The sequence below is a fragment of the Pistacia vera genome, unplaced genomic scaffold (assembly GCF_008641045.1).
Source record: "Pistacia vera cultivar Batoury unplaced genomic scaffold, PisVer_v2 Contig310, whole genome shotgun sequence".
Classification (NCBI taxonomy): Eukaryota; Viridiplantae; Streptophyta; class Magnoliopsida; order Sapindales; family Anacardiaceae; genus Pistacia; species Pistacia vera.
In genome coordinates this window covers 1350348-1422436 of record NW_022196125.1, presented here as the reverse complement: position 1 = coordinate 1422436, position 72089 = coordinate 1350348, and the positions used below count along the sequence as shown (strand labels likewise).

Here is a 72089-nt window from a genome sequence, read left to right as displayed (position 1 = left end):
TCATCTATGAAGCCCACAAAGTAAGAAGCACTACCAAGTGTTTTCATCTTCATAGGTCCATAAACATCGGAATGCACCAAATCAAGGATATCTTGTTTTCTTGAAAGAGAGGAACTCTTGAAGGAAACTCTATTTTGTTTTCCTACCAAGCAATGAGTACATCTTTTCAAATTTGCACTTTTCATTCTGGAGAGAAGATTCTTTTTAGCCAATATTGCCAAGCTTTTTTCACTCATATGAGCAAGTCTATTATGCCACAAGTCTACTATAAAGTCATCCTCCATTGCATTAATAATGCCATTGGAAAGTCTTTCTTGTTATATGTATAACGTAGAAAGCTTCTTGCCTCGAGCCACAACCATGGCACCCCTAGAGAGCTTCCACTAACTATCACTAAAAGTGTTGCAATAGCCCTCATCATCAAGTTTGTCCATACAAATCAGATTCAAACAAATGTCAAGAATGTGCTTCACATCTCTAAGTAGTAGACTATTACCATTATCCATTTCCAAACACACATCTCCAATATTAATGACCTTTGCCACACCATTATTGCCCATCTTCACTGTCCTAAAGTCACCTACAACATAGAAAGTAAAAAGATCTTTTTTAGATGCAGCATGAATAGAAGCACCACTATCAATTACCCAACTGGTCTCATGGCATGCAACATTTATAACATCATCATCATAGAGAATAAAGAAATCTTTAGAAGTATCAGTAGCAACTTGATCATTATGCTTCCCATCATCATTTTTCTCCTGCTTGCTATTTTCCGATTTGTTCTCCCTTTTCAATTTATAGCAATATTTCTTGATATGCCTAGTCTTACCACAGTAGTGACATTCAAGATTATTGTACTTTGACCTTGATTTACTCCTACTTTTACCTCTACCATTTTGTCCTTGACCTTTACTCTTGCTTCTCCCTCTGTTATCAGTGGCAAGGACCTCAAAATGTGATGATGAAGAGCCTTGAGTTCTCCATCTCACCTCCTCATTTAAAACACAATTCTTGACCTATTTCATTGTCACAATACCATTAGGAGAAAAATGTATCAAGGATGCATGAAAATTTTCCCTAGAGTCAAGCAGAGTATTATGTAACCAAAGTCCCTGAATATTCTCATCAAATTTTACACCCATACCGAAAAATTGATCAAAGCAGCCTTGGAATTCATTAAAGTGATCCAAAATAGAACTCCCTTCCTTTTATCACAAATTCATAGCTTGTTTAAGCAAGAACAGTTTATTATTTCCTGCTTTTGAAGCATACAAGGTCTCAAGTTTATTCCACAAATTCCTAGCAGGGTCTCATTAGTAATATGATTCATAACATTGTCTTCTACCCATTGCCTAATATAGACACACACTTGTTTATGCTCAAGCTCCCATTCTCGTCACTTTTAGAATCAGGTTTTTTCGATGCAAACACCAGCAAATGTAGCCTTTTCATAAACAACAGATCTTTCATTTTCCCTCTCCATTTATGATAATTTGTTCCATTCAAACAAACCATTTTACTCACATTTGCCTCCATCATTCAAACAATCTATAACATTGCTCTGATACCACTTTGAAAAGAAATAATGCACTAATAAAATATTTCCTACTTGAATGAATCTGTGAGGGAAAAACCTTGAGCAAATATGCCTGAAAACAACAATCAAATTCACAAGAGATGAAGCAATTTTACATGGAAAAACCTCTTCAATGTGAAGAGATTAAAAACCACAGGATCAAATGATCCACTTAAATCCAATAAAAAGTGTTTACAATAGCCACAATCCACCAATAATATTCTATACAAATTTAGAGCTTTATCACAACTATAACAAAATGAAATACACAAAAGAGTTAAGAAAATAAAGAGTAAAATCAGCAGTAAAACACCTTAAATTCAGGCTATATAACTCCAAACGCAACTGTCAAAATCAAAAACCAACCATCAAATTGAAGAACTAAATGTCGTCTGTGTTCTGAACAAAAACCAGGTTATCAGACTAGAGATTACCTTTTGATCCTCAGGCTGAAGAATGATAGACGGACTGAAATTCTGAAACTCAAACTTTTTGATTTGGCTATCTTTCTAGAGGCAAAACTCTACAAAAAAGATGGCTATCATGAAACTGACTGTTGGATGTGAAGATCTTGCTATCAACAATAATGCTTTGAAATTTGAGCAAAAACGAAGCAAGATTCACTGTTGGATCATCACCGGAACAACATAATGTCGTGGCCTCTCTCTCAATCCTGTGAACAATATCCTAGTTTTTCATTGTTCACCCACTCAAAAACAAAGAACTTAAGCTGCTTCAATTTTTTTATTTTTTTTCTTTCTTTTATTTTTGAGCTTTAAGATTTTGGGTCATCCTCCATAGTAGGGAAACTCAAGTCCAATAGTTATGACTCTATTCTTGCTATTTGCTTGCATACAAAGTCTACTTTCTATCTATCCTAGATGTTGTCCAGGTTTAATAAAGCTTAGTGATTTGAATATTTGTACTGAGTTATTGACTTTATAGATACTAATGTGTTTTTTATTTAATTAATTTTACTTTGTAATTTTCAATTGATAATATGAGTTTGTTATATGTATTTTCCCATCCCAAAAAAAAAAAAATTGTGATACTAGATATGTACATCAGTGTGTCAATACTACATTAAGTATAGGAAACACAATATCATACAACAACAATAGTATATATAATGTGTTGTCAATTGGAACCCAACTTTGTATATATAGTATTATTGAAAAAAAAAAAATTAGGACGGCATATAATTTTGGGGAAAAGCCATATAAAATACAAATAACTGATAGAGAATTTGAGATGGGCCTGACTCCTCACTAGTAAGGTCTTGTAGGCTTGAGCGTGCCTAGTAAGTGTAGGACTTCAACACTCCCCTCATAGCTAAGCTGATGTGAAACTCCAACACTCCCCTCACAGTCAAGCCAATATGTTGGGTCATGCATGTTAATGAAGGTAGGTGCGGGCTCTAACTCCTCACCCGCTGGTCAGGCACTTAGCTCAATTGAACCTAGTTTGATACCATAATAGAATCTTTGTCTCCAAGATGTTCCACTCATCCAAGAATCTGATTAATTGGTAATTCGGCTGATTTAAGGTGGACCTGACTCCTCACCCAATAAGGCCTTGTTGAATGGGAGGATTACCCCTCTTATAAACCAATAGGCTTGAGCGTGCCTAGTCAGTGTGGGACTCCAATACCAACCACCAAATCAAGAAACAAAATTTTTTAATGTGAAAAACATTTCAAGGCAAACGAAAAAATCACGAGATGCGGTAAATCATCACACAAAAACTTCCACTATTAAAAAATAAGATAAAAGAAAGTTTTTCCCTAGAAGCCTAAGAGTATATAATCAACAAAATTTTCACTCAACAGTAGGTAACAATAAAATGAATCAAACTAAAAGTTTGGGTCTCCACTAATGAAGCAAATCAAGAGAAGAAATGATGATCCAAACCATTTGATGTAAAGCTTAAATCACCTCCAACACCACACTTAAACTTTTTTGAACTCTGGGGAAAATTTAACCATTGAATTGTGAGCTCCTTAAGCATAAAGCAAATCTATTTTCTCTCCTTTCTAGCTTTCTCTCTATCTCTATTCTACTTTCTTCTTTCTTTCACTCACTTCCTAAAAGTAACTGGTTGCTTCATTTTTAAGAGAAATCTCGATTGCTTTCTTTTTCTTTCGTTATAATTGATTTGGACTATGGGCTTAAAAGCCAATTTTGTGTTCAAGCCCACACATAGGTTGAAAGTTTTAAATTTACCAAGTGATTTAAAACTTAAGCGGAATGGGTTGCTTTGTTGATTTTAAGAGTCCATTTAAACATAAACATAAAGCAATAACTTAAACAAAAAGTAAAGCACACACAATTTTTACATGATTCGGAAAAATGCCTACAGCCATGGGACCAAGTCCAGAATGAAGCTAATCCACTAGGTTTACTTTACAGTTTAATTACAAAGTTAAAGATTAAGCCTCAGTTGCCAAACACGTCTGTTTTGCAACGCTCAATCTCTACCCTTTGGTTAAACAACATACAACCATAGCTAGCTAAAAACACCCAAACAATAGGTTGATCTTGAGTTCCTCTCAAGCATCAGAACAAAGGCACACTTCAGTTGAGAAAGCTCAACAAGCTTCTCAATATCAGCTACGAACAACACATAGAAGGTGAGGACATCTTTTGGTACTTGAAGGAAGGTATTTTGTAAGCTTTACCTAAGCATAGAAACCTAAAAAAAATCAAAAATAATTCAGAGAATTTTGGTACATATTTCAGAGTAAATATCAAGCTTAAAATGAAAGTGCAATGGAGAAGAGTTTATATAGAAAAACTGCTAACCATTTCAAGTACAGGTGGCAAACATTTATTCATGGATTTAGAAAAGTTTAAATCAATAACAAGATGCCACCTATTAAAGAATGACAACCTTCCAGCATATTCAATCTAATTTTGACAGATGTTATTGATCACACAAATATCTCAAAGAGGATATTACAGCTCATGCATTTCTTCAGATACGAGGTGATCATCGAGGTGCTCACCCGGAACTACAGATAATCAAGATAACCTAAGGTGGTCATCTTAAGTTTAATGTGATCAAACTAGAAGTCTAAAAAACATTTATTATGCTAGGACAAAGTGAGATAATCATACCAGAGTTGAAAGTGGCCACTCTAGGTTCATAAGTTGACAGAAAACTTGCAATCTCCCCCTTTGTCAAACTTATGAAAAAGCACAAATAAATCAAACATGAACCTGCCTCAAAAATCATCAACCATCCAAAAGACAGCCAAAAAAAAAAAAATATATCTCTCTTAAAAATTATGATCAATCAAAACTGAGATATTAAAGACAAAATTACTCCCCCTTAATTAGTATACTCCCTCTGAGTAACTAATCAAGACAAGAATAAAAAACAAACTTAAGATAATCAACAAACACAAATGAGTTAGAAAAAAAATTCTCTGCACATGAAGGAACAATCATTGAAGAAATCACAAATATTGTGCTTAAAAAACAACAACTGATATTTAAAGAGGTTCACAAAGGAAAGGAAAACATAAAGTAAAAAGAAGCTATCAGTTTATCAGTAGCAGGCAGGTGATCGCTTCACTACTCAGAGTGACCACCACATCATACGCAAAGTTAGGGAGTTTTTGAGACAAATTTTCAAGTTTTTAACTTCCCCTATTTGTTCATAATTCTTCAACCCTTGTGCTTGTTTGATCTTCGGATAGGGAAAGAGTGACAAGCCATTGATTTTATGCGTCTTTTTCCTGAAGGTGAGACTTGACGCTGAGGTGAAAAGGTAGAAATAGTGTCATCAATAGCTCTTGTGATATCAGTAGGAGGAGGAACAACTAGGGTGACCACATTAGACAGTAGCTCTTGTGAACTATCATCATGTGGCTCTTCTTAGGTGATAACCTTATGTGGAACTTCCTTTTCAAACTCCTTGTCAGGTGAACCAGCAGCATCCTTGGTGACATTGGCAGTAGATGAAACCTCTGTTTGTTTAGCAAGATTTGTCTTGTCTTTTTCACTAGGATGATCATCTATGTTGGTAGCAATTGTAAAATAATCAAAGTTTACTATTGAATCAGAGGTTGCAGTCTCATTTTGTTATCTGATCCAAGCGAATCAAGCAGCACCATGCATCGAGTTTTAATTTCCAAGTTCACATCTCCACCAAAGTTGCACAAAATCAGTAAACTCCAATGACCCCTGTTAGCATAATTTACGCATATTATTAATGTCAGATCTTAAGCAACCGAAATCAACCCATGACCGCGTTTGGTAAGTATAAAACAAATGCCTACAGACACAAAATCTTCACTCATCGAAGGACTATAGGAATAAACACATATATTCTTGAGAATATGCCCAATTCGTCAATCCACTTCAACACGTTCCCTTTGTAGACTTCTTCTGTGTGCATAAAAAACCAGATACAGTCTAGGCTGATGAAATTATGCAAGTTGTCTCCTTTAAAAGTCCTCCACCATTTGCTACAGAACAAAAATATGCAATCAATCATATGAGGTAAACATATTATGTAAATATGGCCTAAAGTATCTGAATTGTAAAACAGTTCCATACCCAATGTGGAGGTCAACCATACAACTGCTGAACAACCCCCCTCCCATTATGTTCACCAATCGCCTACTTGACCTTCGTTGATTTGTGGCACCTACATATGTTTATCATTCATGTACACTGGCAAACAATTCTAAACATCTTTAATAACCAAATGCATTAGTCGGTTTACGAGTTGAAATGTTGGTACCTTTGCATTTGCTACCCTTTGAGGCCGAAGGAATCTCTTAACATTCTTCATGTACTGAATGACTATTCTCGCCTACATCTGCACATCAATCAATTAGGAGCTAAGTTATTAAGCATTATTTCCAACCATGCAACAGATTAACTCCATAACTATCCAACCGTAATACCTTTCAGATTGTTATCCGTACAAACTGTGTGGCTTTCTTGACATTGTTCACGAACTTTTGTGCTTTTGGTCGTCACTATTGGCCAAAGTGGTGGTCTTTCCATCATTCCTGCACACCAACCCACAAAACAAAGCACATCAAAAAGGCAAAGAAAATAGAAATTAGAGAACTGACACTTTATAAATGCTAGTATAGCTTTATCGTACTTTCCTGGTGAACTAAATGTCGATTTCCATAAGTAAATCAAAATGCCACATTCATCGTACTAAGGTAACACAAACATTAAATGCAGAGACATGCACACATCATTTTATACATCACTATCAAAGTTAAGAGTTTTTAACATTCCATATTAGTGATCCCTACCTTCCCGTACTAACTGCAAACATAGGTCATTACCATTTAATTACTACACAGACATGGTTTAAAAAAAAACATAACAACAGACATCATCCTGTATGCAGTTATAATATAGGCAAAATACAAATACGGGAAGACAACCGCTATGTTAGCATACTAATAACCCTGTGCCAAAAAAAAAAAAAAACAAAAACAAAAACAAAAAAAAACCATAACAAGACTTCACTAGGAATCAAACGTTGGTCGGTCCTCATTACTTGCTCCAAGCTACATCTTCACAAAATCTCTCTACACGTCCATTGGTAACCCAAACAAGATATCTATCTTGTAAGGTTCCTTACAAATCTCTGTGGTGGCTATCAGCATCTTAGTCACTGTGAACCCATCCAACTGAGAAATGACCAAATACACTTGCCTTTTACGATCTTTCTCTTGGGTCTCCTTCTTGAAATAGTTAGCAATACCCTTCAACTCAGCTCGAGTCCCAACCAAGGCAGTCTTAAACCTACCTAATATGGCTTGCTAGTCTGTTACTTTGCCAACATCTTTTTTCCTCCTCTTACTGCTGGCCACAATTATGCTTTGACTGGCAGCGACAACCTGATAAGTAGAATCAACCACATCATCCTTCTGTAGGGCTTTGGTCTACTCATCGACATTGAGATCTACATTGACATTGATGCCCATTTATTCATCATTGTTGTCAGTAGTCTCATTATCCAAATCTTCAACAGCATCAGCGGTTGTCTTTGCACCAGCTATGTTTGTGCTACCTTTGCCGTAGATGGCAACAAAGGAATCATAGTGCACCCACTGTTTATGTCACAGTGCTCTTGCAAAAGGATGGCTCTACAAAAAAGTTAATCATCATAAGACATATTATATTTGTATGAGTACATATAAACATAAAGTTGAGAACATAAATGTACACAAATAAATCAACACAAGCATACTTACCCAGACCCAGTCATTAAAAACATTCTTGGTACATGTAATGCATTTCTCCTCATCATTCCACCCGAAGCTGCTACCTTTCTCAAGCCTATCTTTGATTGCATTATATTGCCTCCTCAACATCTTCACCCCCGAGTCGATATGTGGCTATGCTTTCAGACCGCAATGAGGAAGCTTTTCCCACATCATCTTTTCGACCTCAGCTTGGTAACAACATTTGAAGCCCTGCTCAATTCTCCATAGTGGCTACTCTTTCAACTCCAACTGACACTCCACTAACACAACGTCCCCTTTTTTTGTCCACTATTGCTTACTTCCCTTAGCCTGTGCCTTTCTCTTTCTACCCTTTTTCGTAGGCACACATCATTATGCATGCTAATGCTTTTGTCGGAGTCATTGGGTTGTGTTGCTGACCTCTCCATATTGCTAAAATAATAAAAAGGCAGATTAGTAATATTGGGAAAAAAAAAATCAGGTTACAACTTTGTATATACACAGTGTCTGAGTTACTGATATGCACGATATTCATAATTTTAAGTAAATCAACAAGAATAATACATGAACGGGATCAATTGACCTTCAACCATCCACATTACGACAAAGGTAAGTCAAAGTACAAGTCCACAAACAAAGAATATGTGTTTTGGTTCATTCATACATGGCAAATCATAGAAAATAGAAATTTAAAGTCCCAACACTACACATAAACTCAACACAAGCACAGTTATGCATTCTACGCAGCCATCCAAGTATTGAACATTTCAGCCACCAGATTGTCTCTAAATGCAATCCACGCGACACTAGGCTCAACATGCTTGATAAGTCTCTATCGTCATCCTCTTGCCCTTCATCATTGACCTCTTCCTGCAACTCCGCTTCAATTGGGTCAATGGGCAACTCAAACCTTATGAAATTATGTAAAAGACAACATGCAGTAATGATTCTACATTGAGTTTTGACGGGGTAGTAAGATGTGTCCTTCAATATTCCCCATCAAACTTTCAGGATGTCGAAATATCGTTCAATACAATTTCTTGCTTGAGAGTATTTCATGTTGAAAAATTTTTGCGGTGATGTCGGTTGGTGGCCTTGCTGCCATTCACTCAAATGATATCTTTGTCCTCGATAAGGGGCCGAAAACCCTTCCCTGCCAGTGTGTCCAACATCACATGAATAGTATTGCCCTAAAATAAATAATTTGAAGTCAATAACAATTAATAAGTGTACTATTATGGCTGAACCTAACATTAAAAATACAATTTATTTTGTTATATTACCTTGGGGGACCTTCTCCTAGTAATGGGATCCCTAAGAACTCTAGCATCTGCAGCAGAATCTTCCCACCCAATGAGGAAATATATAAACTACATGTTTGGTGTATGCACACCAAGGACATTTGTTACGATTTCATTTTTTCTTGACCGGTACCTAGGTATATCGTCAGGGGGCAAATGAACTTTTATGTATGTTCCATCTAAGGCTCCTAGACAGTTCTAACATAGAACAAGAAACATATTTTAGAGAAAACACTAAGTCTGATTTTAATAAGCTACTGAACTACATGTGCATCCTAAACTGAGTGATTGGAATGTACCTTGAACCATTTTCACTGGTCATCGGTTGAGTTCTCAAGAATGGGCTCTGGGTTTTTAAACAGCAGGGTATGCAACCTTAACACGACATTCAAGACTAAGTGAAAATTGTGGCTTACCGTCTCAGTGGATCTATGCATTTGAAGTTTCATGGCTCTAGTCTTTTGGTTATGGGCAAGGATGTGAAGAAAAGTCCCTACTAATTCTTCTACAGATGAATAACGAGTTGATTTTAAGTTGCCATGTATAATAAGTAAATTACATAATTTTTCAAATAGAGTGTTGTTCATCCTATAGCTCTCAAAACATAACTCATCACTTTGGAAAAGCATGGTGTGTAAATTCAACAACCTAACCTTAAACCTAAACGCAAACTCACTGGCATATGAATCAGCCCTACGTCTACCCTGTATATTAAGTACATTAGCCAACCCAAGTAGGATAAGCATGGTGTACATGGTTGTCAACATGTCCCAATGGAAGACTAAAAAGGCAACCAAGTGCATCTTCTGTCTGACTATTAAACGAGCCATAGCTGTTTCACATAATTCATGTATCAAAGCATAATAAAGTCCATCAAGTATGTACAAGTCCTTAAACCAATAACAAGCAATCGTATATGAAAGAAATCAAACAGAATTTCAATGAAAACAACATAAACATCATAATTTAATAATCTTACCACACAAACAAAAATTCACCTCAAACACTCATACAATTCTCAATGTCCCATACATCAAAATTTGTCATCCATCACACAAACCAACATAAACATCATAAAAAATTCACATCAATCCCTCAAAACTGTCTTCTTTAGCAATTCAATTGGTATAATCTTATTGTGCTTTCTTAAGCTTATTGTGCTACAAGTTTCATTTTAGGACAAAATTAATTGTTTGTTGTTAATTATTGTGTTGTGACAATAAATATTTCAATCTAATTCTCATGCTCAATAGTATGTACATTTTTAGGTTTATCTTGATCGTAGGAATGCAATTAGATTTGATTTTATCCAGTTTCTTAACTGCGCATGCTTTTCCTATTTGATTAATTCTTAGGTTGTCCAATAAAAATGTTCCAATAACGATTATCATATATTTTTATTATCTTTCTAACCAACGAATTCTGATTCTCATGGTGAAAAGTATTTCATACCTCACGAACCATAACATATTTGGACTATTTTTTGTTTTTGTTGTATAGTTGTTGTCCTTTGGGCATCTCCAAGGTTTTTAGCGGCAGGGGAGCTTTGGTCTCCTAGGTTGTAATTTTTTCATTCTCTTATATAATTACCTCATTTACCACCCCCAACCGCGCCGCCACCACACCACCCCCCAACACAAAAAAAACAAAAAAAAAAAAAAAAAAAAAAAAAAAAAAAAAAAAATCTAATACTCTTTGATTTGTTTTTGTAGAAATTGTGAGTAAGAAAAGATGATAAAAGAGAAAAAAAAGTTTTTTTTTTTTTTTTATTTGTACTTCATCATTTCTCTTAGCATTCAAGTACAACGAAACTTGATTTGAAGGTTGATTATTTATGTGATTAGTTATTTCTGTTTATCAAATTTTCTGATTTGGGTTTGTTTGCAGGTTTAGGAGGCGAGAAAGACTGTTGTACAGATGCATTCTATTTTTACAGAAAAAACTAATCACAGTTTACACCTGCAAACAAACTTGTTTTTCTATTTTTACAGTTCTTTGATAAGGAAGGTTATAAAGAAAGTGCTCGCATGTATGTCAAACTTTCATCTCTAACCCATCCACTCATGTATGCATGTTTTACACCTTCAAATTCTTATGCTTATTTTATAACTTAATCAAGACCATCTAGTACGCAGGCTCGCACGTGAAAGTGGATATTACTTTAACTTAAAGTTATTTGAGGGCCTGGTACTTCATGCGAAGTGGGAAGAGGTTGAGATGTATCTTTCCAGTTTCAAAAAGGTTGATGAAAATGGCTACTCAACCAAAATCTATTTTCAGAGTAGGACGTTAACACCCAAAATCCCAAACTTAATTAATAACAATAATAAATTATTCAAAATTTAAAACATGGTCACAAGCACATGTCGAATACCCATAAATCACATGCATAATACCCATAAATTTATACCAACTAAAAACATCATTTCCAATAATAACAATAATAACTTCTTCAAACTTGGAAACATGGCCATAATCACATGCCGAATACCTATAAATTTATACCAACTAAAACCATAATCTGACCATACTAAACCCACCCCAACCATGCAACCAAAAATCTACCTAGATGCCGCCTAAAACACCCCAAATAAAAGCAATATCACCGAAAACACAAGTAACCAAGACACGCCAAAGATCCAACCACAATGTTTTTAAATTGATTACCGAATGCACACAAAATTCCTACAATAAATCAATTTAAGCACTTCAAATACTTGACAAGTTAATTGAGCATATATACATATATTTCAGCCACCATTACATGCATAGATCGACCAAAAATACAACCATAAACACATGAAATTCCAGCCACCATTGCAACCATAACACCAACCCAAAACGCAGTTCATATACACAATTTTAGCCCTAAGACACATAAAAAAGAACACATCCAGCCAAACATAAAATAGAAAAAAATAAAGCAGCCCTAACTACAACGCAACAAATCAAGACATTAAACCAGCAACCTATTGCCATTTCGGACTATTTTCATGTCATTTTAGCATCAAATCAGTTATTCCACGACAATTTTACCCTCTATAAAGCTAAAAAAAGTAATCCTCTCAATTTAATAATCTTCCTATAGCATAAAGAGGCGAGGAACTTACCGAAAACTGTAATTAGAGTGCTGTTGGGAGCAAACAGATGGTGACAAAGACCCGAGGTGGTTGCGACAAAGATGGTGGACCAACGACAGAGGCAAAATGGAGAAGTTAGAGTTTGAAATTGCAATCCAAACAAATCACGCAACATACAATGAAAAGAGGGCAAAGGACTTACTAGAAATAGTGATCGAACTGATGAACTAGTGAACGAGATTGACAAGAAGAAGACTCCAGCAGCAGTGAAGGAGGTTTAACGCACAAGGATATCGTTGATTTAGGGTTCTGAATTTTTTTTTTCTTTTATATTGTAGTTTTTTTGAAATCCAATGGCATATTGGTCACAATATGCAAATATGTGAGGATAATATGGGTACACCAATATTCATGGCATTTTTGGAAATAACGCTAATAACCAAGGTAGTTTCATCCGAAAAATAAGAAAACTGAGGACAAATCTGTCTGCTTGTGCAAAGTGGCTATTTTGTAATTATTAACAAACCTAAGGATATTTTTGTCCGCATTGTCCGCTGTTTAGAGGCAAGATTGGACAAAAATTATGATTACTGAATTCATCAACAAAAGTCTAACAGGGTTAGGGCTTGGGATAGTTAGTGATGAAATTTTAAATTGATCAAGGGGTTAGGTTTGATTAAACTTAGAGATAATTTGATCAAATAAAGTGAAAAAGAAAAGGAAATTAGCCTAAGATATTTGTGATGGTATTTTACATTTATATTAAATATAATTTAATGAAATTCTACTAAACTAAAATTAAGATGTTAATAGATATTACTAGAAAGATATTTGTTCACATTAAGTTAATTTTTAGAAAAACAAATAATAATTTCATTATTTTAATAATAGTTTAATTGGAGTAAGGCCAAAATATATACACAACTTTCTTAAATTAACAAGATCTATATTATATTATACTAACGGATGCTTAATATTTTTGTCAACCCTTCCAATAATTGTTGACAAAAATCAGAATGATGCTATTGTCCCTCACCTTTTATCTTATTAGACTCCTTTTAATTTTTTTTCTTATTTTCAATTTTATCCTCTTATAAAATGACTAAATTTAGACAAATTGAAATTTATAAGTACAATCAAGATATGTAATTATTACAAAATCCCTAATATTCACTCTAAATCATAAAACCTCATTTTAGATCAATTCTTTCTTCACTATTTATTAAAGCATTAATAACCAACTACATGACCAGGCATTTTTAGTTAGGAAAAAAGTGGTTATGTTTCTCTATTTTCGTGTGGGACAAAGGGGAAGCTCTGATATTCACTTACATTGGCTCAGCTCCAGCTTTTTGAGGTCAACACGATAAATTTTAAATAATTATTTAAAGTAAAATTATTGTATTTACAATTTATCTTTTATTAAAGTGCTAAAATTTTATATTCAAGTTTTTTTTTTTTTTTTTTTTTTTTTTTTTTTTTTTTTTTTTTTTTTTTTTTTTTACTTTTATGATCCATCTTTGTTGCTAAATGACAAAAAATCACTTACCACCCTTTAACTTTCTTGAAACAATTATTTGGTTAGTAACTATTCTAGTAATCAAATTCAGCATTGATGTTTCTAAAATCATCGCTTACCACCCCTAACACAAACTCCGTTAACAAAATGTCAGAGTTGAAGGGGTTTGTTGACAAATGAAGATGTTCAAGCTTCAAACTCAACAAAATATGAACTGCATGCATGCAACATCCTGCTGGACCATGTGCATCAGTTAAAGTCAATAACCAACTTGCTTTCGTTAATGCAAGTTGCTGAGCAACTTGCAGTCTGTTAAAGCAATTTGTAGTTTGTTAAAGCAAGTTGCAGAGCAACTTGCATGCAGTTAATGCAAGTTGATAATCAACTTGCATACGGCAGAAGAAGTGTGTTTATCTGTTGTGATCGAATGGCGTATGATGAAGCTCTTGAATTTTTGTTAGGGGTAGATTTAAAGTTGACTAGAGTTTGTAACATACCCTCACGTGTATATAAGACACAAGTGTACCTTAGTTTTTTTTCACTGAAAAAATATGGAATAAGATAAACTTTTGCTTCCATAATCTTTATTTTTTGCTCTTTTTTTTTGTTTCGTTTTCTTCTGCTCTGTTTTGTTTTTACCTTTGCTCATGGTATCAAAGCTATTGACATACTTCAATGGCAGATCCTAAGACACCCCTCACATCAGTTTTCAACACAAAAGGAAAAGCCATGAATTCAACTTCAGTCTCAACTCTGAATAGCAAGCTACCTTCGATTACCATGAAGCTTGGAGAACGAAACTATGCCTACTGGAAATTTCAAGTCCTTCCTGCACTAAAAGCTTACGAGCTAGAAGGTTTGGTTACATGTGACAAACCTTGTCCTCCTCCCTTTACTATTTCTAAAACTGATAATCAAAACAAACGGTTAATCAAGAACAGTTTGCATGAAAAGAATTGATCAGTTGTTATTTAGATGGTTGATATCCACCATTTTAGAAACTATGTTCAGGCACGTTGCTAACTGTGGTACAGCATTTGATATATGGCACACACTAGAGATGCATTTTCTAACAAACTCTAAGGCTAGGATCCTTCATCTAAGAAATCAACTACAAACGATTAGGAAAGACAGCTTTAGCATAAATGATTATGTGCTCAGGATGAAAGAAATTGCAGACTCTTTGACCACTAGTGGTATGGTTGTAGCAGATGAAGAATTACTCTTATACATTCTTGATGGACTTGGAACCGAGTATGGTGCAATGGTGGCTACTTTAACTGCTAGGAGTGGTGAAGTATCATTATAGGAAGCACAATTCCTGTTACATAAACATGAAATGAGACTGGAGAAACAACATTCTGCCTATATTGGTTTTCATAAAGCTACTGCTTTCTTGGCAAACAAATAGCCCCCCAACTCTCAACTGACCACGCCAATGCTAAACACCCCAGAACCATAAAAAATCAACCTATACATCATCTCTCTCACTCCCAAAATCAACATGAACCGAAACACTCCTATCTACCTACTCAAAATTTCCAACCCTATAATCAAACTTAAAAACATATTATGTGTTCCACATGTGACTAAGAATTTGTTGAGTATTTCAAAAATTACAAGAGATAATAATGTGCTGGTTGAGTTCTCTGCTGATGATTGTGTTATAAAGGACAAGACTTCTCAGGTTGTTCTTCTTAAAGGAACTTTACACAATGGCTTGTATCAGCTCGACAACCCAAATGGAAATGAAGCCTACCGACAACAAAATTCTATCCCATTATAGCATCCTCTTTTGCAACAATCACAAGCTGTAAATTTCTTTTCTGGATTTTCTTGTTCACAAAATTCTGCAGAACAGCAAGGTTCTCGTGATACATTTACAAAAGAAGGAAATAACAGCCAAGCTCCAACATCAATTAGTGAATGAGACTTGTGGCATAGGAGATTAGGCCATGCTCATATTTCAGTCCTTAACTACCTTGTATCAACATTGTATGTAAAGGACAGCATTAATAAAATTCAATTTTGTGAAACATGTCAATATGGCAAACTTCATCAAAACTCTTTTCCTTCATCACATTCTCGGGCAAGTAAACCCTTTGAGTTGATATATGTAGATGTTTGGGACCTGCCCCTGTAGTTTCAGCTACTGGATTCAGATATTACCTATTACTTGTTGATGATAATACCAGGTACTCCTAGATTTATCCCCTCAAACTAAAATCAGAAGTAACTTCAGTTGTTAAACAATTCATACAGTTAGTAGATCAACAATTTGATGCCAAAATCAAGACTTTTCAGTCAGATTGGGGAGGTTTTCTTTGCTCAGTAGGGGATCCATTTTCGGCACCCCTGTCCTCATACAATTCAACAGAATAGGAGGATTGAACGCAAACACCGTCATGTTACTGAAATGGGACTCACATTACTAGCACAAGCCTCCATGCCACTACAATTTTGGTGGTTTGCCTTTCATACTGCTGTGTACCTAATTAATAGACTACCATCTTCAGTTGTGGGAAATCAAACTCCCTTTTATCTCCTGTTTCACAAAGCACTAGACTACAGGGCTATCCACATCTTCGGGTGTCAATGTTTTCCTTTAATGAGACCCTATCAAAAACAAAAATTTGCCTTTCATTCTTAGGAATGTGTTCTCCTTGGGTATAGCTCTATTCACAAGGGTTATCTATGTCTCAACACTCTTGGACGAGTCTGCACCGTACAAAGTATCAAACTCAATGAACATATTTTTCCTTTTGCAAAAGGTTTCTCTATTTCTCACACTTCAGCAACCAAGACACCCTTGTCATTTCCATCTAATCCTTGGAAGCTTCCTGCTACCATTCCTAACCAGCATGCTCTTTCTACAACAACTTCTCCAACACAAAATCAGTCCACACAAAATCAGTCCTTGACTCTACCATTAACCCTTGAAGTTGATCTCAGCTAGTATACCACTCAAGCCCCTTCTTTTCAAGTTCAACTTACCACCACCACTGTCCAGAACACATACCCTATGATTTATCAAAGAAAAGCAGTAGCCTTTGTTAGCACTCTCACTCCTGAATCTCATAAAGAACCAACCAGTACAGCATCCGCCTTAACCAACCCTCTATGGGTGTAGGCCATGACTGCCGAATATGAAGCTCTCCAACAAAATCACACTTGGTCTCTAGTTCCATAGACAAATGATGTGACTCTTGTTGACAATAAATGGGTTTTTAAGGTAAAACTTAATTTAGATGGAAGTGTTCAATGTTACAAGGCAAGACTTGTTGCCAAAGGATTTCATCAAATTCCCGGAGTAGATTATTTTGAAACTTTTTCTCCGGTCATCGAGCATCCACCATCCAAGTCATTCTCTCACTTGTTGTAAGTCATGGTTGGGAGGTCCAACAAGTTGACGTTAATAACGCCTTTCTCAATGGTGATCTAACTGAATCAGTATACATGCCTCAACCAAAAGGATTTGTTGATCCATACAAGCCTCAATATGTTTGTAAATTACACAAGGTGTTATATGGGTTAAAACAGGCCCTGCGTGCATGGTATGACAAGCTAAAGACTGCATTATTGCAACAGAACTTCCAAAATTCAACCTTTGATTCTAGTCTATTATATTATCATAATAGCAACAAAGTTGTGTATATCCTTATTTACGTTGATGACATCTTACTTACGGGAAATGACACTTCAATCATTCAGCAAGTAATCACCAATTTGGATAGCATGTTTGGTCTCAAAATACTTGGCTCCATTAACTATTTCCTCGACATCTCTGTTGTTCATACCAGTTCTGGATTATTACTTAACCAAAGCAGATATGCATAGGATCTTCTTCTTAACTATGGCATGACTGAGTGCAATTCCTACTCTACTCCAATGGTTCTTGGCTCCAAACTTTGTCTTGAGGATAGCCCTCTATTTGAACAACCCTCTATTTATAGGAGTCTTATTGGAGCTCTGCAGTACCTCACCATGACTAGACCCGGTCTTTCCTTCAAGGTAAACAAACTCAGTCAATTTCTCAAGGCTCCAACTATTAATCACTGGTAGGCTTGTAAGCATGTTCTTTGATATATTAAAGGAACTTTACACCATGGTCTAACATTTTATAAAGGCTCCAATCTACAGCTTGAAGGATATGCTGATGCTGACTGGGCAAGTAATCAATCTGATCGAAAATCAACAACAGGATATTTCATCTTCCTTGGCTCCAATCTAATTTAGTGGTGCTCCTAAAAATAGCATGTTGTTGCCTTATCCTCCACTGAAGCAGAATATCGGACCTTAGCCCATGCTGCTACTGAGATTACTTGGATTCAAAATCTGTTTCAGAAACTTCATATCTCCATTCTTGGCCTCCCCGTTCTTTGGTGTGATACTGGAGCTCTTGCTTCCAACCTCATCTTCCATGCGCACACCAAACACATCGAAATTGATGTGCACTTTGTACGGGAAATGGTTCAAGCTAAACATCTCGTAGTCCAGTATGTTGCTTCCACCTTCCAAGTTGCCGATATTCTTACCAAACCTCTCTCCAGCTCTCGGTTTTGCACTCTTCAGGATCAGCTTCGTCTTTTTGTCTCTCCCGAATTTGAACTTGAGGGGCAAACTAAGCATCTTGTACAAGCTGCAGATTCAAAGACAGTTTAGTGTTAACTCAGCTGTGAGAGAAAAATATGCTTGAAAGACAATGAAGGTGACGATGAATGAAGGTTGTTAACTCAGCTATGAGAGCAAAATTTGAAGACGATGAAGGTTGGGTAAATAAAGTCAAACTGGCTTCATTGTTATGCTTGAAAGACGATGAAGGTGACGACGAAGTTTTTTTTTTTTTTTTTGTTGTTGTTGTTAAGTTTTTAGCTTGAGGGATGATGTTGATAGAAGAAGATGTTCAAGCTTCAAACTCAGCAAAATATGAACTGCATGCATGCAACATCCTGTTGGACCACGTGCATCAGTTAAAGTCAAAAACCAGCTTGCTTTGGTTAATGCAAGTTGTTGAGCAACTTGCAGTCTGTTAAAGCAAGTTGCAGAGCAACTTGTATGCAGTTAATGCAAGTTGATAATCAACTTGCATACGACAGAAGAAGTGTGTTTATCTGTTATGATCAAATGGTGTATAATGAAGCTCTTGAATTTTGGTTAATGGTGTAGATTTAAAGTTGATTGGAGTTTGTAACATACCCTCATGTGTATATAAGACACAAGTGTACCTTAGTTTTATTCACTGAAAAAAGATGGAATAAGATAAACTTTTGCTTCCAGAATCTTTATTTTTTGCTCTGTTTTTTTGTTTCGTTTTCTTCTGCTCTATTTTGTTTTTACCTCTGCTCAGATTATAGTGTATTTTCTTTTGAAAGTTAACCTCCAACGTATTTTTCATTTACAATCGTCAATTACATCTCCTTTGCAGCCCTTAACAATCCACCATAGCTTGCCAGAATCTTCTCTCAGCCACCTCTCTTATCTATATTTTTGCTACTCTGTAATACCCGTACTTTTTTTATGCAGTTTTATTAAATTTTATTTTGTGATTCTGGGGTAAAGTGTAATAATTTGAAAGTTTTTGAGAGTACAATACAATAGCCGAAATAAGTGAGGACTAAATTGAAATTTTCTAGATATTTTGATGAACAGTGACCATTCAATGAAAAGAAAAATACGGAAGAAGAAGAAGAAAAAAAGAGAGGAAAATGAGAGAAAGAAAAGAAAGAAAAGAGAGAAAGAAGAAGAAGAAAGGAAAGAAGGGAGAGGAAGATGGAACCAATAATAGAGAGAGAGGAGAGAAGAGAACGATGGAAGTGGCTGGAAACATGGCCCTCGGCGAGCAAATTCTGGTGGTCGAAAAGAGCAAAGGGAGATGGAACAAATGGGAGGGAGGCAAGCAGGGGCATTAGTAGAAGATTTCAATCATTTTTCAGCTTAAGGGTCGAGCTTCAAACTGTGACTGGAAAAAATCTAAGCCCCCAACTTTCTTTTTAACAAAGTTATCTCTAAATGCTCTTTTACACTTGTTGATTGTTTTAAATTGCCTAATATGTTTGATTTATTTATATAAATGAGTTTTATTACAATGTTATTGTTGGAAATTGTTAATTGACATCAGAAAGATGGAATTTTGATGCTTTGTGGCAATAGTTCGAAAATAAATGAAAATGGGTTGAAATTGTTAGATTTGAAAACATTTGAGAACCTGCATTTATATTTTTAAGTTGTGCAATTATTATATGCTCATCAGAAAAATTGTTTTGAGAATAAGTATGAGATCTACGGAATTTGAAAACATGTATATTGATAATGGTAGTTTCAAACCACCATATATAGTACCCATCCCCCTCATGATATTGATTGGATCCTACGCATGCACATGGCTGGTTATTTTGTCGGCCCAAGTGGGTTGAAGGCCTGAACGAGGCAGATATCGCTACATTGGATTGATTTTTCCGGCTCAAGTGGGTTGAAGCTTGCTGGAAGTTTGGTTGAGGTGAATGGTGAGTGGATTAAACCAAATCTTCTTCCAAAAGTTTAAATCCATATTTGCATGTGAACTTGTGATTTTATTTTAAATGTTTTGATGAAAGTTTGAGAAAATAATGAAGTTTGGTTTAAATTGGTTTTCATTATGCTTTCAGCTGAACTTCAATGTGTTTTAGTTTTCTGTTTTAAGCGAGATAAATGTCCCTGCATGCTCTTGGCTGGATCACTGTCTGAATGGTGATTTGAGTGAGATGTTTTATTTGTCAAATACCCTTTGCATGTTGTCGGCTGAGTTGATTTTGGGTTAGCTTTGTTCTGTCAAATGCTTGGAAAAGTTTGTTTTATATGGGTAGAGATGAAATGGAATTGTTGACAATTAGTAAAGGAAGAAAGTGAGTAGTCGGAGAAGGGATTTTTCTACATGTGCAGTAAGTTGAGTTTTAAGTGTGCTTTTTCTTTTATTATGTTAAAAACATGCAATTGGCTTTATTATCATTTGTCTTGTCTTGCCGGAAAATTGGGTGTTTTGTTATGTAATAATCTGACTTGTTTTTGGGTGATAATTAGGCAGTCCTAGCTTACATGTCTCGGCTGTCTTTTTATTTATTGAAATGGTTGCCGGAAGTCTATGTGCGTGTATATATATATACGCTTGCTTTTGGCTGGACAGTTGGTGGGAACTGTGCTTGGCTTGCGTTTTAATTGAAATGCTTGCTGGGTAATACATTGCATGCACTTAGTTGGGATACCTTTGGAAAATTTGTTGGTTTGCGTTTAAAAAGTGTTGGAATTTAAGGCATCTTGGGTGGAAAGTGTATTCAATGTTGAGTAATATTTGATAGGAAGTATGAAATAGTGCGTTTTGGAAATCAAAGAAAGTACTTCTCATTTATCATGGTTTGACATTTCCTTGGAATTAATGTTTTCTTATATGTATATACATATATGCATGCTTGGGGTAACGTGTTGCATGCGAAAGATGTTTAAATTTTTTTGTGTTTTATAATATGAAAGTGATACCTGCACAAGAGTGGTGTCAGACATTTGCCATTGTGACGTGATGTTGAAGAAATCAGTTTTGAAAAACTTGCAGTTTCACCCCTGAACGTGATTTTTGAATATTATGTCAAATATGCATGATTTATAAGCACTTATATAGTATGCTCTTGACTTATATGTTACTTGAGATTATGCATGAGATAGTTGTGGTGCTACAACCACCCTACAAAGTACCCATCCCCCAGTTTCAGGCTATGCCCATGCGATGCAAGGTTCGTTGGCTATTGAGAAATTCGGTCTTCAAGCTCTGCACATGTGTATTGAGATACTTAGTCCTCTGCCTAGGCGTTGAGTTTGTCCACTAGGTATTGAGATGGTTTTCTTCAGGCTCTACCTGTGCGATAATAGACCTTATCAGGTATTGAAATGTTTCTTCCAACTCTACCATTATGTGGGATGCCCACCAGGTATCGAGATTTTTCCCTAGGGTACTAGTTGTGGTGAGAACTTCAGTATCAGTTTGCTGTTTCGGAGCAGGATATCAGTTTATAGTTTTCAGATACTGGCCTACAGTTTTCAGTATCAGTTAATAGTTTCAGTAACAATATCAAAATCAGCTTTCAATTTTAGAATGTTCAGAATCAGATTCAGTTTTTAATATCAGAATAGTTATGGATAATTTGCATTAGTCATATGAAATACTCAATGTTTGTAGCATGATTTATAGAAAACATTGTCTTTAGAAGCATAAGCATTTACAACTATTCTTTAAGTTCTCATAAAAGAGTTTCAGCATTATGAGCTAGGATTAAAAAATTGTTGTTAGTTTAACTAATCAGATTACAATACTTTGAACAATTAGAAAGGAGTTATACATGCATACATGAATGATTAGTTACAACCATATCATGTTCATAGAATCATGTTATTTTTAGTATTTCATAAGAACCATTGCATGCCATAACTTTTGTTTGAAGAATGTTTTGCAAACTTCCCATTTCCCCCACTCACTGAGTATTTCAGCTCACCCATTTTCAAAAATGTTTTTCTCCCCCCAGGTTCATAAGGAGATCGTGCTGAGCAGTGAGTCACCACTCAAGGTTGTGCCACACGTCGGCATCTTCTCATGTGTGTATTATGGCAGATGTTCCCAAAAAAAATGGCTTATATTTCTTTTGTAATAGTCTTATCTCTTTGTTGTAATTACACAAGACTTGATACTCTGTTTCTAGATTTTCATGGATTATGCATTATATTTTTCCAAACTTCCTAATTATGTTTATGTACCTATTCATACATAGATTTCTAGTTACATTTTCATACAGATTATTTATGTAAAGTATATTTAGGAAAACAGGATTTCAGGTTTCACAGTTTTCCCCACACGGCACGTCTCGGTCATCCGAGTCTTGTGGGAGCACCTGAATCCTATAGGATGAGGAAGGTCAGGACAATTTGTGTCACAAACCCTAGCACTATAAATAAAGATCTTTAGTTAGTTTTAGAGGACATTGGAAGGAGAGAAAAACTAGAGAAAGAAGAGAACTGGCAATTGGGAAGATCAAAGTATCCATTCTTGGAGTTTTGGATCATCAATTAGAGAAGTTTTCTTTTACTCGTTTCTTTATCTTATGTTTATTATTTTTAAAATAGATGTTTATTTTCATTCAATTATGAACTAAATAAAGTTTTTAGGGCTAAGATGTAGCCCAATTTATGAATATGTATTGATGGGTTTTTGTTAATATTTGTTAAGGATATCTTTTGTAAGTTTTATAATAGTTTCTAATGCTTTAATTCTTTTAGGCTTGAGAGTTGATTGATTTAATGGACTAGGTTGAAATTGAGAGATGAAATCTAGTTTGTTTAATGTAATAAAACCATATATTGAGCGAACGTTAGAAATAGGTTACTGCAATCTATGAGGTTTTAGTAAAATTTATAGAGCATAATGATCTCTTNTGCATGTGAAATTTGTTTAAATTTTTTTGTGTTTTATAATATGAAAGTGATACCTGCACAAGAGTGGTGTCGGACATTTGCCATTGTGATGTGATGTTGAAGAAATCAGTTTTGGAACATGTTTGAAAATTTGTAGTTTCACCCCTCAACATGATTTTTGAATATTATGTCAAATACGCATGATTTATAAGAACTTATATAATATGCTCTTGACTTATATACTGTTTAGGATTATGCATGAGATAGTTATGATGAGAACCTTCAGTATTAATTTACTATTTCAAAACAGGATATCAGTTTAAAGTTTTTAGATATCAGTCTACAATTTTCAGTATCTGTTAATTAAAAGGTTTTACCAAAATATCTTATTAGTTAAAGGCAGGCCGTGTATTTTCAATTGGGTGTTAATGATAAAAGGTTATAAATAATTTATTAATTACTTTGTTTGATATTCGGTCAAATAGTTGAAAGAGAATGCATTGAATATTTCCATTAACATATCGTTCCCTTTTCTAAAAGTTGTTTGAGTTTGAGAACATACGAGTTTCAATAGAAAACTGAATAATCTGATAATTTTCTACACGTTCAAGTGGTCAAATATTACGGCTATAGAAAATTGATATTCTTTTTGTGTGTGCATTGAGTCTGAAGCATTAAATGCAAGTCAATACTTTTCATGTCTATGAGACTCACAAGGAGTGCAACCTTAATTAATAATTACATGTTAAAATTTTGTTAGGGTTTAAGTGTTAAGCTTAAGAGTATTAAGGGTGTATTTGGAACTATGATGCATCGAGTTTTGTGGAAGTGTCTGCCACGTGAATTGTAGACTTATTTAATAATTGTGTAAAGTTTATTTTGGCTCCCTTATGTTTATTTCATTACTTGTCTTTACTTACATTTTAGCCCAGAATACACTACCATAAATTATTTCATAATGTTTTAAAAATTTTATAAAGGCCTATGTTTTGAAGAAATATAATGTATTGGGTTGAGAATAAGTATAGTAATGACTTACAAACCACCCTGCAAAGTACCCGTTCCCTAGAGATATAGATTTTTGGCTCTGCCTAAGCGATGCAGGATTCCACCGGGTATGAGAGTTTCAGATTTTGGCTTTGCGCATGCGTATGATAGATTTTATTGGCTCTACCTGGGCCTTAAGTGGTCCGTCAGGTATGACAGTTTTAGTGGCTCTACCCACGTGATGATAGATCTTGTCGGGTATGATAGGTACATCCCTTACTCTGCCTGCGTGTGGGACGCCCACCAAGTAAGACAGATTTCCTCGAGGGTACTAGTTGCGGTGAGAATTTTCTGTTATTAATATCATAATCAGTTTTAGAATGTTCCAAAATCACATTCGGTTTTTAGTATCAACTATGAGCGATGGTCTCAATATGAGTTTTCAGAATATTAAGACAATCTTCAGTATTAGCCACAGTTTCGAAATAAGATATCAGCTTAGAGTTTTCAGTATTAGTAAAAGCTACAGTATTCAGTTTAAAGTTCAGTTATCAGCATAAAGTTTACGATATTCCAAAATCAGTTATCAGTGCATAGTTTCAGAAAAATCAGTTTTCAATTTTATATCATCACAATAGTTATAAATTTAGTTACTAGATTTTGTTTTGTGAATCATGAGTGTTCATTGTATGATCGTTTGGATGTTTGCAGCATCACTAGAAGAGTTATTGTTTTCATAATCATATGCATTCTTGAGTGATGACATAGATGGTTGTAGTATGACTTATAGGAAACATTGTTCCCATAAGCATAAGCATTTATAATTATGTTTTAAGTTTCTAGAAAAAGAATTTAAACCATTCAATGATGAGCTATAATTCAGAATTTGTTTTCAGCTTAAATGAAGAGATTACAATACTTAGAACAATATTAGAAATGAGTTATACATGCATACAAGAATGATTTAGTTACTTCCATAACACGTTCATAGAATCATGTTGTTTTCAGGATTTCATAAGAACTACTGTATGTCATGACTATTGTTTGAAGAATGTTTTGCAAACTCTTCCTAATCCCCCACTCACTGAGTATTTCAGTTCACCCCTTTTTAGTTCTTTTCCCCAGGTTCACAGGAAGAGTCGTGCTGAGGAGTGATTCCTCTCGAGGTTGGGCCCATACATCATTGACTCATCATATGTGTAAAAATGTCATGCTTGTTCTCGTTACATAATTATGTTTTATCCCTATGTTTATCTCCTATGTTGATTATAAAAGATATGAAGATCTGATACCATCCGTTTTTGTATTTTATGAACGTACGAGCTAGCTTTTAGATTTTCAAATGTATGTATATATATCTTATGTGCTTATGCTTTCAAAACGAATCCAAGCGAATGTTTTTATGAAAAACATATTCAGAATACAGGTTTTTAGATTCCCACACAACAATACTCGGCCGCCTGAGTCTCATAGGTGTGCTCGGAGCTTATGGGATAGGGGGGTCAAGGTGGGTCGTGTCAGCCACCATCCATAACCCATAAGACGCCACAATCGATAACCAAGATGAAGCCACCACCAGAAACCCAGAGGAAAGCACCACCAGTAACCCAAACGAAGTCACCACTAGTATTCAAGAGAAAGCCACCACCAGTAACCCAGAAGAAGCCACCATCGATAACCAAGATGAAGCCACCACCAGTAACCCAAACGAAGCCACCAATAGTAACCAAGAAGAAGCCGCCTCCAGTACTGTGGATGAAGCCTCAACCAACTCAGATGAGTTTCTTCCATCCCACCGTTATTTTTTGGCTATTTTTTATTTACTTCAAGGCTTGTAGAGAAGAGCACCTAATAACGAAGAGATCGAAGTCACTACTGTTAGAGCCCCACCATTGAGCCGGATAGAGAGTTATTCCCTACCAGCTTCCTTACTCTCTCTTATCATTTTTTTTGTCCTCCATGGCTGCCACAAAAGAAGAGAGATCAAGGTCAAACATTCATCGATTTGTACAGGTATGCTCAATGGAGTTAGAAGAAGCCAATACGGAGGGTTTACATCCTCGGGAGAGCTTTTACGCAATAAACATTCTCGAAGATTCACCAGCTAAAAAGGATCTACCCAATGCAGTCAAATTGCAAGAGGCAGGAGTAAAGTTTAAACACCTTTCAACTAAATATTTATTTGGCATAGACTTGAGAGATCAACCTTTTCCATTCTTTAATGGAGTTGAACTGTGAATCCTGTGCATTGAAATAAACAACGACACTAAATCTTTGATTCGAAATTTGATGGCATTGGAGCAGTGTCACTATCCATCAGAAACTTACTTACGCAGTTACATGGAGTTGATGAATTCCTTTATCTACTCTGTAGAAGACGTGAATCTACTTGTTGAATAGGGAATTATTAAAAATCTTGTGGGTGAGAATCTTGTAATAATGGACCTCTTTAATAAACTTCGCCAACAAATTCCAGAAAGTGGTTCCCATTACTCCGGCTTTTATAAGCATCTTAGAGCGTACTACGGCAATCGTTAGAACCGCATGGGTGGAGAGTTGAGAAACATATGTTTAAGAAATCCTTGGCAAGCCACGGCAGCTGTTGTCGGAGCTATACTTTTTCTGCCGCATTGGCTGAAGACATATTTTCAATTATGTGGTTATCTAAAGTTGACCAAACAAAAAAGAGTCAAAGTGGGTCAAAGTTGTAAATTCCACTTGTCTTGTAACGGTGTCGTTTTGACTCTCTCTCATTTCATATAAAAGAGAGTAGTCTTCCTCTTGTGTAGATTAGAAAAACAAGAAATGAAAACACTACAGCTTAGCTCAACCTTCAAGAAATGACTCTCTCTCTTTTTTGTTTCCTCTTTGAATCTCTTATGGTATCAGAGTTGAAGACACACATCTACAGCTAAGATTCCTAGTTCTTCGTTTCAAACAAAGTATTACGGAAAAATTGACGAATCTCAGCTTAGCTCAATCTTCAATTTTTTTGTCTAGTTTGCAAGTAATTACACCAAAATTGACCAGAGACAACTACAAGGATAACTATAGGTTCTTGTGATCTCAAGTTCTTTCGACTGTTGGAGCTCATGAACTGGAAGACCATCTAACAAGTTCAATTCCATGTCCTGATCCTATAATTGTCTCTAATAATGATAGTTCAACTCAATCAAGTGAAACCCTAACTAAGGAAAAAATCAATCCAGCTTATATAGCATGGAAGAAGACTGATAAATTTCTTGTTACTTCGCTTCTTGCTTCTATCTCCGAGTGTATGTTTAGTAACATCTCTAAATGCCAATTCACCACCAATATGTGTTAGATGGTCTTGGGCCAGAGTTTGATGTTGCCGTATTCAACCTAACATCTCAAATTGAGTCTAAATTTGATTCAGTTTCTTTACAAGAGGCTCAATTTCTGCTCCAGAAATACAAGATGAGACTTGAAAAGTTTAATAACGTTGATTTTACAAACAGCTCAGTGCATATGGCCTCTCTTAGCAATCCGAATGCTTCACCGTTGCTGTCTACTAGTACAAAGGGATCTCTAAATCCTAATGATGTTGCTAGAGTCTCCACACACTTCACCATCACTACAAGAATTTAGGCTTCTCACAACAAAATAATTTGTCATTATAAATATTAAAATTGTGACAATTTCGCTAATGTGAGGAATTGTATTAGTCACCAGATTGATCACATTAAACTCGTACTCTTAAGTATATGGTGACGAAAGAATATTTGGTCATTATAGCCTAATTATTTATTGTAACAATAATAATTTGTCACTATAAACTACTTTATTGTGATAAATTATTTGCAACAATAGAAGATAATTTTTATCACTATAAATAATATTTTGTCATAATTGATTTACATTTAAATACCAAATGATAAGCTTTATGGTGAGAAAATAATATATGGTGACGAAATTGATTTTATCAAAAATTGTGAATAATGACTAATTTATCTTCTCATAATTTTAATAGTGACCAAAATTTATTTGTCATTGACTTTATTGTGACAACATTTTTATTTTGTCACATGTTTGTTTATATGATAATATTATTTATCAAAAATTAAATAGTGACAAAAATAATTTTGTAAAAAAATGTAATAACATGACAAATAATTTTTAAGACAAATATTTTTACATGACAAATTTTTTATTGTCAAAATAATATAGGCGTGACAAATATTTTTTGTCATCTCAATATACTTTGTTTCTCTATCTTTCTATACCTTTTCTTGTATATTTTTTGGGTAAAAGGTAATTGTATAGAGAATAAAATAATAAGTCCCAACCCCTACAAAGTCAAGTCCCTTGGATAAGCCCTAGCAACCAAGCCGAAGAAAACAAAAAAGGTGGCATGGATTTACATTCCAAAAAGCCACCAAGCAAGCCTAAAAAAGGACCATACAAAATGACCAGCAACACAAAAAAAATGCCAGAGTTTTGGTTTACAAAAGCCAACTGCATATACACGCAACCAAAACAAGAAGAAAAGGAGGGAGCAGCAGCCTGCAATCTGTAAATAATTCCCCAGCAAAAGCAACTATGGAAAAGCTTCTGGTCAGCTGCAAGAAAAGTCTTCTTCCAAGCCTCCAAGGTTTCGACATAGAAATATCTACAGACCAAACAGTGTAGGAGCAAGCACTACTAGAAAATCACAAGTGTAAGCAATTGTAGACCTGGCACAAGAAATATAACGGCAGGATAAATCTAGAACATCAATATAAATATATATACACTTTTTAGTCAACATAATTAGAACAAAAGAATGACCTGAAAACATGCCCAACGATCAATGTGACTTTATAATGCACTTGAGATCCAAGAAATACAGCATTAGCATGGAATTCAAACCTTGTAAATTAGTAGAGCCTAAAATAAATCCATTAAGAAGTGAAATAACATGAAACTAGCATTAGATAGGACCAAGAGCTTATTTCATACAAATCTTAACTAAAGTTACAGACAATTGGATTAAAGTATAGAAACTAACTAATGGGTCTAAAATATGGCATATGAAAAATAATCAATCTGTCAATCCAAAATTGCTTACTCTAAGTTTTGCACAAAACTAATTATAAAAGACTTATTAACAAAGATATGTCTTATCAATAACTCTCATTCAACTGAAACGTAATAAGCTTGATACACCAGATTCACTTGTTTTCTTGAGCTATAAACATTGTAGTATCAAGAGAAGTTGAATTAATTATCTAGAAAGCAACGAAAGAGAGCAAAGGGCAAGTACTTTGCCACGAGAGAGTACGGTAGCAATTGAGAGAGCAATGCTAGGCTTCTCTGCAACCTGAGAAATGTATATTACAATTAGTGAGAAAGAAACAACAGAGCAATAGAAATCTATTCAATACATAATGCAAAAGAACTCAACAAGGCACAAGAAGCAGAGAAAAGATAAATCAATACTGCTAGTTATTTAGGATAGCCAGAGAACTTAAAGCAAAGACATAATGTTGAACTCAACAAGCAATCAATAAGGCAAACCAAAGTTTGAATGTCAAGACAAAAAGTGCCATCAAACACGGAATCAATGTAACAACAAAATAGACATCTCTTTTTCTAGGGCTCTAGACACAAATAAATTTATTTAACTGTGAAAACATACCTCATGGGAACTCCTTGTTGCGAATGTACAAATATGGGTAGGGCTACATACAAGTAGATGACATTCAGATGTTTGTCATAATGCATATAGTAGAAACCTCTACAAAAACCAAAAATAACCGCAGTAAATTCAAGAAAAAATCTTAAGGAAAAGAGAAAAATAAAAATAAAGCTCACTGGAGGCTCTTCATAGTGGGGATGATCCTTTGAGAGGTTGTAAATGGCAAGCACAGTGCACGTAGCAATGCCTAAATATGTTTTCTTCTCCCACTTCACCGTCTCATCTCAAAAATTTTCAAGTAAATCAATCACACCAATTGAAATCTTCAAAAAGATGTTTCTAAATACACAAACTATATAGACAACAAATATTTAGATTCTCATTTCGATGAACCCAAAAACACAACAAAACATGCCACAGAGACTATTTCCTTGTTACTCTCATCTTCTAAGAGATTCCAAATGTTATAGGCCTTTCATACCAAATCCAGGAACTCCCACGCCCCGTTCACGATTCATGACATAATCTAATCCTGAAAATTACAAAACAAAAAACAAAATTGTAACACATAATCCTTCAAAATACAGACCAAAATCGCAAATATACCAAATGCATGTGATATGATGACTAAATTAAAATATGAATCAAATAAGAATCAAAACCTAGATTAACGAAACGTTTTAGGGATACTTATAGGCATCGTCGTGATGACCTAAAGAAGCAAATCCTCGCTTGCGATGAGCAAATTAGGGGTGGAGGTTTTGAGGCGGTGGGGTGGGGAAAAAAGATAAAAAGGGGTTTGGCCATTTTTTTCTATTTATTGAAAATTTGATTTTTTCCTTAATTATTAAAATTTGGTTTTTTTCTTTTGTTTAAAAAACATAATTTTTCCTTTTATTTAATAGACTAATTTTTAATAAAAATAAAAAAGTTTATCTTTAATATATAAAATATATATGATTATTCATCATATCCAACACAAATTATATTATTCAACCCTTCATAATTTTTATAAATTTATCGACCCAAACTTTTCAATTAAGCTTTTTTTCAAGTTTTGATATCTGTTTAATTAATCAATTACTTATGGTTATAAAAAAAAAAATGTATATCTTTAATATATAAAATATATATTATTATTTGTCATAACTATAAATATTGTAATTGATTTTTTGTTATAATTTCAAGCTAATACATATTCATCATTTACATGCATATATATTCTCATTCGTCCTATAAAATTAGAAGTTTAAATCAATCACTAAATTGAGTTCTTGCTGCAATAAATAAGAAATGGCACATTAAATTAAATAGGGTATTAACTAAACCACATATCAAACACCTACCTTAAGAATAGCTTGAATTGCATAATTTACCTCAATCTTCTAATTTCATATGATCATATATTATATATACTTTAGTATGTGACAACCCAAAAGAATAAAAGTGTTCCAAAAATGATGAGACAACCGCTTGTATGGTGTAAAAATTATGTTATTCATCAATAAAATATTGGTTGTAGGGTCGTTTTCTGATATTAATTAATTTAGTCAAGTTTTATTAGTCTAAAGTTATTATTAGAAGTTGGAGTAGTATTAGGATTAAGTATTGCTAGGTATGATGAAGAATATAAGTCATTACAAAATTAGGATATTATATCATTAGAATCCTTTCAAGATGAGGAATTAGGATAACTTGTAAGTCTAGATAAGAAGCCTAAACCTAGATTATTCATTGCAGTTTTATTGGATTAGGATAGATTCTAATATGCTAAAATGGGTTCTTTTTTTCTTTTCTTTTTCCAAATTAAGAGTAAATTGTGTGTAAAGATCATTGTGGAGCTGCTAAACATTAATGAAATAAATTTAAAAAAAAAAAAAGAGCAAACAAAAAACCATTTTAAAAAAAAAAGACCATAGAAAAAACCATTTTTTTTTTTTTTAAAGAAACGGTACTGCGGGATTCGAACCAATAAACCCTTCTCTCAATTCTTTCCTTTAACCACTCAAGCAAACCTACTCATTTATTTTTCTTCCTTACTAATTATATATATTCATTTCATTCCACATATCTATCTAAAAATACAAACTCACAGCTGAAGTGTGAGGGAAGCAATTGCGTTTTTGTAATACTTTCTCTCTAGCTAGTATACTCTGAAAATAAACAGTATTATAAGAACACACACACACACACACACACACACACACACACACACACACACACACACACATATATATATATATATATATGAGTATGAAATAATGTGCCCATATCTAATTTTTCTTTATACACAAATCTTTACATAATATAATAAAGTCACAAAACAGTAACTCGACAGTGTTGTCAAACCCTTCCGCTTCTTGACATTCTAAGCAACCACATCTCACCTACTACCTGCAAAAACATGGAAAACAACCGGGTGAGCACTAATTGCCCAGTAAGTAAACTCGCTATGATACCATTCTCTCTCCGTTGCTTAAATTCTGAATTTGTTTTCTTACATCACACTTCTCTATTCTTCTCTGTTCTTTCTCTATTCTTTCTTTATTCTTTCTCTATTCTTTCTTTATTCTTTCTCTATTCTTTCTCTGTTCTTTCTCAATTTCTAATTTCTCACTACTCATGATAGTAGACATGGTATCATACATAGATATGATGCAAATGCAAAAATGCATAGAATGTGCATTTTCTTTTCTGTTTTTCTATTTTTTCTTATCCTGTTTTCTGTTTCTTTTCTCTATATTTCTTTCTTTCTTTCTTTCTATTCTTTTCTTTCTTTTCTTTTCTTTTCTTTTATATTCTTTCTTTTCTTTCTTTCTTTCTATTATTTCTTTCTTTCTTTCTATTCTTTTTTTCTTTCTTGTCGATCGGACTCGGTTGAGGCATGGATTTGGAACCCTGGCCATGTAAGTGTATTCTTTAATTCTGGGTACAGTCCTCATCCACATGCACTTCTAATCGACTGTACAATTCTTCTTTCTGAATTCTAAGGCCGCTCACTAAAGGCAGCGTGCATGCGGGGCTATGTCACTCACAGGTTTCCCATCGCAACAACCTTCTCTTCTTTTATCTTTTTACACTTCTTTAAATAAAATTTTAGATTTGAACTTATTTAATATTCTCATTTCTTTCCATTTGTTCTTTAATGTTCTTTAATGCTTTTTAATGCTCTTATGAGTATGTATGCATGTAGATGGACTCATGCTTACTATTCTTTCTAAATTCACATGTTTGGATGCAATAATGCAATATGGAGTGTAAACATGTCATTCTCTACCATCTACAAACTCATCTCAAGATAACAAAAAAATCATACTCATACATGCACTTCTCTTTGACATTTCATCAAACAATTTATGTGCACACACAAGCTCTAAGCCACCAAAATGTGGAACGAAATTCTCTAAGATTAACGCCAAACCTGTCTAGGATTTACACTCCATAAATTATACTCCAATTCTTCCATAATTCATTCAAATTCTCATCAAACATTAAGTACACAAATACTACTTCTCATGAATAAATTCTAACCATCATTCAATATGCATTCCATCAACAATTCTTCATATATAAGCACATACACGCATAAATTAATTTCTCTACACAATTTTACTCCAATCATAACTAGGGTTGGATTTACTTACCTTAGATGTGAGCAATCCAACACTTTAGTAGTCTTCTTTGATCCAACTCCCTTTCTCTTAAATCCTATGGACACAAATCATAAGAATTCAACACTTTAAAAATTAAAACTCATATCTTAGTGCAAGGATCTTACCTAAGGATGCTTGGGATTGAAATTCCACAAAAAATAACCCAAAATCTATGAATTTCCCTTGAAAAAGAATTGAAACAATTGAGAGAATTTGGGGATAAAGGTGGCGTGAAAGAGAAGAAGATAGGGCTAGGGTTTCATTCTTCAGCGTTTCTCCAATTGCAACCTTTCTGCAAAATAAAAGCAAACACGAATGAAACTATCTTAATGAAAATTAAAGAACGTAGAAAAATTAGACTTAAAGTATTTACAAATCCAAATACACACAAAGTCAAAAGCACATTGCTCCCCGGCAACGGCATCAAAATTTTGTCGAACCGATCGTCACGACCACAAAATTAAACTTAAATACCGTAGTTAGTGGTAAGCAAGATCGAATCCACAGAGAGCAAGACTAATGACCTAATGTATATTTGAGTTAACGAAAGAAAAATTGGCAAATTGATTGATTAAAACTAAGGAAACTAATTGCAAATAATAAAAGCATGAAATCAAAACACAATATTAAAAGCGTTGTCGCTACGGATTCGGTTCGACTCAAGACCAACTCTCACAATTCCTCTCCTCGCTCTTCAATTTCCTAAACCTACAAGGCTAGGCAAATCAATAAAAATATCTCCCAACAATCTAGGTATAATCTATCCTGTCTCCTCGTCGTCTTAGTTACAGATCGATTGGTTAAAGACTATCATTGACTAACCGAAAAATGCTAAACCCTTAAACACCTGTAGTTGGTACAACGTTAACAAGTACAACCTATCAACTTGTATCATCCAATCAACTAATTACACAACAAATGCATTCCTGGTAGAAATGATATTAAACGCTAATACAACTTGATTGCAATCAGTACCAAAGAAATTTAAAGTCATAATCAACATTAAATAATCTTAAACCGACATTCAGTTATGGGAAAAGTTATAAATCAACAACCGTTCTCAATGGACATTATCAATTCAGCACATCGAGCATCAGAATAATATTAAAGCATCGCAAACAAACTGAAATAAAAACAAATATAATCTGAATACAAGAAACTTAACCAAATATCCAACATTCGGGCTCATCCAACTAGTCGAGAGCTAATGAGGAGAGCAGTGGAGTCAATCTCGATCTCGCCTACGCCGTAATAGACAGTCGGGAACTCAACTGCTCATGGTGGTGTCGATAGAGGCTAAAACGGCGGAAACAAAGCTGATCATGGCGGAGAGGAAGTAATCGACAGTGATATGATGCGAAAAAGGAGCAAAAATGACCAACGGACAGCCCAGAATATGAACAGTCGCACTCGCCGGAAAACGTTAGTTTTTTGGCGGGTCTTCCAGCAAATGGTGGCGGAAATGGGATTCGAAGGTACTAATGGAAAGCTCTGGTTATGGGGAGCTCAGATCAAGTCCTCGGGAGATGAAAGGTCGCCGGAAATGGGAGAGATCGTGGCTGGGAAGTGAAGAGACGCGGCAGCAGTGATGGTGGATTCTGGTGGTTTTGGTGGCAATTAAAGCTTGGAATGGATATATCCGGCTGTGGGGAAGCTAGATTGACCACCAGGGAGGTGAAACGTCGCCAGAGATTGCCGAAAAATGGCCCAATGATGGCTGGAATGTGAAGAGTCATCGGAAATGGCGTGATTTGAGGTGGTGAGTGTGGGATGATGGTGGTCGGCACAAAGGGGAAGCCAAAGGTCGCTGAAGGTCGGTGGAAAAGGAGATGAAGAGTTGTCGGAGGTTGATTCGAGAAGGCAAAGGGTTTTGTTGGGTAGCAGCCACCCAATCCGCAACCTTGCGCTGCAGTTTTATACAAAATATGGAAACTTTTATTTGGTCCCTGTATGATTGAAAGTGACAAAATCAACCCCAAGTTTTATGACAATTTGACCCCTGAATAGCATAAATGAGACAACATCAACCCTAGAAAATAAATCACATCCTAATATCAACTTACACAATTCAAATTTTAATCCGAACATGCCAAATTAGTAAGAAAAACTCAAAATATGATTTTTAAACGTAAATTCATGATTTCTCTTAATTATCTCAATATGATTTCATTTTAATTACACATATGGTCTTTTTATCACCAAAATAGAATCACTTTCATGACTCTAACAATCTTCCTCTTGTCTAGATTAGAAAAACAAGAAATGAAAATACCGCAGCTCAAATTTGCTCCCTTCTTTTTCGTTTCCTCTTTGAATCTCTTATCTAATAGCTAGGCAGCTCTGGGGTTTTAATATTTGTATTGAATGGTCTTTTCTTATTTTACAATGTAATTTACATTTAATTAATGGTATGGATTTGCTATTGTTAGAGATGTTATTTACAGTCATATTCTTTCATAAAATATTTGTGAATAATGCTGCTTAAAAGTGTTTGTTAAGAGCTAAAATCAATACGCGGCGTTTTCTTAAGAATTGTTATTGCTTAATGAAACATAGTCATTTAATTGGCATATGGGTTTTAACCATGAATTGTGATTAAGTTTCCAGGCAAACTAGGTAACACCAAAGTCATTTAATTGGATTCAGGTTAATAAATATTATATATTATATGCTGAATAACAATGAACTATGATATTATCAAAATAGTAAGAAAATCCGCACACATTGAATGAAAAATTAAAAGACAAAGTTTATCCTTTTTTTTTTTTTAATTTCTCTTTATTTACAAGTATAAAAATTTGATTTTTTCTTATTATAATTCATAATTTTATAATATACGTTAATAGTGTCATAAACAAATAATAATATTATTATTTAATCATGTCATGAATAAATAACAATGATATAAATAAATAATTGTGGAGTGATGCTATTTACCCTCTANTAATTGTAATCTATTTCTAAGAATGAAAAAGAAGCCGTATAAAGCAAATTGTTGCCTCTTTGTAAACAAAATTACATTCAATAACATAAATAGTGGACGCAAGCCTTGGATTACAAGTAATCGAACCACTTTAAAAATTGTATGTTTGTTCATTGTGTTTGAGATTAATTCTAACTTATCCATCATTATGTTGTTTTACCGTTGATCTACCAGGATTGCGCATACATCCTACGCGATTTTCACTCTGTCAATCACGTATCTTTGATTGATGTAAATCTCTGCATCAACACACTTCAATTTATATATATAGAAAATCATATAGATAATTTATATGTGTAATATATTACATTTATGGTAAATAAATATATAGAAATTTACGACATGAAATAAGATTGGGCGTCATATAATATCACGACATCAAGAAGTACAATTACAAACATTCTATCAAACGTTTGTTTACTAATTAAGAAGCTATATGTACTAATAATTAAGTAGTACATAATATAAGTTAATTATTGAAAATTTTTACATAGCTTTACTCCAAAAATATTAACATAACAATTGTAAAAAAAATATTTTTAATAAAAATTTGAAAAACTTATAAAATATTATAAGTCTAAAATTCTGTAGAGATACTTAATTAAGGTGGCCTTTGATGTTTTATTTAAAAAATCAATTTATATCGAATAATTTAAAATTATAAACTTATGTAGGTAATATCTTAAAAATATTTTAGACCTTTGTTATTTTTTATGTTATTGTTTTCTCCATATATATAATTGCCAAAACATATATTTGTTCTTGTTTTTTTCTTTCTCGTTTGTAACTTTGATCTTTTAACTTGCAACATTTAATTATAAAGTAATACTAGCCTTACAAAGAGATATATAAAGAGTCATATAAAAAGTCAAATTTAGCCATTGAAAGAAGGGAAAGAGAGAGAGAAAAAAAGATAATCATAAATTTCAAGGACTGAATTTGATTATTTATATGACTCTTTGTAAGGCTAGTATTACTCTTAATTATGTACTTCTATTCTTTCATCGATATTTGTTCCAATATATGTAAGAATGGCAAATGAGTTTGGGTGGGTGGAGGCCCAACCCAATTAAACTTTATTTCTGGCCCATCCCAGGAAGTGATTTTTTTCAACCCCTATCAAGTTTTTTGGCATGACCCACTTTTAAATGTTTTTTGTTTTGATAAGTTTAACTTGAATGAAAATGATTAGAAAAGATATTATAATTCTATATACACTAATACTCTATTTTATAAGTATTATTGAGGCTTATCAAAAACTCTCCATAAACCCCACAAAAAAAAAAAAAAAAAAAAAAAAAATCTTTATAAAAATTAATATATAAACATACTATTTAAGCGAAAAATGTGATTGTCCAAAAATAGATTGGTTTTATTTATCACAAAAATAGAGTATCTACTATCTCCTACTAATGGAAGCTAAGCTCCCTTAGAGAATTTTAGTTCTCAGGGTGCATTTGGTTCTGACAATATTTTATTATAAAAAAGATAAGATTATCAATGAGATAGATAATCTTAAAAAGGTGTTTGGTTAGGGCCTTTGGAATATTACTCTGGTAATCTATCTTTTAATCTGGTCATTACATCATTTGATTTAGTAGGAAATAAAAGATTTCAGTAATCTTTCATTGCTCAAGTAATATGAGAGGTGATATAAGGGGTTATGTGATTACCGATTCAAAGAGTGATATTTTAATATTAATGTGTTAATCCTATTTTTGTTCTAATTTTACCCTTAATAAAAATTCAGGACACAAATGTGCTCTTATTGATTTCAAATAACAATGAACCCAACTTGTTGAATGACTTCTTTAACCTCATTAATTAATTATTTGGACAAATATATTGTAAAGGGCATTTCAGTAAAATAATATCTAACTATTTTGACTCCCTTTGTTTCACTTTTCTCACCCTATCCTATTCCACTATCTATCCTAAAAAATGAAAAATGTGTTTGTTTTAATATTGTTCAAAATCTAATCATGTTTTATTCAACTCAAAACATTTAACAAACATTTTTCTCAATAAAAGTTTATAAATTAACAAAAACAGCCCCACCCACCTAACTATTGCCAACAGCTGGCCACCATCGCCGAATGGTGGTCAGAATTCGTCGAAATGCTGCATGATCGACTGGATCTGGCCGGTCGTACACTAATCTGGCTATTTTTGGTCAGATCCACGGTGGATCTGGTCGGAAAAGGCCAGGTCAACACACGACCGGCCAGATCAAGTTGGTTGTGTGCCATTTCAACGGCTTTCACCCACCGTTTAGTGGTGGTGGCCGACTGCTGACAATAGGTAGGTAGGTGAAGGTGTTTTTGTTAATTTATAAACTTTAATTGTGAGGGTATTTTGTTAAATTAACAAATGCAGAGGGCTAAAAAATAATCTAAATATGGACAAAAATATCGTCATTTCATCTCCAATAAAAAATCCTAAGTCACTGGTAATCTAAAGTATTACATTTTCAAAAATTTATTTAAAGATATATACAATGTAACCTTGTGCTAAACAATTAATTTATGTTAATTGTTTTGGCATGAATGGCATGTAATATCTTCCCTTACCCTCAAGTATGGGTAAATTGAAGTAATCAATATTTTTAAAGGTGCAGGTTCTACTTGGTGCAGTGGTGTATTTCATCTGGCAAGAAAGGAACTTTAGGATCCTTAGAGGCCATAAGAGAAACAGAGATACTATTAAACATCTGATCTTTAATGCGGTGAGACTCAGAATCATCACTCTTCCCTTTAAACAAAATGAACGGACTCGGCGAGTAATGGAAGATTGGGGTATTCCTTTGAGGGACCTTGGACTTGCTAGGGGAGAAACCTCTATGGCAAGAATATGGCAATAAGATTTTGGTTTTGCTTCTCCCTTGCTGTGGTGCAAAATCAAACGGGAAGTCACTGTCGGTTTTTTCCATTTTACTTATCTTTTATCTCTACCTATCTTGTTTGGTTTTGCAGCATGGTTTGTAAGTGGTTTTGGACTCACATGGGGTACAATCTATCAAACTTGGGAGATCTTGCTGTGGTAATTTGGGAGCAGCAACAGGGCTTAAAAATTATTGAGATCTGGTGGTCTAACAAAACTTTTACGTGGAGAAATTGTTGTTTACTAAAGGAAGTCTGTTCTGGAGGGCAAATTCAAATATGGTTGCTTGGCTTTAGTTGGTGTTGGCAAAGTGGAGGCCGGGACTGCTGGATTTCTAAATTAATATGGAAAAAGCTGCGTCATCAACTTAATGTGATGGGTTTTTATCTCATGCTCAACCTTTGTAACAAACTATCATTAACTCTTTTGGATAAACACGGTTCTATGACAAGCCTAAACTTTGTGAATACGATTTTTTGTCTTCAGGCTGGTTTTTGAGTAAGCTTGATGCCTTTAGTAACTGTTACCAGGAGATGAATCTGTGGGAGAACAAGCTGAGATTGTCCAGATTCTAGCCTATTTATAGAATGCATCCTGTTTGGCGTCATAAGCATTTAGGGAGTTTACATAATGCTGTTCCAGATTATCCTATTTGGAGGGATGGTATTTCAGATTGTAGTTTCAGGCTGGCTTATCTGCAGTATCAGAATATGAAGTTTACAGTTGTAGTGGTTTATGGGAATGTTTTGCTCCTGGGGAAATTGACAGCCATTCGTTAGCCTATGCTTTCAGTTTATATAGTGGGCTGCTTTATCTGTTTTTTTTTTTGTTGTATGGGTCTCTTGGGATCTTTATTTTGTCTCAGCCTGGGCTGATTTGGTTTATGGTTACAATTGCGTGAATAGTCTGACTTCATATGTATAGCTTTTGATTTTTACTCTTGGGCTTGTCCAAGAATTTGTGGCAGGGGATTTTCTTTTCCCTGCTTTTTTGTATTCTTTCTCTCTTTTTATACAATTACCTTTTACCCTAAAAAAAATCTTGGTCAAATTATAATTGTCTTATAATCTTGCATAGAGAAAGTACATTTCAAGTTATAAATAATATGATATTATATGTATGACCAGTCAATAAAATTAGGTCATATATGTATTTTAAACAATTATCAAAATCTTAATATCTTGAAAAACAAATCTTACTTTACACAATTCAATACTGTTGAAAGTTGGCCATGGTAGTTCAGTATAATAACTTATTCACATCTTTATGTTATTTATTTACTAATTTATTTATATCAATTTGTTATGCGGGGAATTCGGAGAGGATAAAATCCTCTTTTGACATGCAAATCTCTCGCGATATGGATCATATAATCAAGGTCGGTGATCACACAACTTCTCATCTAAATGAATTTGAGTTTATCTTCAACTCAATCATGCAACTAGTACTAAATAAGCTTAGTTGTAATTTATTTTTAGGGATGAAAAACAAGCTGCATAAAGCAAACTGTTGCCTCTTTGTAAACCAAATTACATTCAATAATATAATAGTGGATGTAGACCTTGCATTACGAGTAGTCGAACCACTTTAAAAATTATCTTTTTGTTCTTTGTGTTCTAGATTAATTCTAACTTATCCATTATTATGTTGTTTTACCGTTGATCCACTAGGATTGCGCACACATCTTACGTGATTATAACTTTGTCAATCACGTACCTCTAGTTGATGAAAATCTTTGCATCAACACACTTCAATTTATAACAGAGCACGTGTAAATACTGTATATAGGAGTTTGTTAGACTTGTACAAGTGTCATTTGTTTATTGGTTGTACAGTTGTAGACAGATTGTATTTTTGGTCGAGTTTATTTCTTCCCTGCTATTTATATCAGCAGTTTTACCTCCTTTGTAACTTCTTCGATTAATCAGTGAAGTAAATCTTCTTCTCCCTTTTCTTCTCTCTGTTCTTGTTCAATATGGTATCAGAGCAATAAAGTGCTTCTTGTGCGTCCTCGTTCTGGAATTTTCTCGTTCCTTCGTGTTCTTGATTTTCTATCCGTGTTCTCTGTGATTCGTTCGTTCTCTTCTGGTTTTCATGGCGAACGATTCTTCTTCTCAATCTGATCCTTCGTTTCATCGAGGATCAATTCCGCCATTGAAGATGGTTCCAGTCCTTATTATCTTCATCATTTAGATAATCCTAGGCTAATTCTTGTGTCGCAACCACTGACTGAAGACAATTACGCTTCGTGGAGTCGAGCTATGGTGATTGCTCTGTCAGTGAAGAACAAGTTAGGGTTTATTGATGGATCCATTCCTCGTCTTGATGGTAATGATTCTCTTCTCAATTCTTGGATTCGGAACAATAACATGATTATTTCTTGGATTCTTAACTCTGTTTCTAAGGAGATTTTTGCTAGTGTTATATACTCCGATTCTGCTTATGAAATGTGGTTAGATCTTAAAGAATGTTTTCAGCAGAAAAATAGACCTAGTATTTTTCAATTGAGGTGTGATCTGATGAATCACACTCAAGGTTCATCTTTTGTAGGCCTTTTTGTTCTTGTGGAAAGTGTGTTTGTGGAGGAACTAAAGCACTTGCAGATAATTATCAAATGGAGTAAGTTATGAGTTTCTTGATGGGCTTGCATGATTCTTTTGCTCAAGTGCGTGGTCAATTGCTATTAATGGATCCAATTCCTCCCATCAACAAGGTTTTCTCCCTTACTTTTGAAGAAGCAAATTAGAGGCTATAGAGACTAACAACACAGTGTACAATTCTAACAAACTCTTATATACAATATTTACACATGCTCTGTTAATTTATATATATATATAAAATCATATAGGTAATTTGTATGTGTAATATATTATTTTTATGGTAAATAAATATATAGAAATTAACGACATGAAATAAGATAGAGGGTCATATAATATCACGACATCATGAAGTACAATTACAAACATTCCATTAAACGTTTGTTTACTAATTAAGAAGCTATATGTACTAATAATTAAGTAGTACATAAGATAAGTTAATTATTGAAAATTTTTATATAGCTTTACTCCAAAAATATTGACATAACAATTGTAAAAAAATATTTTAAATAAGAAATTGAAAAACTTATAAATATTATAAGTATAAAATTCTGTGGAGATGCTTAATTAAGGTGGCGTTTGATGTTTTATTTAAAAATTCAATTTATATTGAATAATTTAAAATTATAAACTTATGTAGGTAATATCTTAAAAATATACTAGACCTTTGTTATTTTTTATGTTATTATTTTCTCCATATATATATACTGTATTTGTCTCTTTCTTTAAATTTAATTGCCAAAACATATATCTGTTCTTGTTTTTTATTTTCTCGTTTGTTCTTTCAGCGATACTTGTTCCCATATATTAAGAATGGCAAATGAGTTGGGGTGGGTGGAGGCCCAACCCAATTAAACTTTTAAAATTTTATTTCTAGCCCATCCCAACTAACAATTTAAAAGGGAAGTGATTTTTTTTAATCCCTATCAAGTTTTTTAGCATGACCTACTTTTAAATGTTTTTTGTTTTGATAAGTTTAACTTGAATGAAAATTATTAGAAAAGATATTATAATTCTATATATAGTTATACTCTATAAACTTATTGAAGCTTATAAAAAACTCTTCATAGACCCCACATAACAAAAAACTCTTAAAAAAAATTAATATATAAACATACAATTTAAGCGAAAAATGTGATTGTCCAAAAATAGAATGGTTCTATTTATCACAAAAATAGAGTACCTGCTATCTGCTACTAATGGAAGCTAAGCTGCCCTAGGGAAGTTTACTTCTCAGGTGTGTTTGGTTTTGATAATGTTTTATTACACAAAAAAAAAAAAAAAAAAAAAGATTACCAATGAGTTAGATAACTTTAAAGGGGCATTTGACTAGGGCTTTTGAGAAATATTACTGTGTTTTTTAATTCTTTTTAGACCCTTAAGTTTATTAATTTCATTAAATACCCTCATAAAAAAAGTTTAAAAATTAGCAAAAACACCCCCACCCACCCATACTTGCTAGATTCCAAAAATCACCGTCGGTGATAGTTGGAATCTGTCACAACGGCTTACACCACGACCGGAACTGGCCTGTAATGTTTTATTATAAGGGAATGTTATATTAACGGAAAAATACATCACCTTGAAGATTATTGAAAATGTTTAAAAAATGTGTTTGGTTGGTTCGAATAAATTTGTGAATAATATGTTTGGTTGGGAGATAAATGAGTGGGTATGTTATATAGATTACTAAATTGCCCTCCTTTTAAAATATTAAAATATTATTATTTTTTGAATAATTTTTTTAACCCCCTACATTTGAAATTTTGCTAAAACACCTCAACCATATAAAACTTTAATTTGTAGCAAAATCATCCCCACCCACCTCAAGCCATTGCCGGTAGCTAGCCACTACCGTCGGCTGCTAGCGGCAGTTGATGGAATGACGCACGACTGGCCGTATATGGTCGATCGTGCACTAGCAAAGCCATTTCTAGTTTCACGACTAGATATATGACCATTTCATGGCCAAAGATATGGTCGTGAAAAGGCTAGATCTTTGGTCGTGAAATCTGTAGCCGTTTCACGACCATATCTTTGACTGTAAAACGACCATAGAAACGGCCAGATTTGGCCGTTTCTGGCTATAGATCACAATCTATGGTCGGAAAAAGCCTTGTTGGTGCACAATTGACTAGATCCTATTGGTCATGCACTATTACGGTGACTGACGCCGACGACTGGAGGTGGTGAGTAACGGCCGGTGGTGGTCTTGGTTGGTTGAAGGTATTTTGTTAACATTTAAATTTTTTGTGGCTACGATGTTTTAGCTAATTTCTCAAATGTAAGGGGGTTGGGTAATTGTTATTTGATAGACATTTGAGGGTAATTGTATCCAAAATGGTATTTAATTAAGGGTAAAATAGGTATAAAAATCAGATTACCTAATAATCTTTCAATCCCAGGGGTGGGGGAGGGTATCAAATTACCCCCCATATTACCAGCAGCAAACACTATTTGCAATAAAAGATTCCCGTAATATTTTATTACTTGCAAACCAAACATCGAAATCTTGCAAAATAAACGAAGATTATTCCTGTTATCTTATATGCCTCCAATCCAAACACACCCAACAGGTAATAAAGAATTCCAATAATCTTTTATTACTCAAGTTATATGAGAGGTGATATAGGGGGTTATGTGATTACTGACTCTGAGGACGGTATTTTAATATTAATGTGGTATTTTAATATTAATGTGGTAATCATATTTTTATTCCAATTTTACCTTTACTTAACAAAAATTTCGAACACAAATGTCCTCCAATTGATGTCAAATAACAATTAACCCAACTTGTTGAATGACTTCTTTAACCTTATTAATTAATTATTTGGACAAAGATGCCCCGTATTTTAACAGGATTATATATATATAATCATGTTAAAATAATATCTAATTATTTTGTAATTAGTGTTAACTAAACACACTAATTATTTATATAGCCCACACGAATCAAACACAATAATAATTTATACACATTAATTATTTTTGTATAAAATGTATTATCCTTCTCTTATTTGAGGCAATTTTGAAGAAATTAGCTTAAAACCCTAAGTTAGAAGAATAAGGAGGTAAGGATGAGAAACTACCTAAATTAATACCTTACCCAAGAAAAATAGATGTCAAATTTCACTTTCCTAACGATCTTCCTTTTCTCCTTTCTTTCTCTTTTTCTTATTCTTTGACGTCTATTTTTCATGGGTAAAGAGAGAAGGAAGAAGGAAGAGCCGGAAAAGAGAAAAAGGAAGAAGGAAGAGAAAAAAGGTGAAAAGATAAAAAGAAGAAGGAAAAGAGAGGAAAAGGTGTAGATCGACTGGAAAATCATTAGGAAAGTGAAATTTGACATCTATTTTTCATGGGTAAGGTATTAATTTGGGTAATTTCTCATCCTTACCTCTTTATTCTTCTAATTTAGGGATTTAAGTTAATTTCTTCAAAATTGGCTCAAATAGGAGAAAAGAACAAGATTTTTAGAGGGGTTTCAGTATTTGAGTTGAGCTTCACGAGTTGTCTCAAATTTTAACTTTTACTTTAATAAAAGTTATTTCAATGTCTATTAAGAATGATTATTGACTTATTTTGCCATAATCATTTGATTTCTCTATGGAAATGAGCTTTAATACAATTTTTTTTTGTTGATTGACATGAGAAAGATTGATTTTTTGATGTTTTTGCGCAAGATCGTATGCGTATGATTAGTTGTGATTCCGCTTGAGCGATGTAGGATGCTACCGGGTGTGATAGATTTTATATGCCAGCTCGAGTGATGCAGGATTCCACAAGGTCGAAGTGCTTGAGAAATGCAGAATTCCACTAGGCTAGATGGACTTAGTGTAACTACCCAAGCCATGATAGATTTTGCCGAGTAGGACAAATTTATCCCTGGGTACTAGTTGTGATGAGAAATTTCAGCATGGGCTGTGAGAGATGCCTCAGATTTACATGATGTGCTTATTGAAAAAAATAAAAAAAATAAGAGTTTACATGTATAAAGGTTTCATTACATATTGAATGTTTAGAAATGTTTTTAGAAAACATCCACTCAGTGAGTATTTTAGTTGACCCCACACACCCCCGTCGGGAGCAGTGCTGAGGATTGATTGCACTCGAGGTTAGGGCACACGACATCATCCCATGTTTTGATTGTAAAAGAATATAAAAAACCCGATACCATGTGTTTTCAAAATTGAGATGCATTTGTGGACAAGTTTAATTATGATGAAAGGAATGGGAAATGTTTTACGATGTTATCAAGAAAAACAGGTTTTATGGTTTGAGTTTTCCTACATGACATATCTTGGTCACTCGAGTCTCATGTGTACGCCCGGAGCTTGTGGGATAAGGAGGGTTAGGGTGGGTCATGTCAAATCTGAAACATTGAGGCTATTCCCACCACTTCCATGTAACAATAGGACGGCAATGGCAGCAGACAGCCTTCCAAGCGGCCATAATGTAAAGAAAAACTCATTGATTTTAGTGTCTTTGTATGCAATGGGAAGAATAAAATGGATTTGGGGAGAGGATTGCGAAGAATTCAAGCCAGAGATATGGATTGCTGAAGATGGAGGGTTTAAAAATCACCCAGGAAACAAATTTTCTGCCTTCAATTCAAGGCCGAGAATTTGTCCAGGAAGGAAGTTACTTTTATCCTAATGAAGGCTGTTGTGGCTTCTATTTTTCATAACTAGGATGTTGAGGTAGTAGAAAATCAAGAGGTGATCCCCAATTTTAGTTTCGCCTTATCCTTGAAGCATGGGTTAATAGCTAGGATTAGGAGTAGATCATCTTGATGCAGGCTTTTTTGTATTCTATTTTAATATAAATTTGACAACTTTGACTCTAATAGAGAAAAAACCAGTTTTCGCCAGAAAGGATACAACACCTCTTCTAACATTGTTTTGAGTCAAAACACCACTCCTAACATTGGTTTGAGTCAGGAGAGATGCGAGGAAGAAAATTGGTCGCGAAAGCAGGTTTTTTCTGTAGTGATATAACTTATTATTATAAACTTTTTTATAAAGCACGATTGCATGAGGAAAAAATTATTATGTAATTGATCATGTATTTCTGTCTAGCCTTTAATATTGAGGCAATCTTCTAAGACATAAGTAACTAAAAGGAGTCTAGCTAGTACCATTGAGCACAAAATAACGATAATTTATTAATTTTATTAGTAAAATATAAAAAAGACAATGAAACATGCACATACATACAAGTAATTACAAAATATATTTGCATTATAGTTAAAAAAAATTATAATTTACGTAGCATTATTTTATTTATGATTTGTTTATATCAACAATAAAGAGAAAGGTAAGCTCTGAGAACTCCATAAGCATTATCTGCACCATCCCATGTTTTCTCCTTTATACTGCATATTTTTAGCTCTTGTTTCTGCACTTCCCGTCACTGTTACTTCTGCATTTCACCTGTTTTTACTGCTAAAAACACACAAAACACAATTGCTATGACTTGTAATTATAACTATAAAATTATCTCTTCTAAGTAACTTCATTAACACTTGAAGCTGATTGTTTTCAAATCTTCACAACCATGATTTTACTCTTAGCCTGCCTTCTATGCATGTTCTTGGCCATTACTTTCATTCTTTTTCTCAGATTTTACAGAAACAGCAACAAGCTGGCCCTCCGCCATTTGCCCATCTTCGGACTTTTGCCTGAAGTTCTTCTTGATCTCCACCTCTTCCATGACAAACTGAGTAAAATTTTGAGGACAAGAAAGGGCACAATCCTCATCAATTACTGGCTATCGCCAAACAGTATCTTACTTACCAGTGATCCTGCTAATGTCCACTACATGCTCACCACAAACTTCTCAAGATATCCCAAAGGCTCCGAATGGCGAAAGCGATTCGATGTTTTTGGCCATGGTCTTTTCAATTCTGATTTTGAAGAATGGACGTTGCAAAGAAAAGCTGCCCGGGGATTCTTAACTCACGCAAAGTTTCATCAACTTACTGCGAAAAGTGTCCCTGAAATTATCGAGGAAGGACTCATCCCAGTTCTTGAACACGCCTGTAAAAAAGATTTAGCTGTGGACTTGCAGGATTTGATAAAGAGGTATACATTTGATTATGCGACGATTATCGCCAGTGGTTGTAATTCAAAATCTCTCTCTGTTGAATTGCCGGAAATACCATTTTCTAAGGCGTTAGATGATGCGGGTGAAGCGATATTCTTTCGGCATATTGTGCCTGAAACGTTGTGGAAGTTGCAAAGATGGTTGAGAATTGGGAAAGAGAGAAAATATAGAGATGGTTGGAGAGTTATTGATGAATTTTACCAAAATCTTGTGAATAAACAAGAACCGAGCAAAGATGAAGAGAGTTTCAATGTTTTGAACCTTTACTTGAACCGAAATGAAATCCTTCAACCAAGAGATAACGATGAGGAAGTCATGAGAGACAACATAATCAGCCTTATTTTCGCCGCCGAAGACACGACAAGTACAGCAATCTCTTGGTTCTTCTGGCTTGTGTCAAAAAATCCTGAAGCTATCAGTAAAATCAGAGAAGAACTAAAACTCAACGCGGCGCCAAAAGACGCCAACAAAGGCGATAAGGATCGTCCTCGTTCATTCGATTTCGATGAGCTGAGCAACCTTGTTTATCTCCATGCAGCTTTATGCGAATCCCTGAGGCTATTCCCATCGATTCCTTATGAAACCAGGACGCCAACACAACAGGACAAGCTTCCAAGCGGACACAGAGTGAATCAGAAGACGATAGTGATAATTTGTTCATATGCAATGGGGAGAATGCCGTCAGTGTGGGGCGAAGACTGCCATGAATTCAAGCCGGAGAGATGGATAACAGAAGAGGGAAAGATTAAACATGAGCCATCTCATAAATTTTTTGCCTTCAACACGAGGCCAAGAATGTGTCCCGGCAAAGAAATTGCTTTCGTCGTAATGAAGGCAATTGCTGCGGCTATAATTTATAACTATGATATTCAAGTACTAGAAAATCCCCCTGTGATTCCTAGTCTTAGTATCAGTTTACGCATGAAACATGGACTAATGGTTAGGGTTAAGAGGAAATCGTCATGAGCATAGATCAAAAGTTGTTTTGAGATTAGAATAATGAGTATTGACAGTTGCAGATGTATTGATACTACATTAATTATACGATAATGATATGAAAGTGTTATTTTATTATGGTTAAACTTTTGAATCCTATATTATATAGTGTTACTTAATTTTCTTGAAGAAAGATTATAGCCCAGTACTGCATTCTAGACTTTTCCAATTCTTTCATAAAGGGGTAAAAATTTTCAGTTAAGACTGATGCTCTTATACTTGTTATATAGAAGTTGTTTTGGCATTAATTGATCAGTGTTAGAATAAACTAAGAGTTCAGATGGGTTAAATTGTAAGAAATGAGAGTCAGATAGAAACAGTGTATTTCATACAACGGCTATATAGCCACCTCTCTCTTGTAAAAGTAAGAAAATCAGTTTTAATTGAAACATAATTCTCTCTTCTTCTTCGTTCTTTACTCTGGTTTTTCTTTCTTTGTTTTTCTAGGATCGAACACTTTCATGGTATCAGAGCCCTGGACACACATCTTTGGCAAATTTAAAACCTTGATCCTGCAAGTTTGGTCTCAATTTCTTACAAAATGCAAACGGATTCGGTACATTCAATCAATTCAGCCCTTCCACCATCTCTGCCATCAATTTCTGTAAAATTGGTTGAAAAGAACTACACCTATTGGAGTTCGCAAATCCTTCCGGCTCTTGCTTCTCACGAACTCGAAGGTCATGTTACGGGTGATCAAATGTGTCCTCCGATGTTCTTAATTGAGAAATCTGATGATTCTGCACAATCAAGCAAGAGAGGAAACCCTGATTACATCACTGGGAAACGAATTGATCAGTTCCTAGTTAGTTGGCTAATCTCTTCCATATCTGAATCCATGTTTCGTCATATTGCTAAGTGTTCTACTGCTTATGAGATCTGGACTACGCTTGAATTGCATTTTCAATCTGTCTCAAAAGCTCAAACTTTATATTTGAGAAGTCTTTTGCTAAGTACTAAAAAGGAATCTCTCAGTATAAATGACTATGTGTTGCGAATGAAGGAGCTTAAGGATGAATTAACAGCTTGTGGGGTTCCAATTGGTGATGAAGAGCTCTTATTGTATATCTTAGATGGATTGGGACCTGAGTAAGACGCTGTTATTGCTAACCTTACTTCCAACAGTAGTCAAGCTACTCTTAAGAGGGCCAGTTTTTACTTCATAAGCATGAAATAAGACTGGAGAGACAACATAATGCGTATTCTAGTTTTCATGACCATTTAGTCTAAGCTCTTGTAGCTTCGAAATAGAATACAGGTGATAATCTTGTAAGTTCTTAAGTTAAAATTCCTCTTCAGGAGAGAACTCAAGCTCACCAGTTAGTTTACCTTCAAATTTTGGCGTCCAACCTACTCAGGGTTTCTAGGCTTCTCCTCCTTTTAATGTGCCTCACAATCACCAGCTATCTACAATATATCCTCCTTTTGTTGGCAGTGGCATTTCTCAAGGGGAGTACAGACCTGATTTTACATCTCAATTTACAGCCTCATTTCCTCGCTATTCTGGAGTATCAGGTCACAACAAACAGTTTATGTCACCTGGTATGATGATGTTTGTCTCCAATATGCAAAAAGGTCGAGGTCGAGGTCGAGGATATTTTCTGCCAAGACTTATCTGTCAAGTCTGTGGGAAAGCTGGTCACTCTGCACTTCAGTGTTACCATAGATTTGACTATGGATATCAGGGCTTTAATGGCGCCTCTCCTGTTAATCCTGTCTCTACTCCACACTCACCTCATAGTCCTGCCAATGATTCTGCACAAGCTTTACTGGTAGCCAGAGCTATGCTATTCAACCCCAATCAATCTCCAGCTTATGGTTTTCCTGGTCCTATGTCTAATTTCACACCACCTTTGCCACAATCTCAGTACCATCCTTTATTGCACAAACTGGAGTTTCTCAGTCTCTTTCTTCATCAGTTTCACCTAGTGCTGCTGGCATCTCTCAAGCATCTGAAGCCATCCACTTACCTAAGCATCTTCAGTCATCTACATCTGTTGCCACTTCTCAATTCCTCAGTGATCAGAACTGGTTTGTTGACTCAGGGGCCACCAGTCATATGACTGCATACACTCATAATCTGCTAGTTNGTTTCTAGGCTTCTCCTCCTTTTAATGTGCCTCACAATCACCAGCTATCTACAATATATCCTCCTTTTGTTGGCAGTGGCATTTCTCAAGGGGAGTACAGACCTGATTTTACATCTCAATTTACAGCCTCATTTCCTCGCTATTCTGGAGTATCAGGTCACAACAAACAGTTTATGTCACCTGGTATGATGATGTTTGTCTCCAATATGCAAAAAGGTTGAGGTCGAGGTCGAGGATATTTTCTGCCAAGACTTATCTGTCAAGTCTGTGGGAAAGCTGGTCACTCTGCACTTCAGTGTTACCATAGATTTGACTATGGATATCAGGGCTTCAATGGCGCCTCTCCTGTTAATCCTGTCTCTGCTCCACACTCACCTCATAGTCCTGCCAATGATTCTGCACAAGCTTTACTGGTAGCCAGAGCTATGCTATTCAACCCCAATCAATCTCCAGCTTATGGTTTTCCTGGTCCTATGTCTTATTTCACACCACCTTTGCCACAATCTCAGTACTATCCTTCATTGCCACAAACTGGAGTTTCTCAGTCTCTTTCTTCATCAGTTTCACCTAGTGCCGCTGGCATCTTTCAAGCATCTGAAGCCATCCACTTACCTGAGCATCTTCAGTCATCTACATCTGTTGCCACTTCTCAATTCCTCACTGATCAGAACTGGTTTGTTGACTCAGGGGCCACCAATCATATGACTGCAGACACTCATAATCTGCTAGTTAAATCTAATTACCAAGGAGGCATTCTAGTCCAGGTTGGTAATGGGCAGTCAGTTCCCATTACACACACAGGTATGACTTTTATACCCTCTGCTTTCTCCTCTAAGGTGTTGCATTTATGAAATATGTTGTGTGTGCCTCAAATAGGAAAAAAATTATTAAGCATTTCTCAAATCACAAAGGACAATGATGTGATTGTGGAATTTCATGCTGATCACTGTTTTATAAAGGATAAAGTCACTAAGGACACTCTATTGCAAGGGAGTTTGAAAGATGGTTTGTATCAGTTGCAAATCTCTTTGCCTAGTTCTGAACTTCCTGCTGGTGCTGGTGTTACTTCCTTTTCTCCTGGCTCACAAGAGTTTTGTCCTCAACTTCATGTAGCAGACAATTCTGGTTCTACTTCAAATAACAATTCAAGCTCTCATTATGTTTCCCCTAATATTGTATCTAGCATAGCAAACAATAAGTGTACAGAATCCAATAATGTACCTGATGTAAAAGTTAGTCATACACTATTATGGCATGCTAGACTAGGCCATCCATAAGAGAAAACCTTGTGAAATGTACTGAACAAACTCAATGTATCAGGTTCCTTTGGTAATAAGATACCTTTATGTGAAGCATGTCAATTTGGAAAAAAAATGTAGCAAGTATCATTTCCTGGTTCTAAGTCTCATTTACAGGCTCCTTTTGAATTAGTCTATTCTGATTTGTGGGGACCTGCTTCAGTAGCTTCTTCTGAAGGTTTTAAATACTATATTGTTTTTGTTGATGATTTCAGTAGGTTTATGTGGATTTATCCCTTGAAAGCAAAGTCTGAAGCCTTCCTTGTCTTTCCTAAGTTCCACTGTCTAGTTGAAAAACAGTTCAATCATAAGTTGAAGTGCTTGCAAACAGATTGGGGAGGTGAATTCAGATCATTTTCTAAGTATTTGGAACAGAATGGTATTCTATTTTGACATCCCTGTCCTTACTTACATCAGTAGAATGGTCAAGTAGAAAGGAAGCATAAGGCAATTACAGAATTTGGGTTAGCTCTTCTTGCTCATGCTGCAATTCCTCTTTGTTTTTGGTGGCAATCTTTCAGTACAGCAGTCTATTTATTGAATCAACTTCCCTCAGCCTCTATTGGTTATTCCTCTTCTTTCCAAAAGCCATTTGATCAAGAACCCAACTGTAATGAGCTAAGAGTCTTTGGTTGCTGTTGTTACCCATTTATCAGGCCTTATCAGAAGCATAAACTCTCCTATCATACTGAAAAATGTATTTTTTTTGGGTTACAGTCTTATGCACAAATGATATTCTTCAGGCAGAATTTATATTGTTAAACAGGCCAAGTTTAATGAGTTTGATTTTCCTTTTAAAACTGGTTTTAATTGTGTGCTGTGCAAAGATTGTGATTTTGCAGATTTGACAGATGCTTACGTTACTGGTGATTCTTGGAGATTACCAAGCTGTTCATCAAAATCGGTTACTTCTACTTCTACTGATAACTCTTCCACTGCTGTCGACTCTGCCTCTACTACTGCTAACACTCATTCAATCCCCTTAGTTACTCCCCAGCTTCTCCATCACAAGATATTTCAGTAGCAGCCTCTACTGATCAACACAATCAATCTTTGGTCTCAAGATCTTCAGAGTGCTCAGTATCAATCCCTTCTACTTTACAAGATATTCATCTAGAAGTTGTGCTTCCTCTCTCACAACCTGTTCTAAATGACAATATCCATCCTATGATCACTAGATCCAAAAGCCATTTACAAAACTCAGCAGCTTATGCCTGTCTGTCCACTCACACTATTTTACCTGAGCCAAAATCTATTGCAGAAGCCTTATCTATCCCAGAATGGAAAGAGGCTATGCTTGCTGAATATGAAGCTCTCATGAAGAATCAGACTTGGGAGTTGGTCACTAAAACATGAATTTAGTAGGCTGTAAGTGGTTGTTTAGAACAAAGCTAAACTCTGATGGTTCCCTACAGAAATATAAAGTCAAGCTGGTTGTAAAGGGATTTCAACAAACTCCAGAGTTAGACTATTTTGATACATTCTCTCAAATAATTAAAGCTGCCACTATAAGGGTCATGTTATCTTTAGCAGTTTATTATTAGTGGGATATCCGGCAAATTGATATAAATGACGCCTTTCTCAATGGAGAGTTAGCAGAAACAGTTTTCATGGCTCAACCAGATGGCTTCGCTAATACATCTCATTCAAATCATGTGTGTAAGCTTCACAAAACCTTATACGGCTTAAAACAAGCTCCTAGATCTTGGTTTGACAAGCTCAAAAGTGCTTTACTATCTTGGGGATTTGTTAATTCAACCTCTGATGTTAGTCTATTTTATTTTAAAAGAGGATCTCAAATTGTCTATCTTTTGGTGTACATGGATGATATCCTTCTTATGGGCAATGATTCTCCACTCATCTCTAGATTGTCTCCGATCTGAACAAGCAATTTGCACTCAAGACTCTAGGTGCTCTTCACTATTTTCTTGGATTTGAGGTAACAAGAAATGATTCTGCCTTAATTTTGACTCAAACAATATATGCTCAAGAGTTACTGTCCAAGGCTGGTATGGCAGATTCAAAGCCTTGTAACACTCCTATGGCCATAGGTGTTAAGCTGAGCAAAGAAGACAATGAACCCTTTGATGAGCCCTCCCTCTATAGAAGAATTGTTGGAAGCCTACAATATCTTACTCTTTCCAGACCTGCCTTAGCTTTTGCAGTCAACAAACTAATTCAGTTCTTGCAAGCCCCTACAACTGCTTACTGGACTGCATGTAAAAGAGTACTAAGGTACATAAAGGGCACTCTTAAGCATGGATTAGTGTTTCACAGAAATCAGAATTTTATCCTAGAGGGTTATGCAGATGCAGATTGGGCAGGTGATGCTAGTGACAGAAAATCCACTACTGGATATAGCATCTTTCTTAGAGGAAATCTCATCTAGTGGAGCTCAAGAAAGCTAAAAGTGGAATCCTTGTCTTCAACAGAGGCTGAATATGGATCCTTATGTCAAGCTGCCACTGAATTAGTTTGGATTCAAAATTTGTTTCAGGAGCTTGGAATTGAAGCCAACAATACTCCTGTTCTATGGTGTGATAACAAGAGTGCAAGAGCTTTGTCTTCTAACCCTGTTTTTCATGCAAGAACAAAGCACATTGAAATAGATGTGCACTATGTTGGAGAGCTAGTAGCTGAGAAGAGGTTGTGTGTTCAGTATGTGGGGACTGAATATCAGCTTGCTGATATTTTAACTAAACCTTTGTCTACTCATAGGTTTCAACAGCTACGGGAGAAGTTAAAAATTGCAGATTCTTTGGTTGAAAAGGAACAAAATTTTGAACTGAATCTGGAGTCTCATAAACAAGAAAAGTGGGAGTCCAAGTTTAGCTAAATTTGCTACTTTGTGATGTGTTGAAGTTGTACTGTGATGAAGTGCTGAGTTGGTGAAGATTTGAAGTACTGTTGTTAGGCAAATCTGAATTGCAAATTTTTTTTCAGCTTGGTAAATTTTCTGCTGCTGAAAATCTGTCTGTTTGATGGATTTGATTGGTGAAGTTACTGTTATTTGGTATTTTGATGTTTGCTAAACTGAAGTGTTGAGTTGCTAAAGTCTTATGCTAAAGCTGAACTGTAGAGCTTAAGTGGTATTGAAGTGTTGGATTACTGAAGTTGTATGCTGAAGTGTTGGGTTCCTGAAGTTGTTGTTGGTATTAAAGTGTTGAATTACTGAAGTTGTATGCTGAAGTGTTGGGTTCCTGAAGCTGTAGTTGGTATTAAAGTTTTGAATTACTGAAGTTGTATGCTGAAGTGTTGGTTCCTGAAGTTGTAGTTTTTCATGTTGCACTGGAGTGTTAATTTGCTAATGTTGCACTGAAGTGTTGAGGCTGCACTGGAGTGTTGAGTTGCTAAGTTTGTTTATTTTGCGCTGGTTACTGAAGTTGTAGTTTTTCATGCTACACGTAAGTTTTAAGTTGCTAAACCTGCACTGAAGTGTTGAGTTGCTGAGTTTGTTAATTTTGCGCTGAAACTGAAGTGTTGGGTTGATGAAATGAAATTGTTGTTGTTTTATGCTGAAATAGAAGTATTGAGATACTGAAGTTGGAGTTTTCTGAAATGAAATGGTGAGCTGCTGAGTTTTCTGGAATCATAGTTTATTGATCTGAAGTGTTGGGCTGCTAAGTTTCTGCAATCATAGTTGAAGCACTGCTGTTATTGAGTGTTGATTGACCTTGAGTGGAAGTTAAAATTGTGAATCTTGTTCAATAAGATGTTTTAGTTTGAGGGGAATGTTAGAATAAAGATTAGAATGAGCAACTTAGAATGTTGTAAGGTGTTCTAGTTTAAGGGGGAATGTTAGAATAAACTTAGAGTGCAGGTGGGTTTATTTGTAAGAAATGAGAGTTAGATAGAAACGGTGCGTTTCATACAACGTTTATATATAAAAAGCCAGCTCGTAAGAAAATCAGTTTTAATTGATCATATTATTCCACTCTTACTTCGCCAGTAATCCGTGCTTCATCCCTAAACTAACACTAAGATTAGGGGTCACGACGTGGCTTAATTTCCAGCACTTGAATGACTCATTTCGTATATTATTGCTCATTATAATTTAATAAATACAAATCATTAAATTATTCGGTATACGATTTTGTGGAATCTGTTACTAGCTACATCCATCCTATCTAATTTTTTTCGCCTCCATTAAGTTAATGCCACGACAATTACAGTCCAAAATTGAATACTTTGAATTGCTAAATAATGACAGAAACAAATAAATACAAATTGAACTACAAATATTGTATCACATATCTTCAAGTTTGGATTTGTGCTTTATTTGATCCAAAAAAATTACATTACAACCTCTTTTTATAAATTTTCTTTCACAATTTTAATGTGATAGTTCACAATAAGTTCTACCTGATAAATTACGATTGACTAATTGTAAACTATCATATTGGGATTGTAAGAAAAAGTTTGTAAGAAAAAATTATAGATATAGTATTACTCTTATTTGATAGCTATGATTTAATTACTAGTAAGCAAATGTGTATAGTGATGAATGGTAAACTTTGGTGTATACGAAACTGATCAATGCTACAATAATACAAGTAAATTGATGTGAGTAATTAATTAATGTTAAGAAGAGTGGGCAAATTCGGATACTCATCAAAATCCTATGAACCGAAATCGGAGCCGGTCAGTTTCTAGAATTTGGAACTAGAGCCTTAGAACCCAAGTTTCGGTTCCGTTACCTAGTACTTTTCACAAATAAAAATATTTAATATAAATCAATATTTTATTTAATTTTTCTCTCTTCTCTCTCTTCTTTTTCATTATATAAATGTATATTTTATTAATTTTTTTTCTCTCCTTTCTCTTCTCTTTCATTCTCGTTCTTTTCAAAACTCTCTTTCTTCTCTTATTTCTCTTTGTTTTCTCCACTTCTCTCTCTTCTCCTCACTTCTCTTATTTTCTCTTCTCAAAACTTTGTTGACCACAACTGGCCTCCGTGTGGGGACCTTGAGGCAACCAGATCTAGCTGCCGCAAGGCCCTCACATGGCAGCCAAGCAATAGATAGGAAGAACTGAGGAGACAAGATCTGCTTCACAACTATAGATGCAAAAAATCTACCGTCATGAAAATAGGGTCTGATCCCGTGAAATTGAGGCCATTGACAATCCGCTAGACCTGCACACATGAGAGGGCAAGCGTGAAGTTTCCAAAAAACACCGGGGTGGTGTTTGTCGTAGGCACTCCGACGCTCAAGTCAGTAAGGCTGAAAGAGATTTAATAAAAATTAAGGAGAATAAGAATTACCAGGAGTCTTGTCGGAGGCTAGGACTACGGCGAAGGCGTCGGGTTCTTGGGAGAAAGAACTTAGGAGCAAATAGATGGTTTTGAGTAGTGTAGATTGACTATGGGAGATTGTCCCCCTTAATGAGAGGGCAAGCCTCTGTTTTTATAGTGAACCCAAGGGGTTGGAATCCTAGTAGGATATTGAGTCCTCTTTTGGGAGATAATCCATATCATAAAAGAGATATGATTTCTTTCCCTTATCAGATTAAGTTTAATAGTTTAAGTAAGATTTAGAATCTTAGTAGAAGAGTAAACAGAATGGGATTCTGATTTCTTATTTATGGACTATTGCAGGCTATCGGGTTGAAACCTAGTTTAGCTGAACTTATAGGATAGCCTAACTAATATAGTGGGTAGTTCACAAGGTGATTTTAAGCGTAGGCCAAATCGGGATTGGGTTGAAGCCTTGGGCTGTGGCATGTTTATTTCATTATTGGGCCTCGTTAAGTCCAAGATGATTTTTGGCCCTAACAGTTAGCCCCCCACTCTCTAAGTTAAAGATCATTTAGCTTAGAGAGTAGATTTAATCGAATAAGTGTAGACTGAGCGGAGTAGTGATAGCAGCTCGTTAGGTCGGATTGATCGTTTTGTAGATTGGGTCGATGACTTGTCGATTTGAGGTGCAAGTCCTTCAATTGGTCTAGGCCGATTGAATGTGTAAATTCATGAATCGGGCAGGGCCAATTTAAGGTGTAAACACGTGAATCGGGCTAGGCCGATCGAAGGTGTAAACTCGTGAGTCGGGCTGGGCCGATCGAAGGTGTAAACTCTTGAATCGGGCTGAGCCGATTCGAAGGTATAAACTCATGAATTGGGCAGGGTCGATCTAAAGGTGTAAATTCGTGAATCGGATAGGGCCGATTCGAAGATGTAAACTCGTGAATCGGGTAGGGTCGATTCGAAGGTGTAAACTCGTGAATCAGGCAGGGCTGATTCGAAGGTGTAGAATCATGAATCAGGCAGGGCCAATTTGAAGGTGTAAACTCATGAATCGGGCAGGGCCGATTCATGTAACTCGTGAATCGGGCAGGGCTGATTCGAAGGTGTAGATCTGTGGATCGGGCAAGGCCGATCTGAAGGTGTAGATCTGTGGATCGAGCAGGGTCGATCCAAAGGTGTAAATTAGTGAATCGAGCAGGGTCGATCCGAAGGTGTAAATCCGTGGATCGAGCAGGGTCAATCCGAAGGTGTAAATCCATGGATCGAGTAGGGTCGATCCAAAGGTGTAAAGTCGTGGATCAGGCAGGGCCGATCCGAATATGTAAATCCGTGAATCGAGCTGGGTCGATCCGAATGTGTAAATCCATGAATCAAACAGGGTCGATTCGAAGGTGTATACCAAGTGGAGCTTGTATAGAGCTTTCAGTTGAGTCGGCGTGACCGACTTGTAGTTGAAACCTTTGAGGCATCGACTTTGCAGTTGAAAACATTTGATTGAAGCTAGAGTAGTGACTTGCATGACATGCATCTTTTAAGCAAAGAGCCGAATGGAGAGTTAATATGCGTGGTGTTCATGTGTAATAAACCAAATGAAATAATAAGCCAAATAGAGAAAGAAAAAGACATATGGGGGAGAATGTTTCTACTATGTGATTGGCAAAAACGGAGCAAAATGAAGTTTTAAGTAAAACGTATCGGGAAAAATGGTGTGCATGCTAAATGTGCTAGAGTGGTTTGATTGAGCTGTGCCGAATGACCGATTGTAACATAATAAGACAAAAGAGCCGAGCTGATTAAATATTGTGCATTTTAATTAATGCAGATGCAAATGGCAATGGTCGATGTATTAGTGCAACTGACTCGGCTTTGCTCCTCTACTCGAGAATGGATTCACATGAACCACACTTAAAATGGTTTTACTTCCCATTACGCGTGGTCCCCCACATGGTGGTCATGTCTCAATAAAAAACTCAATATCCAATAGACGGAAAAAATGTGATTTTCTTTTTCAAGACGCAACATGAAGTTGACACATGTCATTTTGAAATGTCAAACATTTATGGAGCAATAAGCAATTCCTTACCTCTTCTAATCCATCTTCTTTCTGATTTCGTATTTTGCGAAAAAAATCCATCCTCTCTTGTGTTTTTCTGATGAAGTTTTCCAGCCGCTTTTTCCAAGGTAAACTTTCTAATTTATTTGCTTGGTTGTTTGGTGGATTTTGGAGAAGAAAGTGGGTGTTTGGAGCCAGGAGGTTCAGCAAAAGTCCGGTGGCTACCCTGCGTTTCTTTATTCTTGGACAATACAAGTGGGCAATTTTGTTGGCCTTGTGAAGATGGTAGGACCTGTTGATTTTAACAAGAATGTGGAGTATTGACAATAAGATAAATAGACTGGCTGTTTCCCGGTGACATCGATAATGTAATTGGTAGGAGAAGAACCAAATTATTACACCGTCACTGCCATCCTGAAATTAACATAATCAATTGGGATGTTTAGTTTGTGCAATAGTAGTAGGTCTGGTATCAAGTCTCCCAAATACTTGATCAAGGAGGAATTACAGTAAATAAAGTCTCATTCATCATTAGCACAAATTAATACAAAGACAAAAATGTTCAAATAACATGGTTGATTACACACACAAGTGTCAAGATAGGCACACATATGCACTCACAAAGAGAGAGAGAGAGAGAGAGAGAGAGAGAGCTGCACATAACGGTGTTAAACACTTAATCTACAAGGAGAAAGGATCAAGTCTGAACCAAAAGTATATGGTCTTGAGTATCAATATATCTATAACTAAAATAAACGTACTTCATTATCAATCCCAAAATGTTGGCCATATATTTTGCAGATCAAAGTAAATGGTAAATAGTACGGCAATTGCTTTTTTCCATGTTCGATATTGCAAAACGCGTAGAAGTAAAAATTAAGTATATCTTACGTCATGGACCTAAATGAGATGGATCACATGGTTGTCTTTCTATTGAATTTTTTTTTTTTTTTTTTTTTTACACACTCGATAACATGCCAAAGAGATGTGAGAGTTTTTAGGACACGAAATACCTTCCAAAAGGAAATTAAACACATACAAAAAGTGACCAATATTCCAACTAATGCATAACAAATTATGAACATGGGAGATGTGTTTTGATGCTTCAAGTTATCACATTTCATGCTTAATAGACATAATATGACATGTGAATTATTCCTAGACACTTTCAATGGATTTAAAATGAAGAAAATTAACGAAAAATTTTCTTATTGTGATGAGATTTTTGGGTTAACGATGCCAGTTAGAGGGAGTTCTGTGTCTCCTCTCATGTTGCAAGTTGTCGTTGGCAGATGATTGTTAGGGCCACACGGTGGGCACCAAACTGTAGATGCAAAAAATCTACCGTCATGAAAATAGGGTCTGATCCCGTGAGATTGAGGCCACTGACAATCCGCTAGACCTGCACACATGAAAGGGCAAGCGTGAAGTTTCCGGAAAACACTGGGGTGGTGTTTGCCGTAGGCACTCTGACGCTCAAGTCAGCAAGGCTGAAAGAGATTTAATAAGAATTAAGGAGAATAAGAATTACCAGGAGTCTTGTCCGAGGCTAGGACTACGGCGGAGGCGTCGGGTTCTTGGGAGCAAGAACTTAGGAGCAAATAGATGGTTTTGAGTTGTGTAGATTGACTATGGGAGATTGCCCCCCTTTATGAGAGGGCAAGCCTATGTTTTTATAGTGAACCCAAGGGGTTGGAATCCTAGTAGGATATTGAGTCCTCTTTTGGGAGATAATCCATATCATAAAAGAGAAATGATTTCTTTCTCTTATCAGATTAAGTTTAATAGTTTAAGTAAGATTTAGAATCTTAGTAGAAGAGGAAACAGAATGGGATTCTGATTTCCTATTTATGGACTGTTGCAGGCTATCGGGCTGAAACCCAATTTAGCTGAACTTATAGGATAGCCCAACTAATAGAGTGGGTAGTTCACAAGGTGATTTTAAGCGTAGGCCCAATCGGGATTGGGTTGAAGCCTTGGGCCGTGGCATGTTTATTTTGTTATTGGGCCTCATTAAGTCCAAGACGATTTTTGGCCCTAACAACAACCCCAAATAAAGAGATCCACCCTGCCCATAAAAAAAAAAAAAAAAAAAACCCTCAAATCCAAACAAAACCGTAACAACCAATAAACAATGTGTAAACCAAAACACCTAGAAACCATTTCCAAGATCTACAACTAAACCCCAAATGGCCACACAAATCTGATGCCAAAAAAAAAATTTGAAATTGATGATAAAATTTGTACAAATGGAAGCTTTTTTAACATACCCCTGAAAATTCTTGAATGTTTGGTTGAATATGGAATCCAGGTGAGACAGAAATGCTGTCTCTTTTGGGATGATTTTGTTCTTTTTCTTGTTTGGTGGTGGTGTTGTTTTGGAGATTAATGTTATGCCTACTGTTTTTTCTTTAAAATTATGTTTTTGTAATGACCCCTCATTGTTTAATTATATAACCAGAACCGGTTCCTGAATTTTAAAACCTACCCTATGAGGGTTGGTTTCGGGTAAGAATCGAAACCAAACCTCGAATATTTGTCGATTTCAGTTTCGATCGGTTCTTTTGCACACCTGGTTAAGACAACCTTTTGTATGAGCCACGTCAAGCAACATATGATGGCCAATTATGACAATCTTAATTGATATCTCCCTAATCTATTACATTAGCATGTAATTCACTTTCCTACGAACGTAATTTATGGGGCACACGTAAGGATGGGCATTTAACCCACCCCGCCCCAAACGGGGTGGGGATTAGCCGAAAAATTTGGGGGTGGGGACGAGGAGGAAATTCCCCATCCCCATGGACGGGGGTAGGGCTCCTCCTGGCCCTCTGATAGGTCCCAGTCAAAGCTAAATTACAATTGTTTAAGTAAATAGGATTCTCTTAGGGTGAGAATTAACTTGGATAAAATGTGCTTTCTTTTATTGAATTTCAAAGAACTTAAATATACAGAGTTAAACTGCTACTCCTAAACTCCAGGACCCCACTAGCTAAAAACTAGGCCTCAACCATTACTTAATAGCTAGCATAATGCAATTAATTGGTAAATGACAAAACCACAATAAACTAGCCACTTCTACGGCATGGCCTGTTCTCATGCTTACTGCTCACGTTGCTTGGACTATTTCTTGACGGCGAATTAATCTCCATGTTCTCCTGCACCACCCACTTACACGCATTTTGGGTTTCTAATAGGAATGCGTTGAGAGCGTCTCGGCTAGAGCTAGGCATTTGGGACCGGGCCCAAAAGCCCAGCTCCAAAACCCGGTCCTAGGAGGCCTGGTCCCAAAACGGGACCAGGCCTAAGGAGGAGGGCCCAGGCCCTCCTCTAAGGCCTGGGCCCAAATTTTTTTGTATTTTTTCAATATAGTCCCCTGCCAAATTACATAAAACCTCCTATTAATTTTAAAATAAATATAAATTACGAGGGTTAAAATGAAATTTTATAAAATTTATAAAAAAAAAAAAATCTTCCAGGTCCAAAAAATTTATAAATTTTACCCCTAAAAAATACTAAAAACCCCCTATAAAATTTTGTTTTGCCCCCAAAATATAAAAAAAAATTTGAGGGGGGAAAATGAAATTATCCAAACCCATGGGACCGGTCCTAGGACCGGTCCTGGGCCCATGGGACCAGTCCCGACCAGGCCTAGGGCCTGGTCCGGGTCTTGGTTTTTCTCATGGGCCTAGGACCGGTCCGAGGCCCATGAGTGATTGGTCCCATTTGAGACCAGTCCCAAGGGACCAGTCCCAAACGGGCCCAGGCCTGGGCCCGCAAGGGACTGGTCCCTTGCCCACCTCTAGTCTCGGCTTAACAATAGCCCCCTCTTTCATTGGGACCTTGTCCTCAAGGTCCAAATGCATGAATCTATCTCGCAATTGCTCAGTATTTTCCCAAGTTGCATCATCGGTAGGAAGATGTTTCCATTTGACCAAGCTTTCTGTGACAAACCGAGCTCCTTTTTTTATCCATCAAGTATCCAAAATGGCCTCAGGTTCAAGTAGAAGTCCTTCATCATCAGTAATAGGTGGCAAGTCAATAGTAGCATCAATTGTTTCACCAATTTTTTTCTTTAACAGTGACACGTGGAAGACTGGATGCACACAGGACTCCTCAAGCATTTTGAGTTTATAGGCCACATTTCCAATTTTTTTCTCAACTTGGAAAGGGCCATAAAATCGACTTGCTAGCTTCTGAAATGCCCTTTTGAAAACTGATTTCCGTCGATATGGATGGAGCTTCAAGTAGACCCAGTCACCTTCTCGAAAATCAATGTCCCTTCGCATAGCATCTGCTATTTGTTTCATTTGACTGTTGGCAGCATGTAGATTGACCCTGAGTTGTCGTAGCAACTCATCTTTTGAAGTCAGATTTCGATCTACTTCATTCACTGGTGATGAGCCCAACTATGACAATAAAGAAATCCCCCAAGTACAGGAGGACACTTCTCCCGAAGCGCTGCCAGTCCAACAGAGTATCATAAGGGATATTCCTTCAAGCTCGTGGCTCGACCAACCATCTTGAGTTACCTGGAGAGGTTCAATAATACTCTCCAAACGGTTAGCCAGAGGTTAGACCGATTGGATCGGGTCGTGCCACCTGAATCCAATGAGGCGGTGCCACCGTAAAAAACGCCTGTAGGTTGCGTGAAAGCGAGGAAAAGGGCGAAAGCCCATACCGCGTGCACTGCAACGCGTCAAAGAAAGGAAAAACAAGTGGCAAATAGCGGACCAGAGGGCTTCGAGGGACTAGCAAACACCAGTTGCGCACCAGGTAGAATACCCATGGCACAATGACTCAGCGACATGTCATAGCATGAGCCGTCCCATGGCACGTTGCATGGACACTCCCATAAAGTGCAAGGTGGGGAAATTCCCAATATCGCCAAAATGACGGCCTCGATTATCATCATTCGAGAGATCCCCATCATCCATGGGTCGATTCGTACCACCGCGGAGATCAAGAAAATTCTCCAAATCACTCAATGCCATCACACAGCTCCACCCAGTGTGTGTCAAGTTTGCCGGAGCTTTCGACAGAGTCGAGAAAGAGCACGATTTGCGGTCTTTCCTTAACCACAACTGTGAGGGTCGAACCCACGTTGCGGAAAGTGATCTCCAGGCAGCTTCACTGCCTCAGATTGAGGAACTATAGTGAGCTCTGGATCAGTTTAAGGCTCAGCAGAATGAGCGTGGGAAGGTCGCAGAGGTGTCTCTCTCTTTCCAGTAGTGTTAGTTGCTCCTCTCCGATCGAGATTCAAAATGCTCGACATGCGAGCATTCGATGGGAATTCAGATCTGCAGGATCACTTGTACAAATTCAACGACCTCATGAAACTCCACCAAGTCTCCGACTTGGCAAAATATCGTTGCTTAGCAATTACCTTAACTGCCCATGCCAAACGCTGGTTCAAGTCGCTTCCCGCGGGATCAATGCCTCAAGTGAGCTTGTCATTCCTAAGACACTTCCAAGTAAAAAGGAAGTTCTTAATGCCGTTGAGCTATCTGAGCAACATATGACAGGAGAGGGATGAATCTCTCAAATCTTACATTGACAGATTCCATAGGGAACTCCATAAAGTGGCTCATACTCCTGAAGAGTCCATTCAGACTCTCATTATCGTGGGAGTTCACCCATAGACAGATTTGTGGAAGGAACAGCAATCTGAGGATGATGTTTCCCTCACTCGCTTCTACAACCTCACCGAAAAGTACCTCCGGATTGAAAATTCTGTGGCGCTCTCAATCACCACGACCCCGATCCCTTGAGCAGTGCCCCCAACCGGGGGGAGAATAGGAGGACTGATCGCAGATGGGGTAATGATGATCAGCGGAAAGGAAAGAAGCAGTGGTTTGAGCCTAAGAAATCTTATGTCCCAATTCCTCGTCGCGATCACAACAAGAATCAATACACTCTTCTGAACGCCTCAGTATCGACAATTTTGGATAAGTCAGAGAAGGTCGGCTTGCTCGGAGAGCCAGAGCCCATGAAGAATCCCCGTCAGCAAAAAACAATAAAAAATACTACCGCTATCATAGGGAGAATAAGCATCACACCGATGAGTGTTGAGCTCTCAAGCAGGCAATCGAGGACCTCATCAAGCAAGGGCACTTCAAAGAATATGTTAATGACTCAACTCCCGTTTGGGAGAAAGATCAAGAGGAACCAGGGAAAAAGCACTGTGGTCGCAAAGGCCTCTATTATGTGGGGATCATCTTTGGAGGACCACACCTCGCGTGTAATTCTCGAGGTGCCCAGAAGAGGTATGCTCGAGAAACCCGTCATGACCCCATAAGTGTAATGAGCACGGCGCCGCGATCCGCTAAGGTTCACAGAGAGGAGGAGATCACCTTCTCTGAGAAAGACACGGTGCAATTGCATCATCCCTATAAGGATGCTCTTGTCATCGCGCCTGAAATAGTCCGGTGCGAAGTCTACAGGATGTTGGTGGACAATGGGAGTGCCATGAATATCCAGTTTCAGTGAGCTTTCGAGAAAATGCAACTGAACGAGGCATATATGAAGCCTGCCTCCATCCCTCTTTATGGTTTTACTGAGGATCATCTGATTCCTAAGGGAACGATCTCGGTCTGGCTTACGTTGGGAGAAACTGATGAAATGACCAAAATAACTGAATTTTTGGTGGTAGGCTGTCCGTCCGCCTTCAATGGATTTTTGGGATGACCTCTACCGAGAAGCTTCAAGGCTGTCACGTCTATCTACCATTTGAAAATGAAGTTCCTTACCCCGATGGGGATAGGGGAAGTAAACGGATCTCAACGTGAATCTCGCGACTGCTATGTAAGAGCAGTGTAGATGGCATGCAACGTAAGAGGAATATCAGTTGGCATCCCCGAATAGGCAAGGGCAATAAGCAGGATCGAGCCACAGCCCGGCCTGCTCGAGAATAACATGGAACCTTGCATCCAAGAATGCCCTCACAGTGGGCCGATCGAGGATTTATCTGAGGTGTCAGTTGTAACGCCCACATGGAGGTACGTAATTAATTATGCTCTTATACCTTTAGTTGATTTTTGCTAAGGTTATTTTAAGGGAAATGCGAAGAAAATGCCTTATACTTGCATTAAGGGTAAAATGGTCTTTTCACTCAAAATTAGTTGAAATTGTGGGGAGTGAAAAGAGATAGAATTTCATGGAGAATGCAATAAAAATGAGGGCATTATGGTAATTGATCAAGGGACATAGATGGAATTTTAAAGAAAGTGCAAAGGAAAAATGGGAACCTATATATAATTTTTATGTTATATCAAATTGAAGAGTGAAACCCTAGCCACTCTTACCCATTTGCACGCCACTTTCACGTCCATATTCTCTCAAATTCTTCAATTCTTCTTCAAAGGAAATTCATAGGTTTTGGGTGTTTTTGAGTGGATTTTCAATCTTAAGCTTCTATAGGTAAGATCCTTGTACTAAGAAGTGAATTTTACTTTTTAAGTGTTGATTTTGATGGTTTATGCTCATAGGATTTAAGAGGAAGAGAGTTTGATCAAAAGAGATTCTTAAAGGGTTGAATTTGCCCATATCAAAGGTAAGTAAATCCTACCCTAAATATGATTTAAGTTATGTTGTGTAGAGAACTTTCTTTATGCATATATATGTGTTAAATGTAGAATTGTTGATGGATTGTGTGTGAATAATGATTGAACCTATCCATGAGAAGTTGTGGTTGGTGTAGTTGTTATTTGATGAATGTTTGGATGAGATTTGGAAGAATTGAAGTGTGTATTTGGGAGATTTGGGTAATATGGAGGAGTTTATTCCAAATTTTTGGTGGCCTAAAATAGATAGAGAAGTGTAGCCAAATTAGTGTTGATTTGTGCATATGAATTGTTTGATGAATGCTAAGGAGAAGGGCATGTATGAGTATGATTATGTGTTACTTGGGATGTGTTTGTAGATGGTAGAGAATGACATGTTTGCATTCATAATGTATAATTGCATTAAATATGTAAATTTAGAAGAATTATAAGCATGAAACCATCTACATGTATCATATTCACAAGAGCATGAAAATGCCTAAAATATGTTAAAGAGAAAATAGAAAGAATGAGATATTAAAGATATTCAAATTGAATTTTCTTAAAGAAGTGTAAAAAAAAATAATAATAAATAAATAAAAGAGAGAGAAGGTTGTTGTGATGGGGAGCGTGAGTGACATAGTCCACATGCACGCTGCCTTTAGTGAGTGGCCTCAGAATTCAGAAAGAAGAAACGTGCAGTCCGATAAGTGTGTGTGGATGAGGACTGTACCAGAATTAGAGAATTATCCACACGGCCAAGGCTTCAAATCCATGCCTCAACCGAGGCCGATCGGCAAGAATAGAAAGAAAGAATAGAAAAGAAAGAAAGAAAAGAAAGGAAAAAAAGAAAGAAACAATAGAAAGAAAGAAAGAATAGAAAGAAAGACTAGAAAGAAATAAAGAAAAAGAAACAGAAAACAGAATAAGAAAAATAGAAAAATAGAAAAAAAAGGCATAATTTATGCATTTGTGCATTTGTATCATGATATGCATAATACCATACTCATTATCATGGGTGGTGAAAAATCAGAAACAGAGAGAAAAACAGAGAGAAAAACAGAGAGCAAAACAGAGAAAAATAGAGAAAGAATAGAGAAAGAATAGAGAGAAGAACAGGGGAAAATAGAGAATATTGGGAAATGTGATGTAAGGAAAGAAAATTCAGAATTTTAAGCAACGGAGAGAGAGAAAGGTAGCATAATGGGTTACTTACTGAGACATTAGTGCTCACTCTGTTTTTTTTGTTTTGCAGGTTAGGTGTAGAGGAGATGCCCTAGAGCCAATCAATATTGTAGAATTGACTTTTGTAATAATGTTCATTAATCAAAAAAAGACATTTTATTCTATATCGCGTAAATCATTATTATTGCAAGTATTGATATATGTGTCCTTAGAATGGTAGAACTGTGACGAGGGTATCAAGTGTTTCAAATCTGATAGTGTGAACCCATGTGCAAATAAGGTGGCCATTCAGAAACGTCGTAGCCCAGTATTATTCTAAAGTAAGGGCACAGATATACGATAACGCTATCATAGTGTTGAACGACCTGTCGAGAGGCAGTGTAATCTCACTTGTCAAGGTGTTTGGTGATAACCTGATGCAACACAGGGTGTGTGTAAGCGGATATACTATAGCAAGTTCACTGGACTGACCCACCCGAGGATTCCATATGGATGGTAACCTAGTGTCTATGGAACAATCCTCTAACGAATGGTGGTACATGTGATCCTTAGACTTGAGATCACCGGAGCGCCTTGTGCACGATTGGTGCAGTTTGACACTAGCCTAACGCAGTTCTTTTAAAGCTGTCAATATGGTAGTGATTGGCTGCATAAGGAGTGTATCAAGACTATGGTGGATTGACAGAGGATTCATCACTCGGGGAAGGGAGAAGTTATTCATAGTGCAATTCAGTTATGGCAATAACACTAAAACTGTGGCCACAGTGGGATTGAGTTGTTGTCAATCCAAATTATAATATAGGTCACATATCGAAACTGAATAATAATAGAGAGTAACCGAGGTTGACACTATTTCTATGCCTTCGTCTCGTCGAGATAACGTATGATGAAAGGATCGAATGTACGGTAACCATATCGTTGACAAGTACCTACTTTACTGAATCCGATCTATCGTGGCCATGATGCCTTGCTAGGGGCCAATCTTGGTCTGTGTATTAGCGAGACGATTAATTGGTGTTAATCGGACACTATACATTGCCAGTATGATGAAGCCTAGGGTCACACACAATAGAAGATATTTAATAGCCAAGAAGAAAGAATGGCGTTTTTCGTCTTTTTAGGCGAAAGGGTATTTTGGTAATTTACAGTGTAATTAAATTTGCTGAGGTCGTAGCCTTTATTTTAATTTATTAGAAAAATTAAAAGTAAAATTACGTTTAAATATGTGTTAGTATATATTTAAATAAATTATCATTGTTGTAAATGTTAATATATATATATATATATATATATTATATATATATATATTATATATATATATAATATATATATATATTATTATAATATTATTAGATTTTAATTGAAGGGATAGGGCAACTAAATTGACTATAAAAGAAAAATGTGTGTTGATTTTAATAATTGATTCATTCTTTGACTGAGAAAAAAAAAAAAAAACACACCACACACACACACATAACCCCAAACACTCTCTCCCACGCCACATTGCTATTTTGCTTTGAAATCAAATTCTTTTATTTTTTCTTGTTTCTAAAGCTAAGGAGAATCTAGCAAATCCCTCATTAGTTCTTGTGTTGTCTTTGTGGGACTACGTGGGTCGATCTACACTTGGGTCGGTAGCAAAACGTTCAAGGCAAAGTGGAGAGACTCTAATGGCGTAAGATTATTGAACCTTGAATCTGATTTTCTGCAGATTTAATTTATAATTATATAAACTGTGATATTATACTCGACTTGGATCCGCTGTGTAAGTGGGTCGTCACTAACAGTGGTATCAGAGCCTCGAGTATTGTTCTATAGTTTATTGTAGATTTATAACACGTATTTGGTTGATAGCATGTCATTTTTGAAAAATCTGCAAAAACTACAAAATCAGAAAAATCTGTTTTTGGATGAATGATTCAAATGATAAAATGGTTTATAATCTGTTGATGGATGATATTGGTTGGTGATATCTTGGTTGAACGTGTGTGCGTTCGATTTGATTTGGATTCGTGTTATTACCACAAAACTGCAAAAAACACGAATTGTTCATATTGGGGATTTCCAGTGTTCGCCGGGCGAAGTCTATAGCTTTCCCAATTCTGTATTTTTTGCAAAGGACCAATCTGCAGTTTTAATAACCTATAAAGCCAATAATCAATCTACACATAAAAGAGGGTAATTAATTAATAAACCCACCCAATCAAAAATTGATGTTTTGAAATGTGTGCAATGTACTTGTTTGTATATCGCATGGTGCCCGGTACGTGAGCCTTAGAACCTAAGGGTGAATGTTTTAAATTTTTGGGTATGTATGGTTGTAAATTTATTAAATAGGGCCTGCGTGTCCCACCTTTCTTCTTCTTAATGTCATTCTCTTTCATCTCATTCCCCTCGAATGTAAATCGAAGTTTCTAAATTTATTGATGTAAAGAATTTATAATTATTCTTATCATAAATTTAATGATATTTTGTAATGTCTTGAAAACGGACCAAAGGACGAGGGAACCAATTGAAGACTCAAGATATTTATTACAGGACCCCTATGTGACCTACCGATTCCTTTAGGCTCGAGGAAATCGGTTTTAGTTGAGCCATGTATGGCACGTTTAATATTGTGTTTAGAATGTATGCAAAGGTTGAAGTTGAATAACATGCCAAACATATCATTCTAACAAAGATATAATATGATGAGACATTAAATAAAAACCCTCAAATAAAGTATATTAAGTCACATAAGCCTTCCATCACCATGGTTTTAATCAAACCACTGTTCGTTGAAACCTTGTTCGCCAAAGCGAAGGGTACACTTCTACCAGTGGGAGGTTAAATGCATTGGGTTTTCCTTAAGTGATGGGTCGACTTAAAATGACGGTTTTGCTTGTTCGCTAAAGCGAAGTTGATAAACACGCATAGGCATAGTAGAGCGTACATATTATGTGTACGTGGTGACATGTAGTGTCCACTTACTGATACTGAGAATCACACTTGAGAACAATGGTTGGAGCCATTGGATTGTGTGATTGGCTTGTTGGCTTTTTCACATTTGAGGTTGATAGGGGAGCTATCAACTGGTGGGATTAAGTTTGTTGGCCTACATAATCAACTCATTTTGGCTTGTTCGCCAATCAAAGGTTTGAAATGGGCAGGATGGATCTCGGTCCACTAAGAAGTCAACGGCTTTCCGAGTTAATAGTGAGGGCTATTAACTTGAAAATAGTGGGGCACTGTTAATAAAAGACCATATTAAATAATAATGAATTTTATATAATTTATTTTTCTGCAATTGTAGATTCACCAAAATGAGCATTATGAACTTGCGATCGATAATCGAGAAAGAAAACAGGTTGGATGGGTCCAATTTTCAGATTGGTATCGTAATCTTCGAATATACTCAAGTCAGAAAGAAAATTGTATATCCTTGAAAAGCCATACATGGCTGGCTGATCTGATGCCACTCAGGAAGTAAATGATATTATCAAAGTTCATTGATGATGCTGATAGCGTACAATGCTTGATCTTAGCATCGATGACACCTATGCTGCAAAAGCAGCATGAGAATATGAATGTTCTTCCATTATTCTACACCTCAATGAGCTTTACGAAACAAATGCTCGAATGAGAGGTACAAGGTGTTGAAAGCATTGTTTGGGAGTCGTCTGACTGAGGGAGCCAAGTTGGTCCTTATGTGCCAAGATGAAGAGCACATA

General features: G+C 35.8%; 2 protein-coding genes across 2 annotated transcripts; both read left to right on the top strand.

Moving 5' to 3' along the window:
- The first annotated feature begins 46288 nt into the window (after positions 1-46288).
- LOC116136322 (alkane hydroxylase MAH1-like) lies at positions 46289-48937 on the top strand. The gene is made up of 2 exons (XM_031422029.1): positions 46289-46506; positions 47488-48937. Exons 1-2 carry the CDS (start codon positions 46289-46291, stop codon positions 48935-48937), a joined length of 1668 nt encoding a protein of 555 aa, XP_031277889.1.
- Positions 48938-51087: 2150 nt separating this feature from the next.
- LOC116136329 lies at positions 51088-54223 on the top strand. Its single transcript, XM_031422035.1, has 2 exons — positions 51088-51858; positions 53183-54223. Exons 1-2 carry the CDS (start codon positions 51483-51485, stop codon positions 53377-53379), a joined length of 573 nt encoding a protein of 190 aa, XP_031277895.1. The 5' UTR covers positions 51088-51482; the 3' UTR covers positions 53380-54223.
- The last annotated feature ends 17866 nt before the right edge of the window (positions 54224-72089 follow it).

Coding starts and splice junctions, on each gene's coding strand:
- LOC116136322 (XM_031422029.1), top strand. CDS start 46,289: ATGGCAGCAGACAGCCTTCCAAGCGGCCATAATGTAAAGAAAAACTCA. Junction 46,507..47,487: donor AGAATTTGTCCAGGAAGGAA/GTTACTTTTATC, acceptor TCTTTTTCTCAG/ATTTTACAGAAACAGCAACA.
- LOC116136329 (XM_031422035.1), top strand. CDS start 51,483: ATGCTATTCAACCCCAATCAATCTCCAGCTTATGGTTTTCCTGGTCCT. Junction 51,859..53,182: donor AGTTCCCATTACACACACAG/GTATGACTTTTA, acceptor TGCTGTGCAAAG/ATTGTGATTTTGCAGATTTG.